Below are 72,089 nucleotides of genomic sequence, written 5' to 3' on the forward strand. Positions count from 1 at the left end.
TAAAAAAGCTTGTATCTGTTTTAGATTTTCAAACTTCTTTGGGAATTCTAAAATTTTTGTCGATATATGACTTTGTAATTCAATTTTTCCATTTCCTATTTCTAAACCAAGAAACAATATTTTTCTTTTAAACAATTCCAATTTTCTTTTAGAAATAACAATACCATTCCTTTTTATTTCTTTAAATATTTTCTGTAAATGCTTCTCATGTTCTTGTACTGTTTCACTGGCAACCAAAATATCATCAATATATACTAAACAAAAATCATATTTCAGAAAGATACTGTCCATAAACCTTTGAAATATAGATGGGGCATTTTTAAGCCCAAAACTTAAAACATTCCATTCATATTGTCCTTCAGAACATGTAAATGTTGTCCATGATTTAAAGTTTTCATCAAGCTGTAATTGATTGTATCCAGATTTTAAATCAAACTTGCTAAAAACTTTTTTCTTTTGTATCAAGTTTATTAAAGAGTCTTTATTAGGGATATTGTAACCATCATCTTCTGTATTATCATTTAGTCTTTTATAATTATAAACTATTCGAGCTTTTCCTCTTTTTATTTCAGAATGATTTCTTACCATAAAAGTTGCTGATCTATGTGGACTTTCCGATTTTCTAATTAATCCCTGTTCTATCATTTCTGGTATTTGTTTTTTAAATTCTTCTTTATCTAAAGGACTATATTCTATGTTTGCTGTTCTTATTGTAATATCAGGATTTTTTAATTTAAATTTACAAATATAATTAACTTTTGATTTTGTAATATCTTCTCCTATAAGTCCAATTTTCTCCAAGTGTAAAATTATAGGATGATTCATACTTTTTGTTATATCTTTTCCTTTTTTCTAACTCATGTGTTAAAAATTCTGTTAATAGCTTAATTGTTTCATTTTCAATGTTTGTCTTAATTTGATTATGTTTTAAAAAGTCTAGTTTACCTTGTTCACCACGCTTTTGCGCAAACTCCAATGTATTGGTATATTTAAGTGTTGGAAAGCTATATATATGTTTACTAAGTGTGATAAAATTACGTGTTAAGGCAAAAATAAAATTTAGTCCGAGAATAAAATCATTAGATTTTACATATTCTGGATTGATATTAACCCGTGGGATATCATATTCATACTATAGTTACCTGCAAAGTCTAGAAAATGAATACCTGTTGGTTCTAAGTAATGTGTGATAGTTATTAGTCTATATTCGATTGTTCTTGTCATTAATTTATATGATAACTGTTTATGATATGATTTTGGTGCTAGATGATAAGATATAACACTTTTAGTTGCTCATGTATCTACTAATGCTGTTAAATCTAAAAATTTATTATTATCTAACCATAAATCTACATTGTAGGTTTATCATGTTGGGTGATCCATCTGTTTGTATTAATATATATTTATTTGTTATTTGAGACATTTGGTTTATTTCATTTACTTCGTTTTCTTCAATATTGATCTTTTTCTTTTTATCTAACACCTCCTTTAAAATATTTACTCTATTTTCTAAAGTTTGTATTTTTAATTTATGTAATTCAGCTATTATTTCTAATTTTTCTATCTTTTCTGATTGTAATCCAATTTTTACTTCTTTATTTTTTTTTCTGTTTTTTCTTTATTTATTTCTAAATTATATAGCTTTTTAAGGCATATGTAACAGATTTATGTGAAACATATATTACATTGTGATCTTTTTTCTATACTAGGGTAATATCCACAATTATAACATTTTATATAGTTATTTCCTTGTTTGTTTATCCAATTATGTTGACATTCTTCTTGTTCTGTATTTACGTATGTATATGTTATTTTGGTTAAATGTTTATCATTATCACTATCACTATATATACTGTATATTGATTCATTATCATAATTAACAGAACTTAGAGGTTCTATATTATATTCTCCTATTTGTTCTATTAAATTGCTTTTTTCTATATTTTTATTTTTGTTCGGGCATTTATTAGCTAAATGTTTAATATCACCACAAATAAAACATTTACAATTTCTTGTTTGTGGCCTTTTGACATATTTATTTTTATAGTATGGTTTATTTCATTTTTTATATGATGTGCTTTTTCGTAATTTCTTTTTTCTTTCATAATGTCCATATGCTTGAGGTGTATAAATTGCTGATTTACAAAAGGCATAAGCATTTTTCTTTAATTGTTCTTGTAAAGTTGCTTCTTTACATTTATCTTCTAATACAGCGAATGTATATGTGATCCTAGGTCCTATTCCTAGATTTTTCTGTTCTCCATATTGTTGTTTCCATGTTTCATGTATATATCTTCCTAGATCTCCTGGAAGTTTTATAAAATATTTATCACATAAATTATCATCCATTGCTTGCCCAGTTTGTGATAATAATCTAATAAAATCTAATGTGAATTCATTAATATATTTCATATCTGCTATACTTAATTGTTCAAGATTTCTAATAGTTGTATCTTGTATTGATGTATTATTTTTTGCAGGGTCTACTCCTAGAATTAATGTTCTTATTTGACTAGTAAAATTATATGAGTTATCACCTAAGGCTTTTAATTTATTAATTTCATCTGGATCTTGTGCTTTTTTACTTTGCCAGATACCCAAACTTATTGGGCCTAATGTTGTTTCTAAATAAGCAAACATATCCATACTATCTTTTTTATTTGTTTCCCACATTCTAACAACTACTTGTTCCCATGACAAAATTTCATCCATCCAAAGTTGTGGTTTTTGTTTTTCTAATAATAACATGCTTCCACTATATATATTTCCAATTGGTAATCGGCTACCCTTTCCTTTATAACTAGATTCTCCGGTATATGTAACTGTTGGTTGTGACCATATTTCTTGTCCTATACTATCTTCTGTACTAGTGTCTGGTTCACTCCATTCCATTTTAGGTCTTTTTCTAATATTTGTCATATATGTATCGTTATTCATAAAGACTTGTTCTTTTTTATAAAAATCTGATAACATAGTTTTTCCTTGTAATATATTTTCTACTAGTGGCAAATTATAATATTCTTATAATTTATTATAACTTTCTTCGTATGTTAATCCTAAATCAGTTATGCATTCTATAATCATATCATCTACTTCGTCTTGTATATTTAATTCTGTAAATTTTCTATTGATAATTTGTTCAATAGTTTTATTAATTTCTTCTGTTTTAAAGCTTGCATATGTTTCTTCTTCTATATAATCTATAATACTTAAATCATCGTCTATATGTTCTTCTTTTTCAAATTCACTAAATCCCAATTCCATCGGTTCGCTTTCTTTTTCATTATCCGTATCATATATTGGTTCAATATCGTATTCTATATTCATAAAGCTATACTCTGTATTCTCTTCTTCGTCACTTTGTTTTACTGTTTTTTTTTTTAAAGTTTAAAAATCTAAGACTTTGTATACCATCACTTCCTTCATATATATATATATATATATATATATATATATATATATATATATATATATATATATATATATATATATATATAACTTTTCTTTGGAATTAATACTTCATTTTCTTGTTCTTTTAAATCATTTAACAACCATTCTAATCCTGCTAAATCTTCTGGATCTATTTTTATAGGATCTATCATTTTTATGGATTTTGATGCTATTGTATTTACTATACCTTCTATATTAACTTTATATTTCATTCCTGATCTATTACTTGCTTTTCCTAAAACTCCTATACTTATTACTATATTGTTACCTTCATAGTTTTCATATCCTTTAGTTTGTAATGTTATTTTAATATAACGCAAATCTTTTATATCTTTTAATATTCCAGGTGTACAATAAAATAGTGCAGTGTTTTGACTCAAGTCTACCTCCATTCCTGAGATTATTGCCTTTTTTAAATCTGTTTTCCATGATTTATCTAATAATAATGCTAATATTTTTGTTCCTAAATTTTTTCTTCCTAAAGTTTTTATTCCTATAATGACTAATCCTAGATGTACGAAATGTTTCTTTGACTGTTTTATCTTTTGTATTGTTTCTGGAGAAAATAGATCTATTGTTACTGTATTATCTACTACCCTTAAACTTTCTTCTCTACTACTTCGTATTAATACTGTATTAACATTTCACATTCCAATTTGATATAATATTATGGGGTTTAATATATCCAGCTGATATTGATTATATAAATTTATAATTCTATCTAAACCAATTTCTTCTTCTAATTGTACAATCTGTTGATTACTATTAGCTCCTGATCCTCTTCTAATTATTCTATTTACAAATGTGTCCGCTGTAATTATATCTTGTATATTACTAATTGAATTTCTAGTGTCTTGTAATGTTCTGCTACGTCCTAAGAAACTTCTATTATTATTCATTTTCTTGGTAGCCAATGTTTATAAGGTTTAGGTTTTCTTATTATTTTACCGTCTTCAATATTTAATTGATTAATTTCGTTTATAATTTTGTCTAGATCACTTTCTATACTAGGTATGATGGGAGGATTTATAACTTCTATTAATGTATTTAGTTTTTCAATAATTTGTAATAATAAAGTAATTATAAAATTAAATAATATAGCATATGTTTTATCACTTTTTCCTGTGCCTGAATATCTAGTAAATCTTGTAACTTCTTTATTATCTTCTGGTTTATATTTTTTAAATTCTTCTAAAGCTCTAGTGTATTCTTTAGAGTTTTCCAGTTTTAACTTTCAACAATAGTTTTAACGACCTGTAAGATTTCTCCTAACGTATTTATTTTAGGTTCAAATTGTAATAATTGATTTTCTATTTTATTTATAAGCTGTTTTGTCTCTATTTCTATTCTTTTAGGTTTATTAATTTTTAATTGACAGCTTAATTGCTGAATTTCTTCTTTGCTTGGAATTAATCGTTTTATATCTTTTAGTTCTTTAATAATTTGATTATTCTGTTCTTTAATACATCCTAGGTTGTCTACTAATTTAGTTAAAAACTCGGTTTTTATAGTTGTATTTTTAACTATTTTTTCTATTATACTTCTATTATTTTTAAACTCTTTTTCTAAACTTTCTCATAAATTAATAATTAAGTTTGTTATACCGTTTAAGTGTATATTTTATGTATGTAGACTATGTTTATATTTATTTTTAAATCTACAATAAAAATTATAATTTTCAAAGAGACTTTTAGTAGGATCAACGCTTTTATTATATTCAAGATTTAAGAAGTCTAGTTTTTTAAAGTTGGTTGAATTGTATTGTTTAAGGTCGAGACAATGTTTTGATGGATCAATGATTATTAAAATTCCTATCCCTTAGCTAAATCTTATATTTATTTAGTTCTTTATTAAGATTTTCTTATATCCCTTGACATAACATATTTTTTACAAAATCTTAGTGTTACATAACCTTAAAATTATACAACCCAAACAAAACTATCATATCTCCTTAAATTATATTAAAACATAAAACAATCCCATAATCTTCACCTGAGAGAGTTCTCGATATATAAAAATGGTCTCAAGCAAAACATGCTGCCAGAAAAAATCGAGTTTGTCTCAGTCTTTTAGATCATAGAACGTTCCATGCTTTGATACCAAATAAGGGGGTATGACAGTTTTTCCGGGTTTACCGTTAAACCATAAAAACAATATGAACAAAAATTAAAATCAAGAAGAGTAAACTTACAAGAAAGGCTATGAGAAGGGAAGCAACCAGAGTCGTATTGTAACATCCCAAAAACACAGTCTAAAAAATTCGTTTAATTAAATAATAAAAACCATAGTCAATAAACCTCATATAAAAATCATAAGCACTGTATCTCAAAATATTATAACAATTGTCAAGTATATCAAAGTATACACATCCCAGGCTGTACAAATGGTGTGTGCACTGCAATCTTCCCGAGCTCCTCTTTTGAAAACTGAGTACCTGAAACCAAAACTGAAACTGTAGGCACAAAGCTTAGTGAGCTCCCCCAAACTACCACATACCATACAATAACATAGAAACACATATTGGGCCTTGCCCACTGCATCGGACTGAAGTCCGGGAACTGCATCAGACCGAAGTCCGAAACTAATTGGGACCCCGTCCCCTGCATCAGACCGAAGTCCGGAACTAGCTGCATCGGTCCGAGTCCGGAACTGACTGGGACCCCGTCCCCTGCAACGGACCGAAGTCCGGAACTGACTAGGACCCCATCCCCTACATCAGACCAAAGTCCGGAAACTGACTGAACATAGCATATCGTAACATATCAACCATCATGAATACATATAGTGCATACTGCATCGGAACAGAGTCCGGAACACATAACACAACACATGCATAAATCACAAAGACATCAAGCACTCTAACTAATGCATCAAACCGAGGTCCGAAACTAGCTGAACATAACATAACATAATCATAGCATATAATATAAACACATATACTGCATACTGCATCGAACCATAGTCTGGAACACATAACTCATATGTATCACAAAGACACCAAACATAATAAACTACTGCATCAGACTGTAGTCCGGAACTACTGCTAACTAAACGGGTCGGCATTGTGGCCGTAGACCCGTTCCTACTGGAAGGAAACTCACCTCGCACTGCTGAAGTCCCGCAGACTCAATCCCACACTGCTGAAGTCCCGCAGACTCGGCCCCAGCTGCTAAATGACAGATTCCCGATCTGTCAACATCAAAATAACACCCAATTAATAATTGAGCTCTAACACATACACCCATAAGTCCATGCTTGGGGTAAAAGACTGCTTTACCCCATTCAAGCTCAAGGCCCAAAAGTCTAATAATGAACCAAGGCCCAACTATGGCCCAATTTTCCCCAATTGGGCCCAAGTCTCTATATGGTGTTGCCTTAAGACCCAACCACTTATTCTTGGTCCAGTATCTCATAATCATCAAGGCTTATATATGGTCAAACTCAAGGTCCAAACAACAATTAGGGTTTCTTATAGGAATGATGATTAGGGTTAAGTATTCCTACGTAACCCGTTAAAGACTTAATCGACTAAGTCCATCACTCCACTAGGTCAAACATACGGTGTGGTCGGGCGTAATTCATAATTCAATTCCAATGATCCGAAAATGCGAGTCCCAACAATTCCAAAACTAGCATATCCATATAATGATAAATAAAGTTATGATTCGATAATCCAAATTATAGATCGCACTACAAATGGTCATTTCAAATATATATATATATATATATATATATATATATATATATATATATATATATATATATATATATATATATATATATATTCCATGAATAATATTCATTTCATTAATCACCGGGGATAGCATCGACTCTTGAATTTAAAGTACTCTAATAATTAGATAATACCTCATTTGCTAGTTATGCCCCTTCATAGGACAATCATTTTAACCCAATAGCCCAACTTCGCATAACCCAAAACATGCCACCAGCCCATTACATAACTTGATACATACCAGCTCATTAAAAGCCCAACAAGAGTCCAATCTTACATGTTATCCAGATGGCACACTAGAGCATCCATCAGTGGTTGCCGAATCCTCCTTCATCAGAAACGCAAGCCCCATAACCAAATTAAGAATCACGCGGACCTACACCCTGACTGTTATCGATTCCTCTCCTTCTTTATGGCCATCGAAGACTAGCAACTCGCCTTCTCCCTTACGGATGTTGCTGGAGGTCTCAAGACAGTCGCTGGAAAATCGGTAGGCCAAGAAAACGGGATTAGAACCCATTAATCAATTTCTATCTAACCGAAGTCACCAATGCAAGATAAGAAATCGGAGGATGAATTGAGTCTTACCTACCTTCCCTGCTCTGTAGAACATACGAAATTCGCCGGAGGCCCACACAGTGTCGGAGAACGACGCAACCATCGGGAACGCCTCCCTACCTGGTTCAAGGTGTCGAGCAGATTTGGAGCTGAAGGAATGACCCCATTCTCGCTAAAATATCCCCACCTCCTTGTCTCAAATAATGCTCCAGTGAGAGTTCCAACTGGCGAAGAAACCCAACGATGGCAGCTCCTTCCTCACGGTTCTTCTTCTTTCATAACATTCCTTCACAACTTCGATGTCTCTCACCCTCTCTCGCCGCCAATGAACATACATATTTTTCATTCCATCTAAGGGTTTATTCCTTATATACCCTGATGATGCAGATAAACCAACAAAAGCAGGAGGCGTCTCCCTCCCACACGCTCAGTCGCTAATAAGGGGACCAGATGCTTAAATTTTCAAAGGTAGGCATAAATAGTCCCTGATGTCAGGTCACCTTACATGTTTAACCCTTTCACCTTAAATTCAATTCAACTAAAATCTATAATTTACCCAACAGTCCTCCGCTTTGAGAATCTTTTGCAAAAGAAACCCGGAAGTTACCTTTTAATCCACATGATCTCAATTATGACATATTCAGTCCTTCCTTCTCCGATCATTACCATCCAAAACCCCATTTTACTCTTTAGCCCTTTCTTCCCATAAGTTATTACTACTCGAATCCAATTATTACAATAAATATCCCAATTTTCAGAATTTATGTCATTCAGCTCCTTAGGACAAACACTGGTAACTTATTACGGATTTAGGGCCTCTATTCGTTTATACAGTTTATCTATTTAATTATTTAATAAACGGGGTGTTACACGTATGTGCAGCATATATATATATATATATATATATATATATATATATATATATATATATATATATATATATATATATATATATATATAGGGTAAAGTGAATATACCTAACAACCTTATATAAGCTTAGGTACCTAACCACATTATATATATATATATATATATATATATATATATATATATATATATATATATATATAGGGTAAAGTGAATATACCTAACAACCTTATATAAGCTTAGGTACCTAACCACATTATACTACATTGTTTTGCGTTATATTTTCATTGTAATCCTCTAAGGTTCTTAAACTTCAAAACTTAATTTGATTTACTTCCAAGATTTTCATACATTCACCATTATATTCCTCTTACATCATTTGATTTGTAACGGTAGTATATGAAGCCCACCAGGGGGTCTCCGATAAAAAGACGTCATTTTAAGGAAGATAATGGTGAAACTCCAAAGATTTTGGAAGCAATCAAGTTACAAGGTTGAATTTTAAGAACTTTGGGTGATTACAACGTAAATACGGTACAAAATTACATAGTATGATGTGATTAGGTACCTAAGTTTATATAAGGTTGTTAGGTATATTCACTTTACCCATATATATATATATATATATATATATATATATATATATATATATATAGGTTGAGAATGGGGGAATCATTCTCAGCCACTCATTTCTATATATATATATATATATATATATATATATATATATATATATATATATATATATATATAGAGAGAGAGAGAGAGAGAGAGAGAGAGAGGTGGGTTCAATTGAGAAAATAAAAAAGGTTGAGAATAGGGAAATCATTCTCAGCCACTCATTTTATCTAAGCATAAAAAGACACGGTGACAAACTTGTAAATATGATAACAACCTTTAATCTCAAATATGTATCTGTAGAGAATTAGATTACAGTTCAAACTCATTCATCGTTCATCATCCAAAATTTTTCTCGAACTTTCAACAATCATTCAGATTTTTTCAATTAAACCATCATCAACATCATCCAGTGCTAATCAATCATCGATCTTCGTCAATTATCAACATGATTCAACAGTTAACAACAAAAATTCGTTTTTGGTTCTTTTAATTCAACCTTCAATTGTGCTTGAATACGATCAGATCTTCAACATCTATGATTAATTATACTCCCAGCGTTATTAGATCAACATCATCGATAATCAACAAAAATCCACTTCATATCATTCATTCAACATCGATTATCAAATAAAACTTCAAAATTGAGGTTAGAAAAATTTCAAATCGTTTTTTTTTTTGAAAAACTTCAAAATTTAGGCTACCATTTTTTATTTTTCTGCTTAAATTCTAGATGTCATTCAGGAATCGCTCAAAAGTTTCCTAATTTTTCTTTCCATACAGATTGTTATTGTGTTCTTTGCTACCAAAAATCTAGCCTCCAAAATCATGAATCGATGATATTTTGAAGAACCGGAGCCAAAAAAACGTGAATAATGAATAATGAAAGCATTGATATCAGGTTAGCTTCATCTCCAAAACCCATCTCAACATTGTCGAATTAGGTTGTTGAACATAATTTTTGGATTTCGGTTTTTGGGCTTTTTAGTTTCCATGAGCACCAGCTGTTTGACAAAATGCCTCAATGAAGATTCACGTTCTATTTATCTATAATCTTATTTCAAATTATTGGTTGTAAATCCATGTAATGAGGCCATACATCAAAACATTTTCTTATAATAGTCATAATAAATATTGAAGAATGTTGAATAGTTGGTCACAAAATAGAAACAAGGGGAGATGTATGGAGAGATGTATGGTAGGATAGAGCATACAAATGATTTAATGAGTTTAAATCGAACATTGAAATTTTTCGAAATCATTTGCATATTGAAATAGACTGGAAAGAGAAATTAGAGTAAACATAAAATTTAAATGAGTTTAATTCAAGATTTAATTTAATTTTTAATTTTTTAATGTTTAATTTTTTTTTTGTAAATTACAGTTGTTCAAATTTGTGATTATTTTTTGTTGAGGCAAGTTTAGGGGGTGGGTGGAGAAGAAACAACTACAAACTTCTTTTTTGTCCCAAAACAAAAAAAAATGATCATCAAATGTGTGTAGTTGTATGCAACTCACAATTTTTTTCCAAAACTTACCAAGAAAATAGTATATTGAATCACTGTTAATTGAAAGACGGTTGGACTGATAACTAGAAACATATTTTTAAGTTTTGACTAAGTAAATCTCATTCAATTGTCATGGATCGGTTTTAGTTGAAAGATTGAAAATTTTCCTTATGTTTTAACATGTTTGTCCCCGACAGATTTTAACATTTTTGTCCATGCAAAATCAAGTTTGACATTTTTGTCCCTACAATAAAGTTGACATTTTAATAATAAAAAAGTGATGCTTATGTAAGTACATTCCAGAATACTTGGACACAATAACAACCATGAGAATACGCTATCATTTCAGCCTCATCTTTTGCATATGGAGCTAAATTGCGGTGGGAAAAAATCTGTGAATGGTGAGTGTGGGAGATGATATATGTATAAATTGTGTACTGTTCTAATAAAATCTTTTTTATCTACTAAACTAAGCTCTGATCATGAAAATTTACTTTTCATTTCAGTTTATGGTTAAGATACAACAAATTGTTATTTCCCTTCTAATGTATCCATAAACGAAATGCTAAAAAAGATACATAGACTAGAAGTAACCTTGTGAGTTTATTTCTTTCTATTTCACTAACTGTCTTTACACATAAATTGTCCAGCCTCTCTTCTATGTTTTAAACTTAATATTGTATTTTTTACAAACAGGATTGAATAAAGAAATGCATGTTTGTCTAGAAAATCTTTTATGTCGTTATAAAAGAATAAATTAATAGATACAATTTTCATTTCAGGGGGGCACTCTTGGTTCTAGAATTTGACTATATTGTCCCATGGTGCTTTAGGATACATTTTCCCCTTTTGGGAGCTTCATTGCATCTTATCAGTGTTCAGGTAATTGCCCTACCAAGTTATAAAATTAATATTTTTGTTTTATTGAGAAAACATAAGCTTTTGAATAAATGGGATTTTCATTAATAAAAGAGAGTCATAAAGAGTCTCACTTCTTTAATATATATCAGGATTATCTTCCTAAGAAGGTAAACATATGCTCTTTTAAGGATTTTTTTTCGTTTAGCTTTTGTTTTCTTATATTTATATCGTTTAAATTTTATTTTTTTACAATTTTGTTTTTATCAGCTTGTAGTGTTTGGAGGTAGTGGTTTTGTCAGTGGTTTGCTTTACAATTTTCGTTTATTGTTTATACCAGTTTATGGATGGTTATCCTTAATGGTAGTGATTTTGGTCCACTAGGTTCCAAACCATATGCTTAGAGCTAAAGGTTACAACAATGGCTTTGAGAAAATATCGTCTTCATAACAAATTCAATAGGAAGATTGGTGTTTTGGCTGGATGTATTTCAATAAAAAGACCTAAAGAGGTAAGCTTGTATTTTCTTTTTTATTTGCAAAAGATCAAAACTAATGCTTGTAGTTTTATTATTTTCTATTGGTTTATTCAGTTTCAGTTTTTTAAGTAAATACCTTAAGGTTTATGATCGTTTCAATAATATCGCTTTCTTCCTTTCTCTTTGTAGTTTCTACAAAAAATGCAGTTTAATTGATTTTTATGTTGGTCCTTTGGTATTATATTGTATTGATGAAAACTTTTTGTTGAGTAGAACCCGGAAGGATGCCAAGAAGAGATCCCATGGTAATGAAAATTATGATCCAAGAACTCTAGACTTGCCTTCTAGACTTTTTGGAGAGTTTATTAGGTGGCCAGGTAATTAGTCCTTTTTGGTCACAAGTGATTAAATTGTATTACAATCTGCAAGTTATTGAAACAGTATGTTTTTGTTGAATATAGAGACAATGGTGGAAGTTCAAGTCGCAACATATGGATAAGGTTCTATTTTTTAAAGTAAGTTATCTATCTAATATGGACCTAAGATCTGCAATTATCAAATATTTTTCTATAGAATGCGCTTTTCTTAGTTGTTAACTCCATGTTACTAATCAGGTGAGAAAAGTTTACGAGCCATTCGAAATGGATGCACATGTTGGAGCAAAAGAATGTGAATAGTCTTTGGATGGTTTTGGTGTTTTTGAAGGATAAGGGTGTTTTGGTCATAAAGTAAAAATACATGAAAAAATAAGTCAATATTCATGACATTTCTCAAAATTTTGATTTATTTGAATAAAATGATACTAAAACTGGAATTTTTGATATTCAAGGGCCAAAAGATAGAAGAATTTGGTTTGAAATTATAACCGTAATAGCATTATCGTTTGCTATTATGATTTTTAGAAGTGGAAATTTTATTTTTAAGTGGCATGATTTGGTATGTATTTAAACTAGAATGATTTAGGATTTTTTTTTTTTTTGAAGTTCAAGTCAGCTTTGACACTTTTAGGACGAAAGGGGGCATTTGGCTCTCCTGGTACCACATATTCAAAAATTAAAATTGATTATAATGATTTTATATAATTTGGGTATTTTCTATATGCTTGAACTTAAATAGTCATTTTTTTAGTTTTTTTTTTTTTTTTTTAAAAAAGTTTTCTTTTGATCTCAGTTTCATCAAAACTTTTGTGATTGTGTGGTATGAGTTTCAGTATTAATTAGAAATCATAGATGAAAGCTGAGAATTTTTTTTAAGAATAAATATGATATACGAAATTCATCCTTAATTTATAAAACTAGATCTTTCATATAAACTAAACGATAGGACTTCTATTAAATTGGGATAAGACAACTTAAATGTAAGAACTTGATGGAAAAAACTCACCTTTGAAACAAATCAAAAGGCCTATTAAGTCGTCTGAATTATCAACAAAAACATCTTTGGGTTAAATAATGTGAGTTAGATCCATATTCTCCTCTGAGTTCAAGATATCAAGATTGCAAATATTGTACACACAATTTCAAATCTACATTTCAATTTATTGTTTTTAGTGAATCAAACCTCCACGTGTTTAAATATTGTGATTGTTTGTTGGAAAAATATTGTTCTTGAACTATTGAACTATTGTGCAATTTGTTCAAGAAGTTTTTCCCTCCACAAACCCTAGACTGCATCTTCATGAGCAAACCTGGAAAAAGAACAACAAAACAGTAAGATTATATTCACACAACAAAAAAAATAAAAAAATCATTGTTAACCCAATAAACTTATTTATAAACAAATCACCTCCCCAAATAAAAATTATTTCAATTTGTGAAGAAACATGCAACAAAAAAAAGCATGTGCTTTCAGTAATAAATATAAGTAAACTGCAAAATATGCAGATTTAAATTAAATTATTGGATAATAATAATAATAATCATTTTTATCAGTTTCAAAACTCCTATGATTCAAAACCCGTATTGGTTTTTGCTAGTTTCACCATGTTCACCACCAGAAGCTGCTAAATCCCAGAAATCAGAAAAATCTCCACCACCAAACTCCGCCAATTCATCGGAATGAGGAATTCCAACATCATTCCAGTCATTGGAATGAGTAATTCCAGCAATCGTTTCAAAATCCAAGCTCCAAATATCTTCCTGTTTAACATCAAGAACAACATTGCTCTCTCTAGTCAAATCTTTGGGTTGACCGAGTTCATGTAAATCAATACTTTTTAAACCGGAATCGGAATCGGGATTCCGAACATTGTCATCAACCGGAATTGGATCAAATCCAAGATCCTGATCATGGGATTGATGCTTCACAAACTTACGAACCCTTCTTTGAGAAGAAATGTGATTCCTTAACAGTGTTGGAATCTTGAAAGCTTTAGCCAAAGATGAAATCATAAGCTTTTGTCTGTTTTCAGCAGCTTGAAGCTTTTCATTCACTGATTCCATATATTCATGTGTCCCACGTTGCTGTTGTTGTAGGTTGATTACCTCTTGCATCATTTCCATCTTCTCTTTCTGTAATCTTTCCACCTCGTTTTCAATGGAATTGGAATTCGAATTCCATTCTTCAGTCTGTTGTGATTTGCGCCTCTTGATGTTCTTCAAGAGATGCCTTTTTCCTTTTAAGAAGCTTTCACACGCGAATTCCCACCTGTCTGTATCAATCTTGCGAAAACCCTGAACTCGATTGATTATTCACAAAAAAAATTAGTAGTGAAGATGAAAAAGATTAAACAAAAGCATGAACAAGATATAGATTATTGGCATAATAGAACAATAACTGTTACAAAAAAGCAAAAATTAGCGTTTTTTAACGTTTTACCAGAGTCCAGACACTGAAAATCTATCTGCAACAATATAATCCTTCTTGCAGGAATATCCACCATATAAACAGTGAATCTCATTAATATAACGCAATGAATAATTTAACTTGATATAAGCATAAAAAAACAGTGAATCTCATTAATATAACGCAATGAATAATTTAACTTGATATAAGCATAAAAAAACAGTGAATCTCATTAATATAACGCAATGAATAATTTAACTTGATATAAGCATAAAAAACTATAAGTGAGAATCGATATCAAGAAACAAAACACCTTCATTATTTATGTCAAGTATCAGATTACAATGAGAAATTTACAGGGGTGAAAAGACAAAAGATGATATACAAAAAAGAACTATGCTAGAGATGTATAAAACAAAAGAAAAACATGAAAATCTGAAGGAAAAAAAAAAGGTGAAAGATATGAAGTAGAAAAAGCTCAGAATGTACATACGGACTAACATAGTGAACCCCATAATTAGGGATTTAGTGTTTAAAGCAAATATATACCCACATATGTGTTAAGTTGTCTCACAAAGCTTGAAAGATTGTTGTGCTTGAAATTTCTTGGCAAGATTACCCTTGCGAACTCCACTGGGTCCCACACAATGAAGCTTGCACCATTATCGCTCCATGAGATGATCTGGTTTAATCTCGGGTCATCCACCAAATCATAGGTCTTTGACAAAAAAGGCGGAATTGGTGTCCCGATTAAACAATCGAGAGGTTGGGGGAGATGATGAACATCCCCTTCTTCAATCTCTACGACAGCATTTTCTGTGGTCAATTGTCAACAAAAAGATTAGACAGCAATATATCAATCAGAAAAAATCAAATTATGAAATAGAACTTTTCGAACTCTGTACATAAAAATACCAGAAAACAGAGTAGTTTCATTGAGAACTTTTCAGAATTCAACGAACATAAGAAAAAGGACCAATCACTCAAAGAAATTACAGTTTATATACTAATTTATGCAAAGTAGAATCATCATCATTTTAACCATTAGCAAATAGCAGAGGTAAAAAAATGCATAATTGGTCAAATTGAAGCATTAGCTAGTAGTAGAGGTAAAACAATGCTTGTGAGAAATTGAAAATTGCAAGAAAAGCGAGTAGCTTCATGAAAATAAGAAACATTACTACTCACCAAAAGCCTTTGACAGAAAACTTTTGTTATCGATTTCAATTAAAAAGCAATCAGAAATAAACTTTTAACCAGAAAAAGAGAGAATTAATGAAAAATAAGACGAACCGAATCGTAACGGATGAGACCCATGTGGGCGAAGATACGAAGGAGATGAAAGTGAGCGTTTATAGGGACGATGATCCATCGGTTGAAATGAAGAAGACGACGATGAAAATGGTGGGTGATGACTGAGGAGTGATAGTAGAATTGAGCCATGTATATATAGGCATGTAGTGCAGACAAGGTGTTTGATAAATATCTTGAGAAAGGCGGTGGAGGAATGATACTGTTCATGTTCGTCCGGAGAAGTTTCGGAGAGGAAGGGTCGGCAGATATTTTTTGTTGCAGGTGGATTTTTTCTAACGGTTGACGACAGTTTTTAATATGGCGTCGTTTTGTTACTTGGAATTTAAGGCTTTAAATTAGCCAATTGGATTTTGGGAGTCGGGAGAAATCTGGTGTACTCTTGGATGGGCCCGGCCATGGGGCTTTGGTCGGTGTATTTATTTATTTATTCGTTATTTTTAAAAATATATTTTCGTTTTTAATACAGGATTCTCTGCAATGAAATAATAAATAATAATTTTTTTTTCTTTTGCATTGTTTTTTTCTTAATAAATCACAGTAAGTAATAGTTAATCTTTACTAGGTTTATATTATTAACAGGCTTATGCTAAAATTTTGCGGTTAATATTATCTAATTATAAATAGTAATTAGGTTTTTTTTTGTCAATTTAATTATCTTCTAATTATATTTAATATGACAATATTTTGAGTTCTGGTTACAATGTTAACCAAAAAATTTGTTTGTTTGTCTCTTGAATGCAATTAAATGAAATGATAAATGATATGAAAAACAAATTAAATATTATTAGTTATCATGTAGGGTGTTGATCGGATAATTTTTTCGGGATTCGGGTTTTTCATGTTAAAAAAATATTTTTTACCCGACCCAAATTAAATTCGGGTTTGGGTAATTATGGAGTTTAAAAAAAGAATTTTTAAAATAATTCGGGTATACCCGAAACCCAACAAACGTACCCTGTACCCGACCTAAAAAAATCAAGGTTACCCGAATACTCGAAAAAATTAACCCGATACTTGATTAACCCGACATCCGAAAAAATCGGGGGGGGGGGGGGGGGGGTAATTCGGATATCAGGTATTTTCGACATAACTATTATTATGTTCTAACATCGATATATCGATGCTAATTTTAATAACTCTTTATGTTGTCAGATTATAGACATCAGTATGTTAATCGGAAGTCGAGAACCATATCATATCAATTCACTTGCACCTTGTTTGCTTAAAGTTGTTGTATGCCATCATTTAAAAAAAATCCAAACTTTTTATTTATTTATATATAGCAAGAAAGAACATCTTGTATATTTACCCAAACGTCTAAAGTATTCAATTATATAAATTTGATGTTTTACAAGAATTTATAGTGTGATTTAGTTATAAAAAACACTTCACTTGTTCTTACGTCACATTTGCTACTAACTTAACTTTTAGAAGACTATTTGTACACATAAATAACACCTAAAATGATCAAGAAGAATTAGCCATTGATGCAAATCTTTAACAAGAAAGATATAGAGAAAGCCATAAACATTAGGGTTGTTTTTGTTATAGGGCGATGAATTTGATTTCAAATTAGACATAAAAAGACAAATAATACATTATACATTGATATGAATATTCGGTTGATTTAAGTTACGTAAAGTTTTCAATAACTAATCTTTCTGTCATCTTCGTTTATTTGAATACTAGATGAATATACATACATTGCGCATGAATAAAATTACATGATTAAAATATTAAAAGATTAATGTTATTCAAAATATTACATGCGTGTTTGGTTCATAGGCTCTAATATGATTTAATAAATATTTAAATTTTATTTCGATATATTAGCTGTACTATGTTGAAAATTGAATAGTATGAACAATAGTTCTTTTATTATAAAATATTATTGTTATTTTGAATTAAACTAGATATTTATTATTAGAAAATGTTCGAAGTTGAAATTTTGTAGCGGTGATAATCTATTAATGCAAGTTACGAGATAAAATTTGAATTATTATGATTCAATATAAATATATCTTTGAATCACATTATCTTAATGGTTTCTATTAATGAGTTTTGTATGAATAAAATTTTGTATTATTGTTTAGAGAAAAAGACAAAATAGATTAATTTTATTATTACTTCTTAAAAAATAGCTAAAAATGTCCAAAAGATCTATTGTTCCCGTTCCCGATGACATCTAAGAAATTAACAAGTGTCGAGTATGAGACTAAACAACGGCATTAATGTCGACGTAGACTACCCAAGACGACACCATAACGCCAAAGGTGTGCAACGCCTCATATTAACCAATCATCTCTTGCTTTGACCACTAACGGTCAATTTTTGAAATAAATTATTATTATTATTTTTATCTATAAATTAAGGTTGTAAAAATCGTTCGACAGTCGACTTATGTTAAAGGATTAATTGGTTTGGTGGGGATTAATTGGGAACCATATATTATTAATAAAATATTAAAATTAATCAAATATTAATATATCTTTAAAAAAAAGTACTTCAAAATTAGAAAATAAGAAATTTTGTAATTTGAATATTTGAAAATACGAAAATATAAACATTTTGGTATAATATTTGAAATTTTGGAGTAAAAAAAAAGTTGATTTTTTTTTATACTTTTATTGACTTTTGTTGACCGATTAATCCCCCCAATACTGATTAATCCCGCCAAACCCGATTAATCCTAAATTTTCGATTAATCCCCTAATATTCGACGGTTGGAGAACGTCAAACGATTAATGCACGATTAATCCAAAATTCTGCAACCATGATATAAATACATACCATCTATCTCACTTTTATTCACATCATTCTTTTCATTCTCTATATTTAATACAACTAGGTGTAACCTCGCGCGTTGCGCAATAATGCATTTAAGTGGTTAAAATAATTATGGGAAAAAATAGAAATATGTTGAAATTTACGTTTTTAGTCATGTTTTGAGCATTAACGGAATTATCAAATAACATAAAAAGCCATCAACTTATAGTTTGATACTATCTAATATAGTCAATACCTTATAAACTTTACTTTTACTTTTATAATATCCAATATATATTATAAGTTTTTGTATAACATTAATATAATCTATTTTTCTTATGTCTGATAATATTTTTTTGGATAAAATAAGAAATAAGTTGTTTTCAGTGAGCTATTAAAAAACAATATTGAACTAATCAACTTTGTATTACACTATTTATATTACACCAAAATATCCAATGTTTCATATATGAACTTTCAAATATTAAACATTGAAATTAAGAATGAAGTCATACAAAATATATCATTATACGTAAATATTATCAAGAGTTTTAAAGTAAGTCGATTAGTAAATATGATATATAATTTTAGTTACATATTTTGCAAGTCGTACGTTTGACTTTATATTGGTGCGTCGAGAATCCTCATCTTTAATTTGTACCTAAAAAGTTAAGGTGAATAGGAATATAAAATAGATATTACCAGACATTAATATAAACAATTAAAAAGGGTATGTGGATCTCCTACCACCGGTTAAAGACAACATACATCTCTAGTGGTGCCGATTCCTATGTGAAATTGAAGTAGTCATTCTATGTATACATTGTTTTCTAACTACATAAACAAATATGAGTAAACAAATATAAAAATCTTATCTTTATGTAGGAAAAATATTTTAGTTAACTAACAAATTAAATAATACTACAAGTTTAAGAGTTAGGTGTTTCCAAAAATATTAATATTTTTATTAATCAATCAATTAAGTAACACATGTTGAAATTTTTACAATCATTATTAAAAAACATTTCAAATATTAGATTTTAAATGAATTTTGGTTGAAGTGTATATATATATATATATATATATATATATATATATATATATATATATATATATATATATATAGAGAGAGAGAGAGAGAGAGAGAGAGAGAGAAAGAGAGAGAGAGAGAGATATGGAAAGTATAACATATGTATGAGTTTTAATTAATTATCTTTCTGAAACGATATAATTACAAAAAAAAAAAAAAAACATATTTAAAATATTTTTGACATCACCCTATATAACATATGATCAATATATTAACGATTAAACCACAATCTACAAATACTGTATTACAATAATCCAAAAACGAAGAAAATATAAAAACGAATTAGTATAACAAACTTACAAATTAAAAAGTCTAATATAATACCATATCTCTAAAAGTGGTCATAAGACCTCAACCAAACACAAAAACCTTTAAGTTTGTTTTCTTTCTGAAATTTGTACATGATTTGTATACATGTTTTCCCAAAAGATTGATCTTTTTATAGTAAATTTTTCACTAAATGATAATTAAACATATTATAAGTTATAAAACTTTTGAGTGTTAAATCATAATTAAAAAAACTTTTGAGTTGCATTAGTTAAAAAATGAGGTTTCAAATGAATGTGGTTTGAGGAAGTTAAAAAAGGGGTTTCAAATACGCGATTCAACAAAAAATGCTAACTTTATAAGTATGTATGATTTCAATATTTTCTCAAAAAAAATTATGGATCCTTTTGACCATTTATACAATGAAGATGATGATATGTTTATCAATATGATGTAGGGATATTACAACAATGAGCTACGACATATTAGATGGAAACTCTATGAGATATTATGTACGACATAGTTTATTTAGGAAAAAAATGTATTTTTTCCGTCTTGTAAGTTTTTCTTTTTTTAATTTAAAAATTATGTTTTATTTAAATATTAAGTTTAATAAAATTATATTTATTTTTATAATTATAAATAGAAGAAATTCGAAAGAAAAAATAAAAATAAATTATTACATTAAAACTATTTAATATTATAACACCGTGACCATACCTACCATAATATGTAATAACATCATAAATGACTGTTTTAATGTTATAACAAAATGCCATACCTAATAGTCATATCTTTTCTTATTTGCATATTTATTGATGAAACACTCTTAAAATCATTTTAAAAAACACTCTATTTTTACATAATTTAAAGCTTTTTTTTTTTTTTTTTTTTTCTCCATGTGAAAAAGCTCATTGAAGAACGAATGATTAAATGGATCAGATTTTATAGGATTAAAAAAGCATGGCCCATTATTAATGGACTTTAAGCCCACTGATATCAGGCTTAAATGGACTTTAATCCCACCCAATTCAGGCTTTTCGTTTTTGACCATTTACCAACGGTCTACACTCTACACACACCACACACACACGCACATGAAAGAGAGACTCCAGTGAAATTCTGAACATAGAACAAATAGAGCGAGTGCTAACGACAGCTCTTGATCTGAATACGTGACGCCTTTCGAATCTCTTCATCTAAATCTCCAACAAAATCCATCACTTTCTCGCAGAACATATAAATTCCAACACCCTGCAATCGGTTCTTCGTTTCGCGTTTTTGATTTTGTTTTCCTTTTTCCTTTTCTCGATTTACGCATTTGTAATTGCCTCTAGCTAGGGTTAGGGTTTTCGATTTGCTTACCTTTTTAATGTTTGTTGTATGTTGTAACGAATCGAATGAAATTTCTTCAGGGAGTTAAACTTCCTCTTCAACATGCTAATTCTAGATTAGATTAATTTTGATTTTTGTAAAATTGATTTGGCGGGGTGTTAAAAATGGAGATGGACAACACTTCTCGCGGCAGATCATTCGATAGATCATCAAGAAACCCTGCTACACTGAAGAAACCTCGATTGGTAACGGAAGAGCCAACGATTCTTCGCAGTAATAATAATCCCAACGGTAATAATAGACCTATAGTTCAACGGCCGTCAGTGGGGTTCCGGCCGGCGGTGGAGAGAGATGGAGACTCCGAGTCGTATCAGCCACAATCGCTATCTCAGATAAAACAGCAACAACATCAAGAGCTTGTGAGTCAGTATAGGACAGCTCTAGCGGAGCTGACTTTCAATTCCAAACCAATCATAACGAACTTGACTATCATCGCCGGAGAAAACGCCCAGGCTGCCAAAGCTATTGCTGCTACTATCTGCAATAACATTATCGAGGTGATGATTCCTGTTACTATGTTTGTGTAGAACTAGCTGATTATAATTATAAGTTATAAGTTATAACCACTGTCACTGAATCAAAAAACGATTTTTCACCTTTTTAGGTTCCGAGTGATCAAAAGTTGCCATCGCTATATCTTCTAGACAGTATCGTGAAGAATATTGGGCGAGATTACATCAGACACTTTTCCACCAAACTCCCTGAGGTTAGATCTTCATTCTTGAGTTCCAGTGTGCTCTTAACTATGTCCCTCTGATAAATCAATTCACTTTCTTTACTTCTTCAATCTTTTAGGTATTTTGCAAGGCATATAGACAGGTTGATTCTGCATTACATTCTGGAATGCGACATCTTTTTGGGACATGGAAAGGAGTATTTCCACCTCAATCACTCCAATCAATAGAAAAAGAACTTGGTTTTTCAACAGTTGGGAATGGGAATGGGAATGGAAATGTTTCCTCTTCAGGGTTGACCACATCTAGACCTGAGTCACAACCACAACGCCCTGCTCGCAGTATTCATGTAAATCCCAAGTATTTGGAGGCAAGACAAAAACTCCAACAGTCAAACAGGGTAAAGAAACATTAAAGATTACATTTTTAACCTCATCTAAATCATTTTTGTCATCATCACTAATTAACTTTCAACTTTCATGAAGCCAAAAGTTGCAGCCAGTGACATATCCACAACTCGTGCTGATCCTCGCCTAAAATTGCATGTATGATACTAATCATACTATTACTAACCATTTAAATTCTTTATAAATTTGTTAATTTGACAAAAAATGTTCTATCTATGCTTTGCCATGTCAGCAGGCACAAAGAGATCCAGAGAGTGATCTTACAAACGAGAATTATGAATTTGGTTCTGATATATCAAGCCCTTCTGAGGGTAGTTTTGGAAAATCCAATGGAAGAGTAGGAGAACAAGGACTTGAAAAGACATGGTATGGATCTGTGAGCAATACTACAGATACAATATCCAGGCTTGAAAGAAATGGACATACGTTATCATCAAATTATTCACTCCATAAATCTTCAATTCCTGATGTGAAATCACAACCCATCAACAATCTTATAAAAGGAAGTGGTGAAGTGAGTAGGAGTTGGAAGAATTCAGAGGAAGAAGAGTATTTGTGGGATGATGTGAGCTCAAGAACAGTGAATCCTATTCTTACATCTTCCAATAGTTCAAAGAGAGATCCTAGACTGTATTTCGACCCCGATAGACCGGTAAGTCAAAAAGACGGAATTACCCTTATTCTTTTCCTTACATAAATACATTGAAACGTATTTTTTTTCTTTTCTTTCTAGGGTTTTGATAATCGTCTTCAGAAATCACAACGGATGCATGAGAAAGAATCTTCACCTGATCTACCATCTGCAGAACAGCGGATACCTTTACCTTCTACTTCACTAAGGGCAAAAGGGTCATTTTCGACAGACGAAAATTCCTTTGTAGGTGCTTCTAGAAACTTATTACATGGTTCTAAAGTTTTCCCTTCCTCTTCAAGTGGGGTGTCAGTGTCAACAAGTCTTGATTCTTTATCCAGAATCTCTTTGCAATCTCTTAAAGCAGCTCGATCTCAGGGGCAAATAAGTCAAGATTCTCAAAAATCAAAACTTCAAAATTTACACCCAATGAAACGCACTCCATTTCCGCCACCTCATCAAGAACCCGTATCAGAACCTTCTGTTCAGTTTCAACCACAACCACAACCCCCTAAACCCTTACCAGTGCCACGTCAGCAAAAACCTGTAGTTGCAGATATACCAGGATTATCATCCACAAGTAGTTTATTAGCTGCTGTTAGCAGCATTTTTGGCAAAAAAACTACTACTCAATCCATGTCATCATCTCTCAAAATCCCATCCTCCCATGAAAGCACATCACTTTCTTCATCTCTTCTTGGTACTACTCCATCAACACAGAGTACAACTCTTCCAAATCCTGAATCAAATGTCTCAAGTCTTTTGAGTACATTGCTCTCAAAGGGTTTAATCTCTGCATCAGAAGACAACAACAACAAAAACAACAATATTAATAACAACAACAATAATAATAACAAAAGTGATGATGTCATTGCTACTCAAACTCCAAAACTTACTCCAAAAGTTTCCTCAAAGAGTGTTGTTATTAATAACAAGAGTGTTGTAGGATTAGAGTTTAAGCCTGATGTGATTAGGGAGTTTAATCCCTGTGTGATTAGTGAGCTAATTGATGATCTTCCACATCAATGTGGGATTTGTGGATTAAGATTCAAAGTTCAAGAACCTTTCGATAATCATATGGAGTGGCATGTGTTAAAAAATTCAGAATCCAACACTCCAAATACCAAATCATCAAGGAGATGGTTTTTGAAAGCTGAAAATTGGGTCAACGGGGAGTCTGATTTTGACTTTGACCCTGGGTCAACTACACAAGAAACATTCTTGATTGATGGTGAACAGATGGTTACTGCAGATGAAACCCAAATTGTGTGTGTTTTGTGTGGAGAAATTTTTGATGATTTTTATAATCAAGAAAGGAATAAATGGATGTTTAAAAGAGCTGCTTATTTAAATATTGGCAATGGTGGGACCCGGGGTGTAATTGTGCATGAAAATTGTGTATCAGTGAATTCGCTTTCTGATTTGGGGTTAGCCAATGATGTGAAAGTGGTAAGTGTTTGTTTGACTTTGTTCAATTTGTCTGAATGCTTGAGTTGACTCAGTTATCTTGCTTTTGACTTTTTTCAGGAAAAGAGTGTATGAAGGGTAAAAGAGGGAAACCAGGTTCATTTTTCTATATCAAGGTTACTTGTTCTGTTGAAAGTTACTGTTGTTTTCTGGCTGATGATTCTTGAATGGAAGAGAATTATTAGATGTCACATACCGTTTTTGACTTTTTTTTTGGATGTTGATTTGTATAATGCTATAAGTATAACCTGCATTGTATATGTTTATGTGACATTAAATTATTTTACTTTTTGGGTCATAAGGACAATATTAGTAAACCCATGATAGTAGAATGAATGGCTGAAGTTTATACTTTGCAAATTTTTTACTTTCTTGAGTTCCGAATTATATTAGTAAACACAAAATACTCTTGATTGAAAAGCCAAAAGCGGCATTAAACAGCAAACATTAAACAAAGTTTTTTTTTTGAATTATATTTCACATGTTGTATGATGTTGTAGTTAGTTAATCATGTTTTCTTTTTCTTTGGAAGACGCTACGAGACAAGAAAATAATAAAATAAAAAAATAACAAAATGATCACTTGTCTCTAAGCAAATGAGCATTTGTCTTAATTTGAGTAAACGGTGTAAAACCTAAGGCTATACGGTATCGAGTTATGGTGGCTACGCGTGGGGTTTATGTTGCAAGGCCACCTACGCGTGAGCATCGCCCCAGGCACGCGTAGGTGTCTTGTGGCGTGGTACTTATCACGGATGAAGACGACCAATTAAAACGAGAGAGAGAGTGTTACGACTATGTTTTTGACCGTTTGGAGTTTATATATAAAAAAAAAATTAAATTAAGTTTTAAATTTAATAACACCACCTTATATATATATATATATATATATATATATATATATATATATTACACTTTCACTCTTCATTTTACATTTCTAAATCCAAAAAAATACTCCTACTTTCTTTCACTTTTCTTCAAAAAAAAAAGGATCCCAATCAAAATACTCCACCCACTCCAAACACGCCCAAACATCCCAAACACTCCAAGTGATTATCAAACATATATGTAATTGTTGAATTCTCCAATCCAACAACAACCTTTATTCACTAACATTCCCTACAACCCACAATTCTTCAAACAACAACGACCACAACAACAATTCATTCTCCAATTCTAAAGTTTTCAACAACAAGCTTCTCCACAATTCCAAACACAATCATCTCAAGTCCCATTATCTCAATCCCAAACAGTAAACCTCGACAACGACAATGAATTTGTCCAAGAAACACCATAATCATCTCGAAGAAGGCAACCAAAAGGAAAAGGGAAAAAGAAAGCAACGGCTTGGAACGAAGAAGATGAAGAAGCTTTAGCAAAAGCTTGAATTTTCATATCCTGTGACTCGAGAAGAGGCAACGCGCAATCTGGAGAATATTTTTGGAATCGTGTTTTAGATCACTTTCATGCGCTTCTTGGAAGGAAAATGGATCAGTCGTACGACACAGTCAACGGAACATGGCGTGATCTTCGCGCAATTTGCACAAAGTTTAATGACATATTTGAAAATCTAAAAAATATGCATAAAAGTGGTTCGAACGATTTCAACATTTTATCAACCGTGTGCTACCAATTCAAAGTCACCAACAACGGTAAACCATTTGGTCACCAAAAAGCGTGGGAAGTATGCTGTCAAGGTCCAAAATGAGTCCTTAATCCAAAAACATCACATTCAGACTCGACCACCGACCCCAACAAAAGAACAAAAACTTCTGAATTGGACGCGGGTTTTAGGCTAGACCTCAATGACGACATCGATGTTGCCGCGGGTTTTAGGCTAGATCTCAATGATGACATCGATGTTGCCAAGAGAGAGGGTCCATCCGAAGTCTAACTCTGTCGACCACCGAGAATGGACAAAGCAAAACGGGCGGCGTCTTCAAGCGGGAAAGCAACCACAACTAGCGACGATGGGTTTGTGGAATCTATAGATAAAACTTTAAGTTTTCTAGAAAGAAAATACAAATCCACGGAAAAATCTCGTCGCCAAAAAATCGCTCTTACCGATCTTCAAATAATAAACTCGAAGCCCCTACCAGATCTCGACCCCGAAAATCTCGCGACATTTCTCAAAATCCAACAACGTGTCCGTGCTAAGTATGAAGATTAGGTTCTAATATTTACGTTTTAGTTGTTATGTTGTATGTGTGTTTTTTTTAAGTAATTTAAGATAAATAAGTAATTTAGGATTTTTTTTAAAGTATTTTAGGAAAAATAAGTAATTTAGGATTTTTTTTGTTGTTTTTCAAATATTTTAGGATTTGATTTTGTGTGTTTTAAAATTAATGCAATGTGTTTTAATTTAGTGTTTTTAATGTTTGTTTTATTTGAATTACTTTTTTTAATTTAATCTAATACTGTCAAAAAATAAAAATAATAATAATGTGGAGTGATAATCATTTTCAAGGGTTAGTGGGTTGGTAGTGAGTTTGTAGTGGAGGTGATGTGGCGCTGATGTGACATCACTTTTTGAGTAGGTTGTGTGTGACCATACCCCCTAGCCTAATAACAGGTTGTGAAAAATGGAGTAGACATGTTGATGTAGGTACTCTGGCATATTGAGGGTTCAATATATTTTATCGTAGTCATAAATGTTACAATATTTAAAACTAGGTGTGAAACCAATATATTACACGGGTTGATTCTAAAATATAAAAAATTAAAATGTAAACCTTTAATATTTTTTAAAATAAATATTCAAAATAAAAAAAACATGTTTATTACAATTTACAATCACATTTATTACAATTAATACTTTACATATATATCTATAAGTATTATATGACTTTTTAATTTTTAAATTTTCAAAAATACCACAAAATGACAAGTGTCAAAACTTACGAGATATTGACATGTGACAAAATGAAACTTCATTTATTAGAGTAGATGAGAAGCTATAACATGAACCACACGATTAAAACTACTGCAATATATGAAACATTTTACACCATATAAAAGTTGATCTAAACTTATTTACATTTGTTTTATAAGATTACCTGTATATAAAGTGGATTATGTGCACAATAGAGTGAAATAAGATAACTTTAGAAAAAAAAATCAAATACACCTTAGTATGGGATATGGTTCTAAACGAATTGAACTTAATATAAACAAAAAGTTGCTCATTTTCGTTCGTTTAAGTTCAACCGAACAAACAAAAACAGATAAAAAAACATATTTTATTGTTTTTGCCTATTAATTTATATTCATTAAGATAATAAACAAAACATACACAAAACATAAAAATGAGCGTAATCATTCGCATCAAGATCTTTAAAAATAGATGTTCAACATTTTTAATATTTTGGTTAGTGTTACTTTTTAATATGTTTACCATATTTAAAAACTTCAAAAACTTGAACCATTTTTAGAAGCTATATTTTCATCCTCACTATATAATATTACTAGTTTATAACCCGTGGAAACCACGGTTATACAATTAATTAAACTTTTAAAATAAAAACTAAAAATTATTAATCAGTTATTTTAAATAAATTATTAATTAAATGATTTTTTTAGTTATATAAATTTTAATCATTAATTTAAATAAATATGTGAAATTATATCACTTTATAATTTGTATTAAGTTTATTTTAATTTTTATTCTAATGTTATTAATTTAATATAATTAGAATGAGAAATTTATAATTTAAAATTTAAAATGGAGAATCAACAGGTTTACAAATGTCATGTATTAATTAGGAGATATAATATGATAACACATGACAAAAGAAAATTAAAATATACATTAATTAGGATGCTTAATAATATAACACATATCAAGAGGAGAATAAAACTATTATTTTATTAGATTAGATAGGAAGATATATATATATAATGTAATACAATAATCTAGTATAAACGAATATTCATAAAACTAAATAAACAAACAACATCATTGTTCATGTTTTGTTTGTTTAACTAAACTAACAAAAAAATTTGTTAATGTTCTATGATAAACGAACTTTGTTAGGATTTAATTGCACCAAGAATACTTTTTTATTTTTTGAAAATTAATTTGTTGAAATAAATAATTGGTTGATATATTTGGTATAAAAGGCAAATACCATCATTTGAAAGGAGCATTTTTTGATAACAAGAGGACAGGGAGAGAGACAGGAGAAACCAAGAGAAATCGAGAGGGAATTTGGAGGGAGAAAGAAAAGTCTGTTAAAGAGCTTTTTGACTCTCCTTCTCTCTCATTCATATCATCATCTCATCTCATGCTTCATCCATGGCCGATTGAATAACACAACACAACACCCCCAACAATTCAACAAAACAAACCTTTCTTTCATCACCATTCATTCAAATCTCTTGACTTTTCAACACCACCCCTCTAATTTTCACCCATTCATCTCCCAAAACGAATGGTATTTTACTATTTTGCACAAATTCTCGCACAGGTATCTTCACATTATCTCTCTCATTTCGTATATTTTTGATTCCAGTCAATGGATTGATTGTTTTTTGAATCAGAATTCTTCCGAAAGTAATTGGAAAGATTAGATCAGTTTGAATCATGGGAAATTGCTGTGTTACTGGTAATTCTGCTCGCCGAAAGGAGAGGAAGAAGAAGAGGAGGGGAAATCACAAACCGAATCCTTTCTCAGTCGATTATCACAACCCATCTGCATCTCAAAACAATGAAACCATTTTCTTCGTATTAAAAGATCCCACAGGTCACGACATTACACAGCGCTACAATCTAGGTCGAGAGCTTGGAAGAGGCGAATTTGGGGTAACCTATTTGTGTACGGATCTGGGAACTGGGGAACGATTAGCCTGCAAATCGATATCAAAAAGGAAGCTTAGAACAACAGTTGATATCGATGATGTGAGGAGAGAAGTTGAAATCATGAAGCATTTGCCTAAACATCCGAACATTGTCACCATGAGAGATACTTATGAGGATAATGATGCAGTTCATATTGTCATGGAGTTGTGTGAAGGTGGCGAATTGTTTGATCGGATTGTGGCAAGAGGACGTTATACTGAACGAGCTGCTGCTTCGATTATGAGGAGGATCGTGGAAATTGTTCAGGTTTGGATTTGATTTGATCGATTTTGTTTTTGGGTTTTGTTGTTTGATTGTTTGTTGATGATTGGATCGTTTGAATTGATCACAGATGTGTCATAGTCATGGAGTTATGCATCGTGATCTTAAACCAGAGAATTTTCTGTTTGGAAACAAGAAGGAAACAGCTCCTTTAAAAGCCATTGATTTTGGGCTTTCGGTTTTCTTTAAACCAGGTATGTGATATTGAATTTAACATATTATTTGTGTAGATTTTATCTACATTTAGAGATGAACAAAACAATCCAAAAACCTAAAATTTCAATCATTTTATAAACCCAAAACCATTTAACATGCCCTTTCTAGCTCGACGTCTTCTCATTAATCATCTAGAATGCTAGTTGAAGCTATACAAAGCTCCAACTTTTCATTTTCTAAACCCAAAATATACGACATGTTTATTTTTTGTTCATAAAAAAACAATTCAACAATGGATTATCTATTATCCAGGGGAAGTCTTCAACGAGATAGTGGGAAGTCCTTATTACATGGCTCCAGAAGTTCTAAAACGCAATTATGGCCCAGAAGTTGACGTCTGGAGCTCCGGAGTCATCTTGTACATTTTACTTTGCGGCGTTCCACCTTTTTGGGCAGGTATGTATATATATATATATATATATATATATATATATATATATATATATATATATATATATATATATATATATATATATATATATATATATATATATATATATATATATATATATTCTTCTTTATTTCAATCATCACCATGAAAATCGACTTTATTCAAACTTCCATCTTCTTTTTATAGAAACTGAACAAGGAGTAGCACAAGCAATTATTCGCTCAGTAATCAATTTCAAACGAGATCCATGGCCTAAAGTTTCCGATAACGCAAAGGATCTTGTGAAGAAAATGCTTGACCCCGATCAAAAACGCCGACTTACAGCTCAACAAGTTCTTGGTAATGTTACGTTAATATAGGTAGTACTAATTTGTTGGAAAATACATTTTCTTATCTTACATGCTGCGTAATTTACTTTCGTATTTCAATTTCAGATCACCCATGGTTATTGAATACAAAGAAAGCTCCGAATGTTCCATTGGGTGATGCTGTTAAATCCAGGCTTAAACAGTTCTCAGTGATGAACAAACTCAAGAAAAGAGCTTTGAGGGTATTGTTTATTTATTGAGCTTTGAATCGATCTGAAACCCTAATTTAATCGACTACATGTATAGGTGGTGGCGGAGCATTTATCAGTGGAGGAGGTGGCCGGAATAAAGGAGGAATTTCGTATGATGGATACAGGAAACAAAGGCAAGATAAATATTGAAGAACTAAAAATCGGTTTACAGAAACTTGGTCATCAAATTACAGATGCAGAACTTCAAACATTGATGGAGTCTGTAAGTCCAATCAATCTCAAAAACATATTTCAAAATAAAATAGTACTTTTTTTTTTGACGAATGTTGAATATAACATTCTCATTTTTGTGATTAACTAAAAATATATATACTTTTATGATAATATGACATATGATTTTGTAGGCTGATGTTGATAGAGATGGGACTCTCAACTTTGGGGAATTTATAGCTGCTAATGTTCATTTAAAGAAAATGGCAAATGATGAGCATTTACATAAAGCCTTTAACTTCTTTGATAAAAACAATGATGGTTATATAGAGGTTGATGAGCTGCGTCACGCGTTAAGTGATGAAGGTGACGTCAACAATGATGTAATAAACGCGATTATGCATGATGTTGACACTGATAAGGTACAGTGTTGTCTGTATAAATGATATTTAAAAAATATTTGAGAAAATAATGCCTAACACCAGAAAAACTCAACGTTTCCTAAAACATTGTTATATTTTCGTTCATTAGAACTATTTTATGTTATGCATTTATCCAAATTAATGCTTCTTGACCGTAACATAAATGGTTCTAATAGCGAAAATAATGGTTTTTTTTTTAGAAAAAGCATCGAGAGATAATGCGTTGTTTTTTTTCTAAGCTTTTCCTTTAAATATAAAAAAGGTTAATCACAAAATGACCAAAATGGATGGGTCCTATTAATAAAATGACCACCTTTCACCACATTAATCGCATAATAACCTACTTTTTTCGCAAAATTGATTTTGCAATTTTCACAAAAATTATTTTCTAGCGATTTTTTTTTGTTGCGAAATGACATTATTTTGAAAAAAATAGTTATAATTTCGCAAGAAAAAGTAATTTCGTATAGTCCATTTTGACAAATCAGTGGTTATTTTATGTAGTCATTACAATAACACCCTCCCATTTTTGTCCCTTTTGCGATTAAGCTGAAAAATAAACATCCATATATAACTTATCTAATTAGGTACTTAGTGTCTTGATTAATTAATTAATTGTGACTGGATTTATTTGTCAGGATGGGTGCATAAGTTACGAGGAGTTTGTTGCAATGATGACAGCTGGCACAGATTGGAGAAAAGCATCAAGACAATATTCCCGAGAACGATTCAACAGTCTTAGTTTGAAGTTGATGAAGGATGGTTCATTAAAGGTAACGGGCGAGGGCTGTTGAAATTAAAAAAAAAAAAAAAACAAAATGGGAAAATTTCCATTTGTGTATTATTAGGGTAGAGAGGTGGGAGGGGTGTGAGACTGTTTTAAGTGTTAACATCTCTATCTTCATAGATCCTTTTGTTCGATTTCTTTTTGAGTAGAATTAGGATGGATACGAAAGCAAATGTATGAGATGGAGTTGTAAACATGGTGTAATTAGCTAGGCCCAATATAGGTCAATAGCTGCCTTTTTGAGAGTTTCCTATTGTTGGCATGTATCTAACAGTTGAAAGTTGAAAATCTGTATATTTGTTCTACTCTTCAAGTCAACTGTTCTGCTCTTTCTTTACCACATGATTTGGGTTTGCTTGATTTTTGTCTAGGATGATGGATTTGTCATGAAATGATCTCACTTGACATGTTAATCTTCTGGTTAAGATATCAGTTTACTGGAATAAGTGTGGCTTTGAGGTTTAAAATTGTTGAAATATTTAAGAAAATAGGTATGTGTTGAGAGAAACCTAGAACAAGTTCCATGAAGAAAATGAGCAGCTTTTGAGAGTTCTGAGATTACATTAAAATCTAGGTTTTGTGCATTAATTACCGTTATAGTCAAAACGTACGTAAACAATAATGTGGTGAACACAAGATTTATAGCGGAAAAACCCAAATTGGGAAAAAATCACTTTGAAAGAATACTATATTAATCTCTTGATATTGAAGAGTTACAAAGGCTAAACGATTGTGTATAAACGGGAACACCAAACATGATGCTATGGAGGAGGTGTGAAGCCATGATCCAAGGATGGATCACTACAACTATGGAGAAAGAAATCAGAAATAATGTCAAACATGCAAAGATAACCAAAGACAAAGCTAGCAATCGTGACATGTTGCAGCAATGTTGAAACATTATCATGATACTTTTATTAGTCATGTATGTATTCTTCACATTGTTGTATTAGCTTAGCCCTATTGTTGTACTCGACCCTTTTTTGTATTCTCGGCCCACATGTATTGTACTCCATTCTCTCTCTCTCTCTCTCTCTCTCTCTCTCTCTCTCTATATATATATATATATATATATATATATATATATATATATATATATAGCGCTAGGTTAAAGTGTTTTTTGCATTTATTGTGTGCTAGAATGCACCAATAGCAATTTAGTAAAATTATATTATTATTTAATTAAATAATGATAGATATTAAATAGTTTTCATAATTGTATGTATATTAAATGATATCCATAATTATAATATTCTCTTTATGGAAATTAATTAATTCATCATTAATGTCAGCAATAATATTTTTTCAGAATGAATTCGTATTTAGGTTTTTATGTCATCAATAACACTATTTCAGGACTCACTCACTTAAAATACAATAAAGTTGTATGGAATATGAATAATGAGGGTGTATTCTAGTAGAATATACTCTCGTTTTCCTAGAATACACTCTCATTATTTTATATATAAATTCTGATGAGATTAAAACTTAATCTTGAAGATCGATTAGATCTTAAACATGTAAATAAATACTAAACAGCAAGAACGCAAAATAAAGAACAACTCAAGAATGAATCAAACGTGTCGAATGATTATAAAACAACCCTTAGAAGAGCTCGATTAAGAACATCAATTGTAGAGGGTTAGAGGTTTACAAGAACGATAAAGAAATCTGCAAAGCAATCGTAATTCTCTCTATGTATTCTAGATCGTTTTCTATCGTTAACCTAATATGCATGCAAGCATATACTTATATAGTAAACCTAATAGGCTCACGGTTGGACATGCCCAAACCGGAGCACAAAACAATTGGACTAATAGCCGAGCCCAATGACGCAACACTTATACAAATCTTCAACCCAACAATCTCCCCCTTTGCGTCAATTGGAGCGAGATCTTCACTTGTTACTTGGGCTGGCAGCAGCGGCAGGTACCTTCTTCTTTACAGTCTGAAACAGACGAGAGATAAGAGCAAGTATCGTCTGTCTGAATCTGATGTACCATTGGATCATATCGTTGAAGTATTTGACATCGTCTGCTGCATTCTCTTTACACCGACGGATGATCGACAACACATGCTCAAGACAAGCATTGGTATAAAGATGTTTATCTGCTAAAGCAAAGAGACATTTCTGTCCTTCTGCTCTAGTGAACATGACCGAATTACGCCTCGGGTCGATCTTGCCCATCTTCATTTGATTGAGATCACTGGCCGATCCAACAGGAGATATCTTCGGTTTCTTCTTGAAGACTGTGGCTATCTCCTGATCCATCAAGGCGACCTCCATGATGTAACAAACTATCATCCTTTTGAGATGGTCTATAATTGGACCATATTCAGCTTCATTCGTCAAAAGGATGTTATGCAAAACGATCCAATCATGAGGGTTGAGGTTCGATAGATCTGCTAAGGATATAAGATGTTCGGTTCTTGCAGACCCTCTGATCACCCTGAACCGAACATTGATGAATCTCCCTTCGGTATACGACTTCAGGACCCGAACATTAACGATCTTTTGAGCGCTCCATGTTTGGTACTGTGGTTGAGCAGCCTTTAGATAGAATTCGATTAGCTCCCTATCGACCTCAGGATTAGGATGAGGGACTTCAAAAATGTTGGAGAAGGCGTGGAAGATAAACGCCTTTCGAGTCAAGGGCATATCGAACTGCGAATCGACAGAATTATTGCAGTCGAAGGAGATCACCGGTTCGAGCCATAGGATGCTAGGAGTATCTATGGCCTCCTTTATCATTCTCTCCCGAGTCCAAGCAGGGAAAAGAGTCTTCCTGCTCTCGAGGAGATCGTGGGCTTCTTTCTTCTTGCGTTCGGCTTCTTCAGCTTCTCGCGCCACACGAACATTATCATTTTCCACATTGCGACTGTTTTTGCGTTTAAGCAAGTCAGCAATGGTTTCTTTATCATCTTCATCTTCTTCCTCAGCTATGTTCTTTCCTTTATCCTTCACACCCGAACCCGAAGTTTGACCAGTCGGAGGTGGTTCGGTTGTGTGAGCAGCTTTTGAGGAAGGAGGTGGTTTCGATCCGGACTTCACTTCTCCCCCTTGTTTCGGATTGGACACGAAACTAGGTAGCCCTTCAATTTTGCTGAGAAGGTCCAGGGCTGGAGAAAGTTTTTCAGCAAGGGTTCGCCTCACCGAATGATTGAGAATCGGATCGTGTGCTTCCAGGATGTTGGATAGGGCAGTGTGTACATCCGAAACACAAGTTTTTATAACCTCCCGTTCGGATCGAAGAGCTTCAATCTGTTGCTGATAGTTTGAAAGCTGAGTGCTCTTGACCTTGAGGGCGGTGGTTTTACTTGCCAGAACGTCCATTAACGAGTTTTCGGCAGCGAGATCCTCGTGAAGTTTAGCGAGGCGCTCGTCAATGGAGGCACGAAGGGCCGAGTTGTCGTTGCTGATGGATTGGCGAAGGGTAGCGAACGACTGTAGCTCCGTTGAGACGAACGTGGCCAATTGTTGAACGATTGGTTCCAACGTTGTCTTTGTAGAATCAGTGCTCTCCTGTAAGGACTTCAACAGGGAAGAGGCGTCAGTGAATAGTTTATTGACTTTTGCGGTCGCCGCCTCACAAGCTTTTGTGGAGGCGTCAATGGCGGCAGTGGCTGAAGCGACGAAATCATGCTGAGCCCTGGAGAAGGCATCAACAATCTTCTGAAGAGCGGCTTCAGAGAGAGAGGACTGAGTGTTGGAGGATGAAGCTAGAAGCAAGTCAACCTTCTCGTTAAGCTCCTTAAGATGCTTCTTTGTTACTGGAGCATCGTCCTCGTCGTCGCTTTGAACCTGAAACGGACTAAAGTAGACCGAATCGTAGGTCATATTTTCCCCTCCAAGGAAAGGATTATCTCCATTAGAGGCATGATCTGGAGATGTTGGGGGTGGGGAAGCTGGGGGTGTGGTGGTTTGTGTTGGTTCAGGTTGAGTGTTGGTGGGGGTAGTTTCGGGTGGTGGTTGAGTATGGGTAGGTTCGGGTGGTTGTTGGGTTTCGGTTTGAGGTGGTTCGGTTACAGGTGGTGTTTCGGTTGCATCGGTATGAACCCCCGTATCAGATACGTTGGTTGTAACCTTTGCAGTTGTTGTAGTTGTATCTGTGAAAATGGGTGGTGGTATAGGGAAAGAGGTTTTAGGAATGGTGGTAGTGGGGTTTATGGTGGGAATGGAAGTAGGGATGGTTTGAGTAGGAGAGGGAACGGGTGAGACATGAATTTCCATGTCTGGGGTAGGTGATCGGGGTGGGGTGTTGCCTCTTGGAGGGGTTTCGCCTCTTTGAGAGCCGTCCGAACCCGAACTCTCGCCTTCTGAGTCACTCGAAGAGGAAGCGATGACAAGCTTTCGCTTCGGTTGAGTCTTCCTTCTCTTCGGCTGTGGGGATTGTGCGACTTTGGTTGGTTTCCTCTTCCTGGGAGAAGGACCTTTAGCAGCTTTGGTCACTTGCTTCCCTTTATCTGCCTTTTTGCCCCTATTAACAGGCTTGTCAGCATCATGGATAGACTTGAGCATTTCCTGTGTTAGTTGCCTAGGTCCAGACGCCTTGAACTCCTTAACGGTCCGGATGATCCTGCTGTCAGATGGAACATCGCCGTACATTGTCTCCGGAATGGAGCCAATGAAAGAAAACTTGGATGCATCAGAGATGATGATCTTCGTGGTATGAAAAGTACCGATCGAAGACATCGATGCATCGGCAGCAGTGGGGACATCAAATTTAGCCATCGCCCATTTTGTGATGAGAGTCCAGAACCGGGACCTCAGAGTGTCATGAAGAGGAAGAGAGGCTCTGGATGAGTTGCTGCCAGAGAATAGACCCATAGTCAAGATTGACTCCGTTGTAAACGCCATACATAATCGACAAGAACAGTCGACTAGAACCATCGGATCCTGAGCTCCGTTCAGATAAGCCCTTGAAGAGGACTGTAAACATGTCGTTCCACTGTGGCGGCAAGCAGGATTTTTTGAACTTCGCGACGGAGGTGAGCGCCTCCGTGTACCCCATATTATAAAACATGTTGTAAAGATGCCCAATCGGAATCGTCTCCGGATTAATTCTTGAAGGGTCAGCAGCCAACCCTAGCAGTGTGCCAAATCGTTGTTTAGAAATGGAGGTCTTGTGATCAGAAACCTCGAAGAACACCCTCTCGACTGCTTTATCGTAATGTGCAGTCGCATACACCTGCGATAAGAGCTCCATGGGCACAGACTCAACCCTAGAAAGTGCAGGAGCGATTTGTGAGTACTTCAGGCACTCGATGATCGGCGACATATAAGAATCATACGCCAGAGGGTTTAGGTCAATCACCAAACACTGGTGAAGGCGAATGGGAAGGATGTGAGAGGTGGCATCGACTGAAGATGATTCTGCCATTGTTGAAGGTAGGAAGAAGAAGATGAACAGTAAAGCTTTAGGGAATTTTTGCTCTCTTGGAAATCCGGATGCAGTAAAGAGGTAAATGAGAGTGGAAACTGCCTTTTATAGTGGGTGAAAGGAGAGAGAAAAATCGTTTCAAATCTTCTATGGAAATACGAAAAGGTTTTCCGGAATGACAGATGCGTGACAGTTAAGGCATGCGATGATCACGTAGGAGAGAGAGTGCCAGATTCCTAGGAACACGCCGCCCAACAAGCGCCGTTTCAGAAGAAACCGTTTCAAATCCACACGCGCCTTTAAGTGCCAGAGAGGAACCGCTTGAAATTCGCACACGCGTCCATTATGTCAATAAAAGAATGAGCGTTTCAAATTCGCACGCGTCCCTTTTTAACCGTCGTTTGAATTTTAATCCTTTGATCTCCCGCCTGAGTCAGCAACCCTTCATCTTATCTTTGAAATGGCATCTTTTGAATTAATTTCCCACGTGGATGATTTTTTGACCACAACTCGCTAATTAACCACCAAAGCAATAATACAACCTGTAATTATTAGTACCGGAATTTTGGAAAATCACAGATTTTCGTGCTAAGAGTGTAAAAAAGAAAAGATATAAAGCAACTCTTTTTAGGAATAAATGTGATGTCAATAATGACACGAAACAAATGATCCCGGGCACGAATCTCTTCCTTCAAGATCAAGAGAGACCTTAAAGTGTTAATGTGGTTTCCCGTTGAATGACGATCAAACACTTATTAATAAATGTTGAAAGGCTTCTTTTAATTAGGCTACTTAAGGGTGGCTTTCGCTTTGATTCAGCAATTCTAATCTTGAAATAAGAAAGAAAGTGAACAAAGTACTTGTGAGACCGGTGTAGTCTGTTGAACAAGTAGGTAGGAATTAATTTTAAATTGGCTTGGAAAATATAAAATCTCAAAAAAAAAATTAAAAACTGGATCCTAAGGGAAGAAATGTTATGGTGTTTAACAATTTCATAGGAATCACACATTAATAAAAATTTGAGATTTCAGTAAGATACATCCGTCAATTCTTTGGTGAAAACTTGAACAATTTTATTGTTCACCGTCAATTCAGATTTGGTGTTGAATTTTGGGTTTCACTCAGCTCGTAGTGGCACGATACTAAGATCATAAACACAGTTGTTGTGTAACCATAAACCTCAGTGGTAATTTCTGAGAGTCTCAAGGGTTACGTTGATGAAACGAATGCAATGGAGAATTGTAATGGAGATGGTGTAAGAAATTAAAGTACCTCTGCTGCGAAAATAAGGACCAAGCAGAAAACTCTTATCTCATGTGAGAAGAGAGTGAGGTAGCTCACGATTAGAATAAATGTGATAGCCTAATTGGGAAGACAAGGTTTGTTTATACCAAGTCAGTAAGGCTATTATTCAGAATCTTATGAGGCTTGGGACACATACAACAGCATGCTTCTAGGGACATTTAAGTAATCCAACAATTATATCCCCATAAACGAACGAACACAAAAAAATAAGAAAATATTTTTGGAGTTTTGATATATATATAAAAAAATTAAAAAGAAAAAATAAAAAAAATTAAGCAAGAAAAAAATAAGACTAATAAAGAGAAAAAAAAACTTTGGAAAAATTTGGTAACCGAACCCGAACGTTCGGTTGAGAAAAATTTGAAAAACCGAACCCGAGCGTTCAGTTGGTTTCGGTTTAAGAAAATTTTGGAAACCGAACCCGAGTGTTCGGTTGGTTTCGGTTAAAGAAAATTTTGAAAAACCGAACCCGAACCTTCGGTAGGTTTCGGTTAAAGAAAATTTTGAAAAACCGAACCCGAACCTTCGGTAGGTTTCGGTTTTGGAAAATTTTGAGAAACCGAACCCGAACCTTCGGTAGGTTTCGGTTTTGGAAAGTTTTAGAAAACCAAGGAATTTAGGCTTGCAGTAAGAAAATACTTTTGACAATAAGAGAAACAACTTTGTACATGAAATATACAACCAAGAAATCTACCTTTGTAGTGATGAGCGAGTCAGATGATTTAACCGAACCTGAACGTTCGGTCAATTTCGCTTCTTACGTTGGAGGTTGAGAGGTAGTTTGAGGTACTGACTCTGATTCCATCATACCTAGCCCTTGTAAAATTCTGTTGAATGATGCTTCAGGAAGAGCTTTGGTAAAGACGTCAGCCAGTTGATCAGTGGTTCGAACAAAGTGTACTTCAACTTTTCCATCTTCCACATGATCTTTGATAAAGTGATACCTCAGTGCTATGTGTTTGGTTTTAGAGTGTTGCACTGGGTTATGACAGATCCTAATTGCACTTTCAGAGTCACAATATAGTGGGATCTTCTTCATATTGAGTCCATAGTCTCGAAGTTGACTTTGGATCCAAATCACTTGGGAGGTGCAGGATGCAGCGGCTATGTATTCAGCTTCGGCAGTAGACAACGACACGCACGTTTGTTTCTTTGATTGCTAGCTAACCAACTTCCCGTCAAGGAATTGACAGCCGCCAGTGGTGCTTTTTCTGTCGAGTCCACATCCTCCAAGGTCTGCATCTGAGTAGGCTTGAACAAAGAAGCCTGAGTTAGAAGGATACCATAGACCTAAGGAGGCAGTTCGCTTGAGATAACGTAGAATGTTCTTCACTGCAAGCATGTGAGGTTCGCGTGGGTTTGCTTGAAATCTAGCACAGTAACACACAGAAAACATGATGTCAGGCCTGCTAGCAGTAAGATACATCAGTGAGCCTATCATTTGACGCTAGAGCGTGATATCAACAGCCAGTTTGTCTAGAGATGGAGTTAGCTTGGTGCCGAATGCCATTGGGACTTTGACTTTGGAATCTCCCATCATACCAAACTTTGCTAAGAGAGTCTTCGTGTAAGCTTCCTGATTGATAAAGATGCCTTCGGGTCCCTGTCTAATATTTAAGCCAAGGAAAAAGTTAATAGGACCCATTGAGCTCATTTCAAATTTAGTCTCCATCAGCTTTCTGAATTCAGCTGTTAGGCTGGGATTCGTTGAGCCAAAGATGATATCATCGACATAAATTTGAACGATCATAAGGTGGTTACCTTCCTTTTTGCGAAAGAAGGTTGGGTCAACAGAACCTTGTTTGAATTTGGACATCTTTAAGAATTTAGTTAGTGTTTCATACCAGGCTCTCGGAGCTTGTTTGAGTCCATACACAGCTTTATCCAGAATGTAGCAATGATTTGGATATTTTTCGTTCACGAACCCAGGAGGTTGCTCCACATACACTGTTTCTTCGAGTTCTCCATTAAGAAAGGCACACTTGACGTCCATTTGAAAAACTTCAAAGTTTTTGTGGGCAGCATACGCAAGAAATATTCTTACAGATTCCAGCCTAGCTACAGGAGCGAAAGTCTCTTCATAATCAATCCCTTCCTCCTGACAATATCCTTTTACTACCAGACGAGCTTTGTTCCTTATAACGTTCCCTTCCTTGTCCATTTTATTCCTAAAGACCCATTTGAGACCAACAACCGAGGCATCTGGAGGAGTTGGAATGAGGCGCCAGACCTTGTTCCTTTCAAATTCGTTTAGTTCGTCTTGCATCGCTTGAACCCAATCGGAGTGATCGAGAGCAGTGTTAACTGTCTTCGGTTCAACTTTTGATACGAATGAGTTAAACATGCAAAATTCAACTTTGGAAAATAAGGACGTCTGTTTTGCCTTGAGTTGTGATCGGGTAAGAACCTTTTCAGAAACATCACCAACAACTTGAGAGATAGGATGATCTCTGGTCCATTTGGTAAGAGGAGGGTAGTTTGGATCAAAGGTTGGGTCCAGTTCAGCATTGATCATTTCTTCTGGTTCGGATTGGTTTCGTAGTCGAATGACATATCAGCTTGCTCCCCCTCGATAGATGAGCTTTCTGGAATGCTTTGAGAAACTTGAGGTTCAGAGGTTTCTTGTGGTGCTTGGTATTCAGGCGTTGATGCACCTTCGGATGATGAAGCACTTTCGGTTGGAGAAGTACTTTCGGTTGGAGAAGTACTTTCGGGAGCAGTTGGAGAGCTTGGCTCCCCCTCCACTTGTGAACTTGGCTCCCCCTCGACTGAAGCATCGTTTGATGGAGGTTCGTCAGAATTCGATCCTCCTTCGTTCATTCTTCTGGCAGCTTCTTCGACAATTTGCTTCATATGGTCTACCTTGTTGTCTGCTGCGCCTGCTTCTGAGAGAGTAGCTTTCTCTGGTTCGTCAAATAGCTCTATAAACTTCTCGAATAAATTAGCGATCGAGACTGTGACTTGGCCAGTTTGAGGAAAGATTTCCCCAGCTGTGTCTTCTTTGGCCTGTAGGTTTTTGACATAGCTATCGTCGAAAGTCACGTAATAAGTCTCTTCGATTTTTCTCGAACGCTTGTTTAGAACTCTGTATGCTTTGGAGGTGAGAGAGTAGCCCAGAAAGATTCCCTTGTCGGCTTTGACATCAAACTTGTTGCGGTGTTCTTTAGAGTTAAAGATGAAACACCGTGAGCCGAACACGTGGAAAAATTTCACATTGGGCTTCCTGTTGTTGAGAATCTCATAAGGTGTGAGCGTGAATCGCTTGTTGAGATATGACCTGTTCTGTGTAAAACAAGCAGCAGAAATAGCATCAGCCCAAAAATAAAGAGGTAAGGAAGCGAAACTTAGCATTGTTCGGGCAGCTTCACACAAAGATCAGTTTCGTCTTTCGACAATTCCGTTCTGTTGAGGTGTGTAGGGAGCTGAGAAGTTGTGACTTATTCCCTTTTCTGCCAGAAATTCTTCAAATTCTCTGTTTTTGAATTCCAGACCATTGTCGCTCCTGATGTTGCGAACGACCTTCTTGAGCTGTACTTCAATCTGCTTGATGAACACTTTCAGCTTATGAGTCGCTTCAGATTTGAGCTTTAGAAAGAACACCCATGTAAATCGTGAAAAGTCATCAACAATAACAAGAATATACTTGCTACCACCGATGCTTTCGATAGATGATGGACCACACAAATCAATATGAAGTAATTCGAGTGGTTCAACAACTTTAGTGTTGATTATTGATGGATGACTTTGACGACTCTGCTTCCCCATTTCGCATGCAGCACGCAGATGATCTCTGTCGAACTTGAGCAATGGAAGACCTCGAACATGACCTCCAGTGACAAGTTTGTTGATATCTTTAAAGTTGAGATGAGAGAGTCTTCGGTGCCACAACCAGCTTTCGTCAGATTGTGCTTTTGATAACAGGCATATAGCTGGGTTTCCCTTGATGGGTTTGAGGTTTAGAGGAAACATTTCACCCTTACGCTCTGATTTGAGAATTACTTTCTTCGTCTTCTTCTCAATAATTTCAGAACCTTCATCGTCGAATGAGACTTGAGACCTGTATGTCCAACAAGCTGAGATACTCTGATGAGGTTGTGTTGTAGTCCTTCCACATATGCCACCTTCCTTATAGTAAAATCACCATTAGTAATCATTTCGTATCCCTTTATGGTGCCGAAGGAGTTATTTCCAAACTTGACGTTGCCACCATTTGAAAGAGACATGTATTCTCTGAGCTCTTCTTTCCTCCCTGTCATGTGACGCGAGCAGCCACTATCGATGTACCATTCTTCGTCAAACTGCTTGTCACTTATAACCTGCAAAAATTAAGCAGATTTAGGAACCCAAAGTTTCTTGGGTCCACGTGAGCCTTTCACAGGAACATGAATAGTAAGAGAGATGTCAACAAGATATGTTCGTTTTATTAGTGTTGTTTCATCTTTCTTTTTGATGGTAAAAACTATGATTTTATTAGGATTAGGTGCGTTCGGTTTAGACTCTGGTTTGGATGCAGAAACCTTCTGTTTGCCCTTTTGTTCAGCTGACGAATGAGATTTTTGAGAATGAACAGAATGAACTTTTGAGTGAGATGGAGATGAATTAGAAGAATTAGATGAGTGAGATTGAGAGGGCTTAAATTGAGATGACTTCTTGGCTAGAGACTCTAGGTGACCCTTTTGCTTTTGATCATTGGTGGGACTAACCTTAGAGTTTTGATCTCTTTTGATTTCAGAACCGAACCTTTGCTTTCGGTTGGAGTCGTTCTCTGTACCGAACCTTTGCTTTCGGTTGGAGTCATCCTCAGAACCGAACCTTTGCTTTCGGTTGGTATTCTTTTCCGAACCGAACCTTGGCTTTCGGTTGTTGTGGCTCTCGTGCTTTTTAACAGGATTATTCTCAAACTTTAGATTCTTGTCTTGATGTGAGAAATATGCATTCTGGGATTGCCAAAATTGTTTCCTTTCAGAGAGATTCTTCCTGTATCTCTGGTTCCTTTGACGTTTCTGATTCCTCATCTGCTTTGGTTGATGTTGGATATTGACTTTCATTTTCGGTTTCTCTTTGGCTGGTTCACTTTGAACTGTGGAAGTTTCACTTTGAACTGAGGAACTAGAGGGAACTTCTTCTTTTGCCGAACTTCCATTTTCTTGAGGAATGTCTTTCGTACCACTGGTACTTGGCACATCGAAATTATCTGGCTTGTTCAAGGGTTCTGGTATGTATATACCTTTACTTATCCATGAGGTCCTTTCAGATAAGCCTACCGTTTCATCTGCATTATCAATTGGAGCTGACCAGAAGAACTCATCACAGCCATCAGCATTGTCTTCGTTTACAATTGCTGTGAGTTCAGCAGTCTGATGTTCGGTTACTCCTGTGACCTTGTACACTTGATTTGGAGTGGTCCTAACCTTTTGATATACAACGGCTTTCTCTGATAAGATCGGGGACTTTTGTTGGGACAATCGAGCGAACTCCACTGAATTTTCTGAAATTAGATTCTTGTGGTTTTCAGGTTCGCTTTTCACAAATTCTGAGCAGTCAACCGTGTCCTCTACAGAAATTTCACTCATGTTGTCATCCTCATTAAGCTCAGATGCATTTTCAACATCAATTTTGTTTTCTGAGCTCAAGTTGGCGTTTAAAGAGTCAAATTTTTGTATGGTTTCGGTTCTCAGTTTAAGTCTATCATTTTCATCCAAAAGGTTTTTAAGCATGTCCTTATGGTCCTTGGATTTAATGAAAGATTCAATTTTGTCCAGTCCATACATATAGGTCGGATTGACGTCATCAGATGATATCACACTCTCACAATTATAAGCTTCAGCATCAATTTCATCCTCCTTAAACTCAAGGAAGGGCAAAATCATGCGATGAATCTTTTGTCCTATTTCACAATCCAAGTGAAGCTGAGTAATATTAGTGTAAAGACGTTTTGCAATTAAACAAAAAACATTTCGCTGTTTTAACAACTTCAAATTTTCTCTTTGTAAATATATGTTTTCATCTTTTATTTTAACTAATTCTGACTCCTTCAACTCGATCCACATGCGCCGTTCCTCACTCTTCGAAGACACCCTGCTTAATTGATCAGTTAGGTTAGAATTGGTGACCCGAGTTTGAGTTAAACTACTATCTAGATGAGAGATTCGAGTATTAAAGCTTTTTAGTTCTTTTTCATATGAGCATTGTGGTACTTTAAATGAAACAAAAACCGATTGTACCTTCTTGATCAGTTCATCGAGCTCGTTGAACTGCACGCTGAGCGGTTTGGCCGTAAAGCACATATCCTGCTGCTCCTTCGGTTCATTGCTTCCACTATCAGTGTTGTATCCCCTCATCTGAGATACTTCGGACACCATCAAGCACCTTCCTCCACTGCTCTCCTCTTTTGCCACACAAGCCTTTCCATGAGAAGGCTTCCTCACTTCATCGTCTTCAGAGTCGGTTGACCAAACTTCCACGCCACCGAACTCGTCATCAGCAACCAAACCCTGCACAATTAGAGCATTCATGGAAGGGTTAGCGGTAGATTTCTTCTTCCTCATCTCATCAAGCTTTTTCTGCAGCAAAGCTTCCTCATCCTTTTCCTCGTCCTTTTCAGCCATCTTTTTGAGGACACAATCCTTAGCATAGTGGTTTTTCCCTCCACAGTAGTAACAACTTACTCCAGAATCACCTTCCGCCTTTGGTTCCTTCTTAGAATCATCAACCTTCGGTTCATTGTTAACCTTTTCTGAACTATAACTCCCCTGCCAGTTTCGGTTTTTGTTGCTGGGGAATCTCTTCTTAATGAACCTCTTGGGGTTAGACACCATCATAGCATAATCCTCAGACGTGAGGTCATACTCCTCCAAGTTGAGGTCTTCGTCCTCCATCACAGCTTTACTTTTTGACAGGAGGGCCAGCGAACCTAGGCTTGAGACAACATTCTTTTCCTGCAGCACAATTTTCTCCTGAGACTTGAGAATACCCACCAGTTTCGCCAAAGAATATGATTTAAACTGCTCATGGGCTTTAACTGTAGACACCACTACTCTCCACTCTGATCTTAGACCATTCAAAAACGTAACCTTCTGCTCGATAAGCTTCCTTTCGATGTCATGTTTGATCATCTTGCTGAGAAGATGATTGAAGCGATCAAACGTTTGGGTCACAGTTTCTTCGGCTCCTTGCCTGAATTCTCCAAACTCAGATAAGAGTAAGGTTTGGATAGAGTGTTCAAGATCCTCGTCTGTAGAGTACAATTCACGAAGCCTATCCCAAACTTCCTTTGCCGTCGTGCATGAGCTTACCAACCTGAAAGTGTCGGACTGAAGGGCGAATCTGATCAATCTTAACGCCTTGATATTACACTGGAATTTATCCTTTTCATCTTGCGCAATATCTTTAACGTCCTTCAGTAGATCATTATACTCCTTTTGAGTTTTAATAATCCTTGATGTTGCAGAGTGAGAAAATGGTCCATTAATAATTGCTTCCCAGATGAGGTATCCATTATCCTCAGATCCTATAACATAGTCTTCAAAGTGATGCGCCCAGACTTCATAATCGTGGGTGTATAGGATGGGAATCTTCGTTGTTGATCCGATGCTGTTTGAAATATTGATGGGATTCGATTGCGACTCGTCCATAATGATCGAATAACCTGTTCAAAGATCAGACTTGTAATAAATCAAATTAGGGCAAAACAATAAATATCAAGATACGTCAATAATGAGATGACGGCTCAATAAATATCAGTAATTGCGGAAAAACCCTAATTGAAACCTTTTCACAGAAAAGAAGTGTATCGATTACACAGCCTCCTGCTCTGATACCAATTGATGAGATTAAAACTTAATCTTGAAGATCGATTAGATCTTAAACAGGTAAATAAATACTAAACAGCAAGAACGCAAAATAAAGAACAACTCAAGAATGAATCAAACGTGTCGAATGATTATAAAACAACCCTCAAAAGAGCTCGATTAAGAACATCAACTGTAGAGGGTTAGAGGTTTACAAGAACGATAAAGAAATTTGCAAAGCAATCGTAATTCTCTCTATGTATTCTAGATCGTTTTCTATCGTTAACCTAATATGCATGCAAGCATATACTTATATAGTAAACCTAACAGGCTCACGGTTGGACAGACCCAAACCGGAGCACAAAACAATTGGACTAATAGCCGAGCCCAATGACGCAACACTTATACAAATCTTCAACCCAACAAATTCATTCTGAAAGAATATTATTATTGACATTAATGACGAATTAAATTAATTTCCATAAAAAAGAATTATAAATATGGATATCATTTAATATACATTTAATGTTTACTCAATTCGTATTGGTGCATTCTAGCACACAATAGATGTGAGAAACATTTGAACCTACCTCTCTCTCTCTCTCTCTATATATATATATATATATATATATATATATATATATATATATATATATATAGTTTGATATCAATGAAATCATTCAAGGGAAACAATCACTTTTATGGTATTCGAGCGGTAGAATATTTTCCCTCAAATTTCTCCTCAAATCTCTCTCAATCTTCTACCTTCCTTCTTATCTTTCTTCTTCCCATTCTAGCCGGCCCTAGCATCTTCCCCTGTATCATCATGACGAACAATAACACTACCACTAACAAAGATGCAATGGAAAATCCCTTTGCAAACACCAACATTCAATCCAATGTTTCTATTAATCTTGATCTAGAAGAGTTGAACTATGACTCATGGCGAGATCTTTTTGAAGCCTGCTGTACCACCTTCAGTGTCAACCATCATCTCACTGATCCCTCACCCACTGAACCATTTGCCGATTGGTCTAAACTTGACTCGCTTGTCAAGATTTGGCTGTATGGTATTGTTCACAAATCTTTGATTCAAATGATCTTCAAGAAAGGAATGACTGCATACGACATCTGGAATAACATTGAGGATCTCTTCAACGATAACAAAGATGCTCGAGCCATGGAACTCGACCAATAACTCCGTACCATCACAATCGGTGACATGACAGTCCATGCTTACTGTCAACAAATCAAGGTCATTACCGATCTCCTCACCAATATCGATAAACCAGTACCAGAGAAAACTCTTGTTACTTACATGGTCAATGGTCTCGATGAAAAGTTTGATCAACTAGCTGGAAGCATCTGCCATCAAGACCCACTTTCGTCGTTTCTGAAAGCACGCTCGATGCTTGTTCGTGAAGAGTTCCGTCTCTCCCGGCTTCAACCACAACATGGAGTTCACCGGGACAATGCTTCAGCCCTAAATATTCTTTTTACTGGCTTCGGGGACTCTTCTCGTCCTCCCTTCAATTCGACCCATGGTGAACGCCAAAATCAGGACCGCCGACAACAGGGTGACTGCCAAAATCAGGATCAACGACAACACAATGACCGCTGACAACAGGATGATCGTCGACAGGGTGGGGGTGATGATCTACGACAACATCAAGGTAGAAGAGATGATAGGTGTCAGTCGCATATGGTGAATTTTTCCCCATGGCAAATGTGGGTTGTTCCACCTCCGTGGGCTCCTCCAACACAATGGATCCAATGTTCATCTACCTGGCCCAACTTCAACCAGCAAGCTCCTTGGGCCCAACATCAGAGGAATTTAGTACATTGGGCCTCTTCTGGTGCAGGCTCTTCACGACAGCAATAACAACATGCCCAACAGCCTGCTGCCTTACACGCCACAACACCCACAAATGCTTCTGATCAAGCGACTTTTATTTCGAGGCATTTCAGACCATGAGTCTTCAGAACCCGACTAACTCAGGATGGTTCATGGACTTTGGTGCAACAAATCACCTCTCCACAGGGACAGGTAACCTTCGTAACGTTTTTAATAAAATGTCTTTTTCATCAATTCTCGTAGGTGATGGTTCGCCCACACCCGTCACTACCATTCCCCATCGCCCACTCCATCTTCATAATATTCTTGTCACTCCAAATATAATCAAAAACTTAATTTCTGTTTCGTAAATTCACTACCGGTAACAATTGTTATGTTGAATTTGATTCGTTTGGTTTAACTGTTAAGGACCTTCGGACGCACCAGATTCTTCTCCGTAGTGACAACACCGAGGACCTTTACCTAGTTCACGACCTTCGGTCTCTTCGATAAGTGTTTGCTTCTTTCAACCCTACGATGTGGCACCAACAACTCGGTCATCCCGGGAACAAAGTGTTTCATCATTTTCTTTGTAATAATTCCATTTCATGTAATAAAATTGCTTTTGATGTTATTTGTAATACAAAGTTAGGCAAACATGTCAATCTTCCGTTTTATAACTCTAATAAAGTCGTGAACTCCCCGTTTGATTTGATTCATTCCGATATTTGGACATCTCCTTTACCCAGCTTGAGTGGTCTTAAATACTATGTCATTTTCTTGGATCATTATTCCCATTTCTTATGGGTCTACCCCCTTAAACATAAAAGTGACACTATCTCAAATTCTTACATTTTCAAAAACTTATCAAAAATCAATTCAACAAAGACATTAAAGCTTTTCAATGTGATCACAGGGGTGAATTTGATAACAATGCCCTATGAACCATTTTTGACACAAACGACATCCTCATGTTTTTTGTGTCCAAAAACATCCCAACAAAATGGCAAATCCGAACGAATGCTTCAAACAATCAATAACCTTATTTGCACTCTTCTTTTCCAATCTCACCTTCCCCTATGTATTGGGTTGAAGCTCTTCATGTGGCCACTCACCTCCTCAACTACCTTCTATCTAAATCCATCCAAAATCATACCCCTTACTTCCAACTTTACCAAAAGCAACCAACATATGATCATCTTCGCATATTTAGATGCTTATGCTACCTGAATTTGCACCCACCTCACAAACTCGCTCCTCGATCTACCCCTTGCGTTTTTCTTGGTTATCCCGACAATCACCATAGATTTCGTTGCCTTGACCTTCACTCCAAAAAGATAATCATCTCAATACATGTTATTTTTGATGAACATGTTTTTCCTTTTGCCTCAATGACACCCAACTCACTACCATCTTATGACTTTCTCAACACATACGAGCCCCTTAACTACATTGCCTCCAAGTTTCTCATGTCCACTTTTCCGACTTCTCACCCCTCCTCACCACCTTCATCACCACCTTCCCCTACCCCCTCCCCTCCGTCGCAAGTCAACCAACCTCCCTCCCCCTCTTCCGCTGCAACCTCTACAACATCCTCAACAGCCGAAAACACCACCACTATCCCACTACGACATCTGATCCTTCCACCTCAAACACCAACACCCCAACACCCTCTTTGCACCACCGTATGCACACCCGATCTTGTAGTGGCATCGTTAAACCCATCACTCGCTTAAATATTCACACATCCTCTCTTTATCCGATACCCAAAACTCCCATTCAAGCTCTTCGTGATCCAAACTGGAAATCCTCTATGCTTGACGAATATGGGGCTTTTATTAAAAACGGGACTTGGGTACTTGTTCCATGTCCTCAAGGGGTTAATATTGTTCGCTCAATGTGGATATTTAAACAAAAATTTAATGATGATGGTTCTCTTAGTAGGTACAAGACACGACTTGTTGCTAATGGTAAGAGTCAACAACCGTGTATCGATTGCAAAGAAACTTTTACTCCAGTCGTTAAACCGGCAACCATACAGACGATTCTCAGTCTTGCTGTCTCCCGAAAATGGCCCATTCACCAACTCGATGTCAAAAATGCGTTTATCCATGGCCTTCTATCCGAGACTGTCTATATGCACCAACCCCTCAGTTTTGTTGACCCTTCCAAATCGGGCCACGTCTGTCGACTTCAAAAGTCTTTATATGGCCTCAAGCAGGCTCCCCGAGCCTGGTTTCAGCGCTTCGCCTCTCAGGCCTTGCGACTTGGTTTCAAGCACATCAAGTCAGATTCTTCTTTATTTGATTAATAGCAGGACAAAGACTTGGCTTACTAACTTCTATATGTTGATGACATTATCTTGACAACTTCAAGTTCTATGTTTTTACGCCAACTCATCTCCTCCCTTAGCAAAGAATTTGCCATGACAGATCTCATCACTTGAACTACTTTATGGGCATTTCTGTAACTAGGTCCAAGACTGGCATGTTTCTTTCTCAGAAGAAATATGCATATGAGCTACTTCCGCATGCTCATACGACTGATGCCAACCTCAACTGCACTCCTCTCGATTCCTCCACCAAATTGGGAGATGGAGGCACTCCTGTAGCTGACCAATCATTGTACCGTAGCCTTGCGGGGGCATTACAACATCTCACGTTCACTTGACCATATATCTCCTTCGTTGTTTAACAAATATGTCTCTATATGCACACCCCTGAGAACGACATTTCATTGCTCTAAAACGCATCCTGCGATACATCAAAGGTACTATTTATCATGGTCTCCAGTTGTACACCTCCTCATCTATGGCTCTCACTGCCTTCTTTAATGCAGACTGGGGGGGGGGGATGCCTAGTCACTCGCAGGTCCACCTCTTGTTACCTCGTTTTCCTAGGAGATAACCTTATATCATGGTCATCCAAACGCCAACATACGACATCTTGATCCAGCATGTCGAGGCCGAATTGTGCAGTGTAGCCAATGCAGTTGCTGAAACGGCTTGGCTACCCAATTTGCTTCATGAGCTTCACTTATCGCTCCGTTCGGCCACTCTCATCTATTGTGTTAATGTGAGTGTGATTTACATGTCGGCAAACCCGGTTCAACATCAGCGAACCAAACACATAGAGATTGACATTCACTTCGTTCCTGACAAAGTTGCTACGGGTCAAGTTCGAGTTCTCCATGTTCCATCCGGATAGCAGTATGCCGACATATTTATGAAAGGGCTTCCCTTTCCAATATTCTCCGATTTTCGCTCAAGTTTAAACATTCGTGAACCTCTTGCTGAAACTGCGGGGGCATATTAGTCATGTATTCTTTACAATGTTGTATTAGCTTAGCCTTATTGTTGTATTCGACCCTTTTTTGTATTTTCCGCCCACATGTATTGTACTCATGTATATATATTGTTTGATATCAATGAAATCATTCAAGGGAAACAATCGATTTTAACTTTTACTATTACTAATCGCGAGAATGTACCAATAGAGGGTGTTAGAATGTCTATATTGGCAAAGGATTAATTAAAACTAAAGGGAGTTCTTTACATATCCTCGTTCAAATGCAATCTTTTATCTATTAGTCAACTGAAAGAAGAGATCAATTGTGTTGTGATGTTTTTCCCTGATTTTTATGTCAAACACGACTAAGCTTCAGGTAAGTGCAATAATGGTCTTTATCACATGAAGTCAACGCGACAACGACTAGAGAAGGGTGGGGATGTGTAATACCTACAAAAATACATATCCATATCAAATGCATTAAGGCCATGAGTAGAATTCAAGCGATGATACATTGGTCTATTTTGACAACTAGCCGGGTATATTGCTTAAATTCATATTATAGCAATATGTGTTGATTTAATAGAAATAAAAAATGGTATAAAAATCTATAAGTATCCCATGAAACGAGTAAAATCTAAATGGATGCATGTGGTAAATACATAAATATGATTTTTTATAATCTTAAAGAAGTGGTTAAAAGATGATTAAAATTTAAATAGACAAGTGAAGTATAACTTAAGCAAATGAGGTTTGCCATAATGTAGAAGGTGAAGTCGTGTGCACCTATATCATGTGGGCTGGAAATAAGATGGGCCAACATCAGGTTCAACATGGAGGCTGCGTGGGAGGGCTGCAACCCTCAATTAATATTTAAGTCGGCTCCTATCTGATTTCGACAAAGTTGGTAGCTTCGACATTTTTCTTCCTTCTGTTCGAACTCTATAACTATCAGAACCACAATTGATCTGCGAGTTGGAGATAGGGATGGGATTTAGAATCGGAAAAACGGACCGGAATATATAGAACTGGTTCCGGTTCTAGGTTTAAAAATTGGCTTTATCCGGGTTCTGGGTAATCCGGGTTTGGGTCCATCGGGTCCGGGTAAACCGGATCTAAAAACCGAAACCGGTTTTTGGAACCGGAACCACTTTTAGGCCCGGAACCGTTTTTTGTGAAACGTTTAAAAGATGCATATCTCATTCGTTTCAACTCCGATTGACATACGGTTTTTTTCCAACATGTAGTTTAGAGTTTGTACATGGTTTTAGACTATAAATTTGCCATTTTCAGTTTTATATTCATTGACTTATAGTCACCCAATAGTTGATATATTAAAGCTGGAAGTATTTAATTTTTCAGTTTTTTTTTGTATTCGCTGAAAGTTTTAAAACATGCATATCTAATTTTTTTGAAGTCGGATTGACATATGGTTTTTTCCAACTTGTAGTTTATAGTTTGTACATGATTTTAGACTATAATTTTGTCATTTTTGGTTTAACATTCAATGATTTACAGTCCTCCGAAGTCGGGATATCAAAATTGAAAATTTTCAACTTTTCAGCTATTTGTTTTTGTACTTTGTATTATCTGAAAATGTTAACACATGCATATCACATTCGTTTAAAGTCGGATTGACATGCGGTTATTTCCAGAGTTTATTTTAGAGTTTGTACATGATTTTAAACTATAATTTTGTTAATTTTGGTTTCATATTCAATGAGTTACAATCCCCCAAAGTCGGGATATTAATATGAAAATTTTCAAAGTTCAACCCACTAAGTAGTAAGTAATTACCAAAAAATTCAGGTTTTTTCAAGTTTTCCGGTTCTAAACCCACTTTATCTGGTTCCAACCCACCCACTTTGATGTTTCCGGGTTTTCCGGTTCTAGACCCACTTTACCCGGAACCATACCCAGAACCGAACCGGAACCGGTTCCTATATACCGGTCCGGTTTCCGGTTCTACAAAATCCCGTTAACCGGTTCCGGGTTTTCCGGGTCCGGGTCCATCCAGTCTGGGTTTGGACCCACTTTCATCCCTAGTTGGAGATGCTAATGACATAATATCGAAACCTTTCTATTATTTGATAGCTTTATGAGGAAAACATGATTGAGGAAAAAGAATACGATCTCTTTGAGTTATTCGTAAAAAGGGGCGGTTTTCAAAAAGGTTCGTAGAAATAGAGCTGGTTTAAATATGTTTGTAGAAATGAGACTCTTAACCCACTAAATCAATACCTAAATATTTATTGAAATAAAGGATCCGTCACAACTTACAACAACTTACAACGGTCCTTTATTTTTTATAATATGTTAAAATTTTATCTTTTTATCTACATTTACCTTATTTATGTAGCTTAAATATATTATTAAATTTTATATATAACATTTAATTGTTCTTACTATACAAAGGATCTCATTCATATTCCAAAATTTTGGAATATTATATACTATTTTAATTATACAGATACAATTAATATATAAATATTGTTAGAATCATATAAATAAAAAAATAAATATTAATATTTATATATGAATTGTTCAATCAAATAGTTGAATTTGTAAAAGCAAACACTCTGTCCAAAATAAAATGTCTTTATTTATTGAAAACTCTTAAAAACTAAAGCTGCATGAATTGTCATATCTAAAAACTTTAATTGAATTTATTCTACTTTTTGATGCTATAAATTTGATCTTACGAGCCAAGGTTCTTCATCATTCTTACAAAATTGTTTCCACTTAATTATACATTCTCAGTGCTTTCATGACTCCATAATATTCACATGTTAGTTCTTTCATATATTTAACATAAGGTATGTATAATTTCTAAATGATGAAAATCACCGATAGGGTTTCTTAATGACCAATATCTCTGAGCGTATGAACAATGCATTACAAGGAGCGAGACAATTGCCAATTAGGGTGTGTATTGACCTTACATTCAATAGAATTGCGCAACTTTTTAGAAAGCATAGTGGTATTGCAATGAACAGTATTACACCTCTACCAAAATGTATGCGACGTCTCTTTCTTAAACGTGACACTTGTGTACAAAGTCATGTTTTATCTGAGTTTCACTACAATGAAGGTGTTTACAGAATTGTCACAAGGTCACAGATAAATGGAACCAGAGGAAATACACAAACTGTTAATTATTTTCAACATATGTGTACTTGTGGTAATTAAATGGCAAATGGAGAGATTTCCATGTTCACATGCACTTGGAGTTTGTCGGAATTAGAGGGGCAACCCTCTTTCCATTGTGAATAATTTGTACACTACTAAGACATACAAACAACAATATAATTTTAGGTTTGTACCACTTCCACATGCTGATTATTGGTTGGATTCAAACTAGACGATTGAAGCAGATTACTCAAAACTTTCTGTTCATTGAGGACGAAGGCGTGCAAATCGAATTCATAATGAGATGAATATTCTTCATCCTGATGAACCTCATAGATGTACACTATGCCACCAGCCAGGTCATAATAGAAGAAATTGTTCAAATTCTCAACCAAGATTCAATGAGTAGTCTATGTTTTTGCTTTATTGTGTTCTAATTTCATGTTTAGTTGATCTTGTATTTCTTGTGTGATTTTGTACTATGATTTTTGAAGTTTAGTAATGTAATATTAGTTATGTGTTTTCTTATTTCTTATTGTTACAATATTAAATATTTGTATTAATGGAAATGTATAAATGAGATATATTTGGTATTGAAAACTAATAAGCTTTAGTTATAAATTAAATAATATATTTACGTTAAATATTATTAAATTAAGTAAATGTACAAAATACAAATAAAAAATATAATAAGATGTAGTAGTAACATATTTCATAAAATAAGGGTCAATGTTGAATTTTTATATTGATGATTTTATATATTTAATATTTACATAAGTATAATAAGATGTAGTAAAAATTTAGAAAAATATAAAAAAAAAAGATAAAATTTTAACATATTATAAAAAACAAAGGACCATTGTTGTAAGTTGTGAGGGATCCTTTATTTCAATATATATTTACGTTTACAAACCTTTTTGGAAAGAGAGATGATAAATCCATGCATCTTTTTGATAATCCATTTTTAAACTTAGTTGACAATTATGCCCTTAGAATGCAATTTAGTTTTTATTTTAGGCACATTGTTCATTATTAGTACTTAATTTTCGCTTTTAATTTTTTTGTACACAAATCATTTTTGATACTTCATTTTCACTGAGTTTTTTTTTTCACTGAATTTTATCATCTATTCATTATTCATTAGTACTTAATTTTTGTCCTCCCTAATTATGACACTTAGGTTTTTTGTTTGTGAGACAAAGGATGAGCCATAAACATTCTCAATGACTAGTTGTTCATATGTTTGTTATTCAGATTTAACTAAAAACCAAACCAATTAAACCAAAAACGATTGAACCAAACTTTATTCAAGCTGGTTTTGGTTAATAATTTGGAAGTAAAAAAAAACCCAATCAAACGGAACCGAACAAACTGATAACCAATTAAACTGAATGGATAACATCCCTAATCAAAATCAAGGAATTATTATATTTGTTTTGGTATTTGGAATTGACATAATCATACTTGTCACTGTTAAGTTTGATATTTAGAATTAATAGGGAACCGTATACAAAGAATCAAATGTTGTGAAGAGATTAGACGCAAAACTGGAAACATACACAAGGAAAAAGAATGGATGATCACTTACTGTTTGACGGCTGAATATTGCAGCGCCAAACATGTTTAATGAAGATGGTTGCCGCCGAAGGAGGAAGAAGTCGCGTGTGTCGTGCGTGTTTGGGATAATGATTTACTAATAATTAGACATATGACTAATATAAAAAATTAAATTACACCCTATTATAGATGATGAAGGCATAACTGTTCGGCTTGGATTTCTCGTTTTTTTGACTTCCAAAATATCAGTCGAAACCGATCCGAATAAAGTTTGGTTTGATCGTTTTCGGTTTAATTGGTTTGGTTTTCGGTTAAATTTAAATAACAAATACATGAACAACTAGTCAATTGAGAATGTTTATGGCTCATCTTCCATGCAATCAACTTGTAAGAAATAATAACAAAAGAATGATTAAACTATAAGCACAAAACAACATACAACAACATAAATAAAATAATGTTTATAGAGTTATACTTGCAATATCATTGAAATAGAGTCGCTAACAAATGTTGCTGAGAACATGTAAAACAATGACTAAACATATGCATGTAATCCAACAAATCCTAAACCTTATTCTCTATCACATGAAAAAAAATAAAAAATAAAAAATAAATAAATACGATTATCATAATGAGGGATGACAAAAAATTAAGTATATTTGCATCGTTAAAATTTTTGTGGAGAAAAAAAAATTAAAACATCGTAAAAGTGAAGTATTAAAATGATGTGTAAACAAAATATTAAAAGCAAAAATTAAATACTAACGAGCTTGTGCTTAAAATGAAAATTAAATTGCATTCTAAATATAGATGTGGGCATATTTGTCAACTAATTTTAAAAGTAAGTGGATTACATAAAAAAAAGCCGTGGATTTATAATCTCCCTTTTGAAAATGACTCTCTTTTTGCAAATAACTCCACATAGACGGGTATAGATTATGCATGTTCCTATCTTTTCAGTTACATTAATAACTATGGTTTGTATGAATAATCATTGTATCAATTCTATCAAGCTGAAAAACTTTATTAAGCCACTTAATTGGTTGATGCATAAAACTGTTGTCGCATTCTATAATTCATGTTTGATATTAATTTTATTAGCTATTCTCTTATTTTTTTTCTTCCTACTCATCCTCATACATGTGTATTACATTTAATAAAATTAACAATATTTTAATCTACTACTATTTAATATGGGTATAGCTTAATTATAAGGATAGGTAGGCATCACTAAATATCTTTAATGACACATCCTATATTAATTAAAGATTGTCTTGACAATGTCTTCTTAAATCTTCAACTAATAATATCTTGGCCGCAATGTTTGAGAAGTAATTAATAAACTGTTGCACAATTTTAATTTAAGCGTCCACGGGAGGTTTTTTTTTTTGACCGGCCGATCACCGGCCAGAAGCATTATACAGAAGCATTATATATACTATAAATTCTTAAAAAGCTTGTCTGCGGTAACCTTTTTTCTCTTTCATGTTTGGCCATAGAAGTTTTAGTTTTCGTTATTTCGACAATGAAGTTTTACTTTCCTTTCTGCTACGCCAACTTCTTATGTTTTCTTGTCTTTATCTTTTGCTTCTTACCACCCTTTTTGACGAATAGTATTTGTTGTCGTTTTTTAATTTCTTTTAATCTTTTTTCGTTACTCCTCCTTCCTCTTCACCTATTGCGTTCTTATTTTCCCTTGCTGTCTCCGTTTCCTTTTTACGTTTTCCCTGTCGCTGTTTCCATTCCTTTTCTAGGTATGTCGTGTGGTTCTTCTTATATCTCATGTCTGCAAATTCCTTTCGAGTGTTAATTAAAGCTTTCTCTACCCATACCGCTTTAGAGTTCTGTCTCTACGCGATGTCAATTTCGACCCAGCGTCAAAGCACCAACGCTCCACCGGACCACAAGTAGTTGAATCGATTGTGTTGGAAAATTTAGTATAAATATTTATATTTTCACTAACTTTGGACTTATATAAATATATACATATGTTATATATATAACTAACTCTAAGTGGTTTTGTGTTCTCCTCCACGAGGACTTCGAAACGATATATTATATGTCCAAAATGGTGTATATGCGAATAAGATGTCGATACTCAAAAAAGGGTATTTGAGAATAAATTTAGCAAAAAGGGATGAATGTGGGAATAAGTCCCACATTGGTAGAAAGACCAAACTCAGCAAGGTTTATAAGCTTGAATGCATGAAAGGCTTACAAGCTTGTGTCTATGGTTTTATTACAATTCCTACCCGCACGCAGGGGGGGGGGGGGTTGCAAATCTTGGATTTCGTAGACCAAAAACACCAAACTTGTGCATGGGCGCGACCTGCGGACACGAATGCAACTCCGAAAACTTGGGCTCGCGCTACCCTGGGAACAGACGGAGAATCTGTTTAAGGGAATCGAGTCTAACTCGAGCCTCAACCACCACGTTCTGCTACTAATATTTTCTTTACATGAAAACAGTCTTAAAGATATTTATTCTTTGTTCTAAACCTTTTGTTTTTTTTGTTCTTTTATTCTAAATCGATTTTGTATGAAATTTTTCCTGTAATCTATTTAACAGTGGTTACGACTCTTTCAGAATGACTGGAACTCTCGTTGCCACTGGAACTCCTACTGCTGGTGCTACCCCTGCTGTGAACCCAAATGCACCGGTTCCAAACATCATGGCTAATCATGCTGAGAGACTTGAAAAATTTTATGGTTTGAACTTCAAGAGGTGGCAGCAAAAGATGCTATTCTACCTAACCACTTTGAACCTGACTCGGTTCCTAACAGAAACTGCTCCTGTAATTGTTGTACCCTGGGAACAGACGGAGAATCTGTTTAAGGGAATTGAGTCCAACTCGAGCCTCAGCCACCACGTTCTGCTACTAATCTTTTCTTTATAGGAAACTTTCAAGAGGAAAACGAAGCCCTTATATTAACAGTCTTAAAACATATTTATTCTTTGTTCTAAACCTTTTGTTTTTCTGTTCTTTTATTCTAAATCGATTTTGTATAGAATTTTTCCTATAATCTATTTAACAGTGGTTACGACTCTTTCAGAATGACTGGAACTCTCGTTGCCACTGGAACTCTTGCTGCTGGTGCTACCCCTGCTGTGAACCCAAATGCACCAGTTCCAAACATCATGACTAATCATGCTGAGAGACCTGAAAATTTTATGGTTTGAACTTCAAGAGGTGGAAACAGAAGATGCTATTCTACCTGACCACTTTGAACCTGGCTTGGTTCCTAACAGAAACTGCTCCTGTAATTGTTGTGGGGCAGGCTGATGCTCAATCTGTGAATGCAGTGGATGCATGTAAGCATTCAGAATTTCTATGCCACAACTATGTTTTGAATGACCTAACTGATGCACTTTAAAAATGTCTATTGTAAATTTGCAACTGCTAAGGAACTATGGGAGTCTTTGGAAAAGAAGTATAAGACAGAAGATGCTGGAACAAGGAAGCATGTTGTTGCTAAGTTCTTGGAATCATGGTTGACTCAAAATCTGTCATGAGTCAAGTCCAAGATCTTCAGGTCATCATACATGATAACAATGCATAAGGGATGAATCTTAATGAGTCATTCCAAGTTGCATCAATGTTTGAAAAGCTTCCAACCGGTTGGATAGACTTCAAAAACTACCTTAAGCATAAACGAAAGGAGATGTCTGTGGAGGAACTGATGGTGCGTCTTCGCATTGAAGAAGACAATCGAATGGCCTTGAAGAAAAGTAGTGAAGTTGAATCTTTTAAGGTTTATATGGTGGAAGCTGGTCAAACTTCCAAGAGAAAAAGCAAGGGACCTCACAGAGGGAAAACAAAGGGCAAAAACCTAGGCCCCAAGGCAGGAACTTTCAATAAGAAGTTCAAGTATTACAACTGTGGCCAACTGGGTCACAAGGCTTCGGAGTGCCCGCAACCTAAGCAGGAAAACCATCAAGCAAACATGGTGAATGATAACATGGAGTTGGTGGCCATGATAACTAATCTCACGACTATGGTTTCTGAAGTGAATGTCATGAATACAAATTCAAAGGAGTGGTGGATTGACACGGGTGCTACTCGTCATGTGTGTCATGATAAGAGTGTTTTCAACACTTACAAGGATGTTGAAGATGGTGAAAAGCTCTACATGGGAAATGCAGCTACCATGGATATCAAAGGTGTTGGTGATGTCATTCTAAAAATGACTTCGGGGAAAGAAGTGAAGCTTAGGGATGTTTTGTATGTTCCTGAACTTCGTAAGAATCTAGTGTCGGGTGGTTTGTTGAACCAATTTGGTTTTAAGCTAGTGTTTGAGTCAGACAAGTTTGTTTTGTCCAAAAATGGTATGTTTGTGGGAAAAGGATATGCCTTGAATGGCATGTTCAAATTGAATGTAATGGTGACAAACAAAATGAATAATGAAAGTTCTAGTTCTGCTTATTTGCTTGAGTGTTCAAATGTTTGGAATGGTCGCTTAGGACATGTAAATTACAACTCTATTAAGCGATTAATTAAACTAGACTACATACCAAAATATTAATATTGACTCAAATCACAAATGCCCCACATGTGTTGAAGCCAAACAAACTAGATTATCTTTCCAAACAATCAAAAGAAACACTGAACCTCTTGATTTAATTCACACTGATATGTGTGATTTAAAGTTAATTCCTACTCAAGGTGGGAACAAATACTTCATTACATTCATCGATGATAACACGAAATATTGTTACATATATTTTCTTAAGAGTATGGATGAAGCAATAGACAAGTTTATCTTGTACAAAAATGAAGTTGAGAATCAACTCAAGAAGAGAATTAAAGTGGTTAGAAGTGATAGGGGTGGGGAATATGTTTCTCCATATGCTGAATTTTGTGCGAAAAATAGAATTCGTCATGAATTCACATCACCCTATACACCTCAATCCAATGGAATTGCTGAAAGAAAGAACCGTACCTTGAAAGAAATGTTTAACGCCATGATAATTAGTTCAGGTGTAAACCAGTCAATGTGGGGGGAAGTTATTTTGTCGGCTAACTATCTTCTAAATAAGATACCCCACAAAGAAAAGAACGGAACACCGTATGAACTTTGGATGGGAAGAAATCCATCATACAAGTACTTACGAGTGTGGGGGTGCTTAGCTAAAGTTGTTGTACCACTGCCTAAGGTACAAAAATTAGGTCCTAAAACAGTGGATTGTGTATTCATTGGGTATGCACAAAGTAGTAGTGCTTATCGTTTCCTTGTGCATGATTCTAAGAATCCTGAAATACACAAGAATACCATAATGGAATCAAGGAGTGCTTTATTCTTTGAAGATGTATTTCCTTGTTTGAACAAGGAGGTTGAAATCCCATCTTTACCAAACAACGAAGTTGTTCGAGAGGAAGAACAAGCTCAATCCGAGGAATAATAGATAGAACTCAGAAGAAGTAAGAGGGCTAGAGTTGAAAAATCATTTGGTGATGACTTTTACACTTACGTGGTGGAAAGTGAACCTAAAACCTACCAAGAGGCAGTTACTTATTATGAGGGACCTCAATGGAAAGAAGCCATAAAAAATGAGGTAAATTCTATCTTACAAAATCAAACATGGGAACTAGTGGATCTACCTCCAGGTAGCAAACCACTAGGTTACCGTTGGATTTTTAAGAGAAAGATGAAACCTTCTAGTAGTATTGATAAATACAAGGCAAGACTAATAATCAAAGGTTATAGACAAAAGGAAGGTCTAGATTACTTTGATATGTATTCTACGATAACGCGGATAACATCCATTAGATTAGTTCTTTCCATTGCAGCTATTAGAAACCTGCAAGTTCATCAAATGGATGTGAAAATTGCTTTCCTAAATGGGGAGTTAGAAGAAGAAATTTATATGGAGCAACCTGAGGGCTTCATTGCCTCGGGACAGGAGAACAAGGTTTGTAAACTTGTTAAGTGTCTATATGTATTAAAACAAGCTCCAAAACAATGGCATCAAAAGTTTGATCAAGTCATGATGGAAAGTGGATTTAGAATCAATGAGTGTGATAAGTGTATCTATGTGAAAACACCACTCATGGTTATGTCATCTTGTGTTTATATGTTGATGATATGCTTATCATTGGTAGTGATGACAAGATAATAAGATCCACGAAGGATATGTTGAAATCCAGGTTCGACATGAAAGATATGGGTTTAGCGGGATGTGATTCTTGGAGTCAAGATCACAAGAACCCAAAGTGGTTTGATTTTAAGGCAAAAACACTATGTGGATAAGATTCTTGAAAAATTTGCTAAGGGAGATACTAGCATAGCTAGAACACGAATTGACACTAGTCAACATCTATGTAAAAATAGAAGTGATAGTGTTAATCAAGTGGAATATTTAAGAATTATTGGCAGTCTGAGGTATCTAATGAGTTGTACTAGACCCGACTTAGCATATGCTGTGAGCAAACTAAGTAGATACACCAGTAAACCCATTTCTGAACACTGGAAGTGTATTAATAGGTTACTAAGGTATGTGAGATACACAAGAGAATATGGACTACATTATGGCAGACATCCAATGGTTATCGAAGGATACACATATGCAAATTGGATATCTGACATAAAAGATTCCAGATCTACAAGTGGATATGTGTTTACACTTGGAGGTGCTGCTGTAGCATGGAAATCATCCAAGCAAATAGTTATATCTAGATTATCGATGGAATCTGAATTTATCACCTTAGATATTTGTGCTGAAGAGGCGGAATGGCTACGTCAATTTGTAGAGGACATTCCTGAATGGCCTAAGCCAGTAACGACCATATGTATACATTGTGATAACCAATCAAAAATTGGTAGAGCTCCATGTACAATGTATAATGGAAAATCAAGGAACATTAGACGTAGACATAAAACGATACGACAACTAATATCTATAGGGGTTATCACGGTTGATTGGGTAAAGTCAAAGGATAAGATTGCGGATCCGCTTACAAAAGGCTTGAGTAGAGATGTAGTTTATAAGTCGTCAAGAGGAATGGGACTAAAGCCCATGGATGAATGAATTCATACAAAGGAAACCTTACCCAGAAGACTAGAGATCCCAGGATTTGGGTTCAAAAGGATAACCTAATTGTATGAGTGAGGCAGGTCACTGTGTGTGTGTGGGGGGGGGGGGGGGGGGGGAGTTAACACTACTTCCTAGTCCATTCCTATATGCAGTGACAAAATTAAGCTAAACATATGGTTTTTAATGATTCTTGGAATCACCTTTGTGAGAGAGAAGTGGGGTCGCTTCAAAGGGAATTATAGGGGCACAATTCCTAAAACTCTTGTAGAACCAGGTTAGTGTTCATGACCAAAACGAACACATCTATGAGGATATGGCGTTGTCAGGGAGAGTCCTGTGAGATTTACATTGTCGTCTACATAAATGGCAGCTTAGTTCAAAGACATCGAGATCTACTAACTGCTAGGAGATTAAGTGTAACATCTTAAGGGAGGGTTCAAAGGATAATACCTACCTATCATATGCAGGATTCAACTGTTGAAAATTTCTTTTGGAAATTGGATGTGCAGAGATCGATATCCATTCATGTGGGGGATTGTTGGAAAATTTAGTATGAATATTTATATTTCACTAACTTTGGACACACACACACACACACACACACACACACACACACACACATATATATATATATATATATATATATATATATATATATATATATATATATATAGCTAAATCTAAGTGGATTTGTGTTTTCCTCCTTTTCTGTACACTTGCTTCCGGCGACTCTTTCAGGCAAGTGAAATATCCGGCAGTACACACTATTAAGGTTGTTGTACCCTGGGAACAGACGGCGAGGGAATCGAGTTTACAGGAAAGTAAATTCATTTTCCTCAACACAAACCCACTTAGATTTAGCTATATATTAAATATATATAGCTAATGAAAAGTTTCCTTTTCTGTTAATACAAGGGCTTCGTTTTCCTCAACCACCACGTTCTACTACTAATCTTTTCTTTACAGGAAACTTTCAAGAGGAAAATGAAGCCCTTGTATTAACAGATTGTTCCTGAAAGTAGCTTCGATGACGATGGTGGAAGTAACGACAATGTTTTAGAGTTTCTCCAACTCATCGATAGTACGACACTTTTATTGGCTTAACTTGTAGCTCTCAAGGTAAGTAAATTCATATATCATAGTAATCTAAATATTTTTGATTGATTTTGATTCGTAATTTAGGCTTTGTTTTTTAGTATATGATTCTGATTCTGATTCTAATTAGGATTCATTGTGTTTAAGATCGTTAGTTTAACGGGATCTGATACAGGATATTATTGCATGTTTTCGTTTTCAGATATGTAAGTTCTCCCGTCTTCCAGTTAACTTTCTCATAAATTGATTCGTTTCTATTGCAGTGGAGAATATTTATCAACATATAGATGATTAGGAATGTCTATTGACATGTTTACTACCCGTATTCCTCTCAATCAACTTTACTTTCACCATCGTTTATCTGCACCTGCAACTGAAGCGAGAAAAGGGTTTGCTGAAGCCAAAATTCCAGTTACTGAAACATTTTTTCCCATGGGAACAATTCATCCTACTGGAAGATTTTATCTCATATGAACAACTGATCTCAGGAGGTATGTCTGTGATATCAAGAAACATTGAAGAATTAAATCAAATCTTGAGGTGTAAATTAGTAATTTAAACTTTGCAGGTACTAATGTGATTTCTGGAAGAAACTTGGTAGCGTTCCTTGCTCTTATAGTCTATGTCTTTCTTTTAATTGCATACTGCATTTATCAGGTAAATATTTTTTATACCAGAATGTATTTTTTTATGTTAAGTTTTCTATTTCTTTTACATTATCTCTCTCGTGTTCACATTTTGCAGAATGAATTGGCGATTTTGGATCAGAAGAAAGCAAATGAGTGAATGTTGAAATTTGATGATGATCGTAAGGTTTACAATAAAGTTTCTTATTCTAAAAATTTATGAAAGAGGATAATCATATCTTCGAGTAATGTGTTTTGATTCCTTTATATAGAGAGCAAAGAGAAACTTCAGCACAAGATTATTGAGCTTTAAAAGAAGGTTGATGATAACAAATGATTGGAACTTGAGACCAAACAATTGAAATGAGGCACGAAAGTAATGAAGCACATGAGTCATGAGGACGTTAGAGCAAAGAATAAATTAGAGTCCACTGAAAAAGATCTGATAATTAAAGAAATATCGAGCAATGACTGCTTGCAAATAGTTGATTTCCTTGACCTTCTTTTCTACCAACTATTTTATGCGTCTGTAATCAATCATGTTTATAAATTTATGATTAGATTTCTAATTACCTTTTTATTACCCCAAAGAAGCCTGGTGTTGTTTGCTCAAATGATGTTCATAGTTTAAAATTTTGTTGTTGCTGTTAAGTAATTGGGATTGAGAGTGAATCCTTTTTGGTAATTTTACACGGTGGGTTTATATAAAATTTGACTAGAAGTTGTTTTTTTATTTTTGTTTTTTGTTTAAATTATGCAGAAGCTATATGAAATTACTAGGGAAAATGTAGCAACTCACCTTAGGTATGTGAACCTTTTCTTTAATTTCTGTTTTTTTTGCTTAGTGTATAAATAATGTTTGTCTGGAATAAATGACCGTATTTCCCTTTCATTTACTCGAATTTTTCTTAGATCACAGTCACTGTGACCATAATCCATTAGCCTTTGACAACTTCTTCCTACTTCATGGTCTGTTCTTAGTTATTTTAGTTATTTGACCACTTTTGTTGCCTGGGGGTTCATTTTTATTACACTCCATATCAAGCTTTCAACTTCATCAAACAAGTTAAAAACAAAAGAAAAAGTAAATCATAATGTAGAATACACCAATGAAAAATTTAAGGTTAGTATTTATTTTTATCCAACATATATATATATATATATATATATATATATATATATATATATATATATATATATATATATATATATATATATATATATTTTAAAATTTTATCTTATCGTTTAACCAATATTTATACTATATTTCATTGTGGTTATAGCTTTATCCAGTCTATGCAAAGTAACATTAAGGGCATTAAAGATGCCAACTCAGGAATGGAAACCTCAACTATGGAATCTGTGCTCTCATGGGACGATGGTAGTTGGAGACGTCCACCTCAGCAGCTACATGTACATTTTCATAGCAATGATTTTTTTCTCTGAAAATATTATCAGGCAACCTTCTCCTCGTCCTGTCCTTGCTCGTGTGTAACCTTGACATAAATATCTTCAAGATATTGTAAGTCTTTTTTTAATTTTTAGATTAATTTTATTTTTTGTTTTACAAGGTAATATTGTCTTTAATTTCTCTGTTTCCTTTGAAAATGATGCAACATTTTCTTTGATTGACTCAGGAAAAATTAGAAAGAAGTTGGAAACGTGTGGTTTTCTTGCTGGTAATGCTGTTGAAAGATTAAAGGCACAATAGGTAAGAAATAAAATCATATCTTGATTGCCTAACTACTTTCCAATCATCTTGTTACCACTTCAGTTAACATTCCTTGAATGTAGGGATTAGATCTGGACATTCATCCTGTGAAACTGTGTGGTATAAGTTTCTATAATCTAATATCACTTTTGTTTTTTTCTGTTATGAATTTTCTTTTGCCTTCAACTTTTCATAGGATTATTCCATGATGATGGTGTGTTTGGTTGCAGATGGATAGAGTTCTGGACAGAACTCTATTCTTTGATGGATGAAAATTTGATTCCATTCTTCCTTTTTCTACTAAAAAACCCCCCATTTATATTTAAGCTGGAATAGATAAAAATAAAAACTTAAAATTATAAGTAAAATCTTAAAAATTTATCGACAAATTCCATCATAATTATTATCAAATCATGATTTGTAATATTTCAAGCTGTTGGATATTATGCAAGTCATAGACAATGTATAGGTTGATACTTATCTTTATGTTTCTTCATTCATTCGTTAATTTTTTTAATCCCCATGTCATTTTGTAAGTTAAATTAAACAACCATTCTTCACTTGATCCATCTTATAATAATACACTAATATTTTTGTTTTGCAGAAGAAAATAAATCCCACTTTTGGTAGATGGAAGGTGATGATGTCTGTGTGGATACATTCTTGTATACATCAAATGACTATTTTACCTTTTTACTACAACAAACTCTATAAGTGATTTTTTTGTTGATAGTAGGTGGAAGATCTTTATTCGATGCAATTTGTAGAACTTTTGGGAAGATCAACATCATATCAGAAGACTTGGTATGGAATTATTTCCATTTTTTATAGCAAATAAAAAGAAACATATATATATATATATATATATATATATATATATATATATATATATATATATATATATATATATATATATATATATATATATATATATATATTTCATTTTTTGGGAATGATAGGGAGTTATATCAGAGGATGTAGTCCACCTTAGAAAATTCATTGGTGCACCAGGGATGGTTTTTATTCAGTTTGGTACTAATATATATATATATATATATATATATATATATATATATATATATATATATATATATATATATATATATATATATATATATATATATACTTATTCACTTATTTCCATAATTTATATTTATACAAAATATTCATTAATAATTTTTTTTTTACAAATAGGTTTCAAAAATGATTCAGCAAACCCTCATCTGCCTCACGGTGATCTTGATTATCTTCTCATCAAAGACTTATATATTAAAAATGATTTTTACATTTTTTTTGTTATGGATACGAGGTTGGTGGGACACCTTGCATCAATAAAAATGCAATGTGAGTGAGTGTTTTTAAGTTTCCACACTCCAATCTTATATAATTATTTCCGGACAATAATCTTGACTTTTATTTATTTATGTATTTCAGATGCTTAATTATTTGTCGATTTCTGTGGATGATGATACGTCATGGGCTTTAATAGTGACTGCATTCTCTCATCTGGTGAACTTCCCACTTCTTTTGTATTTTCTTTAACTGATCTTTTTTTTTTTTTTTTTTTTTTTTTTTAAATTATGGAGTGGTTATTTAAAACACTTAACGATGAAAATTTCGAAAATGAAATCAAGAAACTCTCCGATTACATCCATCCCTACATCTAATGCGTTCCTACGTTTAACGCATTTTCTTACAAACCATTTTTTGCTAATGTAGTTGTGTAATGCCTTCATCTTCCTAGAAACCATCTTTTTTTGCTGATGTACTCCTTGCTATATAACTGATATGAACATCCGTTTCATATATCTAATATCCTTTAAGAAAATATATAATATGGTTGCTTATCTGCTAGACTTTCAAATAACGAGAAAAAACCAACGTATACAGCGCCAAAGGCGCATCTAATTAATTCCACCTAGTTTAAGATTAAAACCTAAAGCAACTTCATTTTAATCTGCTTAGATTCTAAATCATCACCACAAGGCCATGTTGGTGGTACATGATAACATGAAGGTTATGTATTATTTGGAAATAATACATGATTTCCAAGCTGATAATAGCATAATAATCCGTAAAACAAAATAAACCAAATAAATAGACATCTATTTAGTGGGAAGAAACTGAGAAATATACTAAATGGGTAATTTGTTCTGTCAAATCAGAAAGATTGAAATCGTGAAACTAAAGGATAGATATATAATTTTGAAACTGAATGCATATTGTTATAACATAAACAAACATTGACTAGTATACTTCGTTTTATGATTTCATGTACACCATATATAATACAGAGGTGCATGCATATTGTTATAACCAAAAATACATGCATCTTAATAATAAATTAAAATCAAAGTTTAAGATATAAACTAAAACAATTTTGAACATATACTTCGTTTTATGATTTCAAGTACTTTTATACTTACCGTTTCTATTATACTTCGTTTTATGATTTCGTTTTTTTTAAAGCAGAACAAATTTTAAACCAAGAGTTTATTCCACCTTCTTCTAAGGGACGCCATCAGCTCCTTGGCAGTGGAACACTGTAAGAACAAATGGTTCACCGACTCAGGAAAACTGTTGCAGGTTGGGCAAAACAAAGCTTGAAGGGCAACACCTCTTTGGAGCAGGTTATATGATTTTTTTCTAGTTCCAACTTCCAAGTATAACCAACATTTTTTATAAGTTAAAACCAATTAAATATAACAACTTGTTCTAAAATAAACAACCATTTTGAATCCTAAGTTTAAAAAATAACACTTTATGTCTAATTCAATTTTGTAATTTAATATTGTTTTTTTTTCTTTTTACGATTTGTTTGAATATTTTTTAATGTTGTTTTCTCTTAAGGTTTGTATCTTTACATGATATAATGTTGTAATTTAATAATTTTATGGAATATAATACTTTTAAAACATTTATCAATTAAAACATATATTCAGATAAATAAAAACATATAATTATGCCATGCCTACGTATATAATAGAAACCTTAATGTTAAACCGAGTAAATTGCATTTTTATTCTATGTAATTTTCTCATATTCGTTCGATTATATTGTTCAACTTTTGAAAAATTAGAAACTATCTATGCGGTTTGGAGAAATTACACTTGTTGTCCATCATCAAACTAAAACTAAAAAGACAATTTTACCACTTTCAATTATTTTTTTACTCCTTTATACCAACGCTAACCAGTGACGGAGCCAGGATCAAAGTAAAGGGGTATCCCAATTTTTTTTAGGGTAACCTAATTTTTTTTCCTAGGGTACTTGGGTTTCTCGGTTTCGGTTTTAAACCCAAATCTTAATCAAATCCTTAGCTAACCTCAAGTCTTGTTATATAAACATGAAGTTGAAGTATATTTTGATACTTAAATCGATGTGAGACTCAAAGTAGATATCAAATAAAGCATGAGCATAACAAGTTTATATAATAGAAAAAAATGACTGAGTTTACATGTGTTTAGCGATGTGGGATAGAATAACTGGGAAAATAAAACAAAAATAAACAAAGAATATGTAAGAAGTAGGAATAGAACTCAAGACCTTTGCTTGAATAAGTCAACGTCTTAACCAAGAGACCAACTATTTCTTTGTGTTTATAAGTGGATGGATGCGTATATATATACTATACCGATTTTTTTTTTGAGGGATACGTAAACAAAGATTACACTACCGAAAAAAATTTGAGGGGTATCCCGGGCTAACTCTAATGGATCTTTAAAACATCATTTTAGAAGTCGTTTTTACTCCAATAAACTTTCAAAAATCACATTATTTTTTGTTGAATATAGAGACCAAAAATGAAACCCTCTAAAACCACCATTTTAGAGGTTACATGGAATGCAACCACTGAAATTGTATTAAATATATCCACATTTCACATTTTTGAAGGACCAGAGTGGAAGATGAATCGTCAAGAAATAGGATGGACGGAGGTGTATCGCCGGCGACGAAAAACTGGAATCAGAAGATGGGATCATAGTGGTGTCATCACCATGTTCGTATCAAACATTCCTGATGGGGTGAGCAAAGCAGCATTAAGGAGAATCTTCGATGGATACGGAGAACTTACAGACGTGTACATGGCAACAAAAAGGACGCCAATAGGAAGAATTTTGCTTTCGTTAGATTCAAAAAGGTCGGTCGGGAATCGGAATTAGAAGCGGCGATGCAAGGTGTGACATGTCGGGGTTCATTGCTTACAGTAAACATAGCGAAGTTTGACAGGAAGGAACCTTCCAAGCAGAAAATCGAAGCAATGCATATCCATAACTATACGCATGGAAACATTGATCTGGCGGCCCGGGATGGCAGATCCTATGTGGAAGTGACGACTGGAAGGATCCAAAATCCCCCTCCCCCGCCCGGGCTCTCAAAAAAGCCGGTGCCCCTTGCTGACGGAACAACCATGGCAGAATGGTTGCACAGTCCCTTAACCTTAGTCGGTGAAGCACACAGTCTGGAGAAACTAAGAAACGTCCCTCTTGATATCAGATTGGGAAGCAAACACTCCTATGGGATGAAGTACCTTGGAGGTTTAATGGTGGGAATCCGCTTCCAATCCACACCTGATGTTAAAGATTTCTTATCAAAGAACAATTACTGGGGTGAATGGTTCAAAGAGTTCAGGTTTGGGAAAGCATTGGAGGGGACCTTTGATAGAATTGCTTGGATAAAAATTGTTGGGCTCCCAGCGAAATTTTGGAATGAAGAAAATTTCTCCAAAATTGCCTGTGAATTCGGGAAAGTGGCAGCTCCAATAGAGATTCTTCCAAGTATTCAGGATCTCTCCATAGGGAACGTATGTAT

At 34.3% G+C, this 72,089-nt stretch overlaps 4 protein-coding genes and 1 long non-coding RNA gene across 7 annotated transcripts; 3 read left to right on the top strand and 2 right to left on the bottom strand.

The window, feature by feature from the left end:
• Nucleotides 1-5,660: 5,660 nt before the first annotated feature.
• Nucleotides 5,661-8,155, bottom strand: LOC111894209 (uncharacterized). 2 transcript variants are annotated; one of them, XR_008224727.1, is made up of 3 exons: nt 7,772-8,155; nt 7,318-7,662; nt 5,661-6,639 (listed from the first exon to the last, which is right to left on the bottom strand). It is a non-coding gene; the product is annotated as an uncharacterized LOC111894209 (long non-coding RNA). The 2 variants fall into 2 exon arrangements; XR_008224728.1 differs by having other exon boundaries at nt 7,461-7,662; nt 7,772-8,154.
• A 5,377-nt stretch (nt 8,156-13,532) lies between these two features.
• On the bottom strand, nt 13,533-16,577 carry LOC111894201 (heat stress transcription factor A-3). Its single transcript, XM_023890282.3, has 3 exons — nt 16,148-16,577; nt 15,408-15,670; nt 13,533-14,742 (listed from the first exon to the last, which is right to left on the bottom strand). The coding sequence occupies exons 1-3, from the start codon at nt 16,224-16,226 to the stop codon at nt 14,020-14,022; spliced, it is 1,065 nt and encodes a 354-aa protein (XP_023746050.1). The 5' UTR covers nt 16,227-16,577; the 3' UTR covers nt 13,533-14,019.
• Nucleotides 16,578-21,188: 4,611 nt separating this feature from the next.
• Nucleotides 21,189-25,232, top strand: LOC111894135 (polyadenylation and cleavage factor homolog 4). Of its 2 annotated transcripts, none has more exons than XM_023890224.3 (7): nt 21,189-22,183; nt 22,291-22,392; nt 22,482-22,760; nt 22,846-22,905; nt 23,000-23,419; nt 23,501-24,847; nt 24,926-25,232. In XM_023890224.3, the coding sequence occupies exons 1-7, from the start codon at nt 21,791-21,793 to the stop codon at nt 24,938-24,940; spliced, it is 2,616 nt and encodes an 871-aa protein (XP_023745992.1). In that variant the 5' UTR covers nt 21,189-21,790; the 3' UTR covers nt 24,941-25,232. The 2 variants fall into 2 exon arrangements, with proteins under 2 accessions (XP_023745992.1, XP_023745993.1); XM_023890225.3 differs by having other exon boundaries at nt 23,003-23,419.
• A 3,788-nt stretch (nt 25,233-29,020) lies between these two features.
• Nucleotides 29,021-32,834, top strand: LOC111894142 (calcium-dependent protein kinase 7). The gene is made up of 9 exons (XM_023890230.3): nt 29,021-29,330; nt 29,404-29,968; nt 30,054-30,177; nt 30,452-30,595; nt 30,777-30,929; nt 31,025-31,140; nt 31,205-31,372; nt 31,515-31,742; nt 32,381-32,834. The coding sequence occupies exons 2-9, from the start codon at nt 29,447-29,449 to the stop codon at nt 32,534-32,536; spliced, it is 1,611 nt and encodes a 536-aa protein (XP_023745998.1). The 5' UTR covers nt 29,021-29,330; nt 29,404-29,446; the 3' UTR covers nt 32,537-32,834.
• Nucleotides 32,835-48,227: 15,393 nt separating this feature from the next.
• LOC111894202 (uncharacterized) lies at nt 48,228-48,626 on the top strand. The gene has a single exon (XM_023890284.1). It carries the CDS (start codon nt 48,228-48,230, stop codon nt 48,624-48,626), a length of 399 nt encoding a protein of 132 aa, XP_023746052.1.
• The last annotated feature ends 23,463 nt before the right edge of the window (nt 48,627-72,089 follow it).

Source organism: Lactuca sativa, chromosome 6 (assembly GCF_002870075.4).
Source record: "Lactuca sativa cultivar Salinas chromosome 6, Lsat_Salinas_v11, whole genome shotgun sequence".
In the NCBI taxonomy this organism is placed as follows: Eukaryota; Viridiplantae; Streptophyta; class Magnoliopsida; order Asterales; family Asteraceae; genus Lactuca; species Lactuca sativa.

What these genes read in the sequence shown, in the direction of transcription:
- LOC111894201 (XM_023890282.3), bottom strand. Translation starts at nt 16,226, where the DNA reads ATGGATCATCGTCCCTATAAACGCTCACTTTCATCTCCTTCGTATCTT. An exon ending in GTCTCATCCGTTACGATTCG is followed by an intron (nt 15,671 to 16,147) that starts GTTCGTCTTATT and finishes AATTGACCACAG; the next exon opens with AAAATGCTGTCGTAGAGATT. An exon ending in TGAGACAACTTAACACATAT is followed by an intron (nt 14,743 to 15,407) that starts GTGGGTATATAT and finishes AATCGAGTTCAG; the next exon opens with GGTTTTCGCAAGATTGATAC.
- LOC111894135 (XM_023890224.3), top strand. Translation starts at nt 21,791, where the DNA reads ATGGAGATGGACAACACTTCTCGCGGCAGATCATTCGATAGATCATCA. An exon ending in TCTGCAATAACATTATCGAG is followed by an intron (nt 22,184 to 22,290) that starts GTGATGATTCCT and finishes TCACCTTTTTAG; the next exon opens with GTTCCGAGTGATCAAAAGTT. An exon ending in TTTCCACCAAACTCCCTGAG is followed by an intron (nt 22,393 to 22,481) that starts GTTAGATCTTCA and finishes TCAATCTTTTAG; the next exon opens with GTATTTTGCAAGGCATATAG.
- LOC111894142 (XM_023890230.3), top strand. Translation starts at nt 29,447, where the DNA reads ATGGGAAATTGCTGTGTTACTGGTAATTCTGCTCGCCGAAAGGAGAGG. An exon ending in CGTTCCACCTTTTTGGGCAG is followed by an intron (nt 30,596 to 30,776) that starts GTATGTATATAT and finishes TTCTTTTTATAG; the next exon opens with AAACTGAACAAGGAGTAGCA. An exon ending in TTCAAACATTGATGGAGTCT is followed by an intron (nt 31,373 to 31,514) that starts GTAAGTCCAATC and finishes ATGATTTTGTAG; the next exon opens with GCTGATGTTGATAGAGATGG.
- LOC111894202 (XM_023890284.1), top strand. Translation starts at nt 48,228, where the DNA reads ATGACAGTCCATGCTTACTGTCAACAAATCAAGGTCATTACCGATCTC.